This window comes from Lepeophtheirus salmonis, chromosome 2 (assembly GCF_016086655.4).
Source record: "Lepeophtheirus salmonis chromosome 2, UVic_Lsal_1.4, whole genome shotgun sequence".
NCBI lineage: Eukaryota > Metazoa > Arthropoda > Copepoda > Siphonostomatoida > Caligidae > Lepeophtheirus > Lepeophtheirus salmonis.
Window position 1 is genome coordinate 39,303,964 of NC_052132.2, and position 72,089 is coordinate 39,376,052.

The 72,089-nt window shown below is 31.5% G+C and overlaps 7 protein-coding genes across 9 annotated transcripts in view; 3 read left to right on the forward strand and 4 right to left on the reverse strand.

Annotated features, from left to right (window-relative positions):
• LOC121113726 (uncharacterized) overlaps positions 1 to 4,804 on the reverse strand; it is a 13,413-nt gene extending 8,609 nt beyond the window's left edge. Inside the window, exons 1-3 of one of the 2 annotated variants that reach the window (XM_040707577.2) lie at positions 4,665 to 4,802; positions 1,601 to 1,695; positions 325 to 726 (exon numbers count right to left, since the gene is read on the reverse strand). In XM_040707577.2, the coding sequence (XP_040563511.1) occupies positions 441 to 726; positions 1,601 to 1,695; positions 4,665 to 4,694 (411 nt within the window). In that variant the 5' untranslated portion in view covers positions 4,695 to 4,802 and the 3' untranslated portion in view covers positions 325 to 440. Of the gene's footprint in view, positions 1 to 324; positions 727 to 1,600; positions 1,696 to 4,664 lie in introns of those variants that run through there. The other variant, XM_071886822.1, reaches the window with a different exon arrangement.
• A 23,827-nt stretch (positions 4,805 to 28,631) lies between these two features.
• LOC121113727 (uncharacterized) lies at positions 28,632 to 31,412 on the reverse strand. The gene is made up of 4 exons (XM_040707579.2): positions 31,257 to 31,412; positions 31,069 to 31,203; positions 30,931 to 31,018; positions 28,632 to 28,902 (listed from the first exon to the last, which is right to left on the reverse strand). The coding sequence occupies exons 1-4, from the start codon at positions 31,380 to 31,382 to the stop codon at positions 28,874 to 28,876; spliced, it is 378 nt and encodes a 125-aa protein (XP_040563513.2). The 5' UTR covers positions 31,383 to 31,412; the 3' UTR covers positions 28,632 to 28,873.
• Positions 31,413 to 38,964: 7,552 nt separating this feature from the next.
• Positions 38,965 to 39,892, forward strand: LOC121113728 (uncharacterized). The gene is made up of 2 exons (XM_040707581.2): positions 38,965 to 39,515; positions 39,585 to 39,892. Exons 1-2 carry the CDS (start codon positions 39,169 to 39,171, stop codon positions 39,724 to 39,726), a joined length of 489 nt encoding a protein of 162 aa, XP_040563515.1. The 5' UTR covers positions 38,965 to 39,168; the 3' UTR covers positions 39,727 to 39,892.
• A 2,986-nt stretch (positions 39,893 to 42,878) lies between these two features.
• On the reverse strand, positions 42,879 to 46,820 carry Ge-1 (Enhancer of mRNA-decapping protein 4 homolog Ge-1). Its single transcript, XM_040707582.2, has 3 exons — positions 46,035 to 46,820; positions 45,716 to 45,968; positions 42,879 to 45,645 (listed from the first exon to the last, which is right to left on the reverse strand). The coding sequence occupies exons 1-3, from the start codon at positions 46,381 to 46,383 to the stop codon at positions 43,116 to 43,118; spliced, it is 3,132 nt and encodes a 1,043-aa protein (XP_040563516.1). The 5' UTR covers positions 46,384 to 46,820; the 3' UTR covers positions 42,879 to 43,115.
• Positions 46,821 to 47,577: 757 nt separating this feature from the next.
• Positions 47,578 to 48,638, forward strand: LOC121113730 (BPTF-associated chromatin complex component 1). 2 transcript variants are annotated; one of them, XM_071886823.1, is made up of 2 exons: positions 47,578 to 47,918; positions 47,996 to 48,638. In XM_071886823.1, the coding sequence occupies exons 1-2, from the start codon at positions 47,781 to 47,783 to the stop codon at positions 48,239 to 48,241; spliced, it is 384 nt and encodes a 127-aa protein (XP_071742924.1). In that variant the 5' UTR covers positions 47,578 to 47,780; the 3' UTR covers positions 48,242 to 48,638. The 2 variants fall into 2 exon arrangements, with proteins under 2 accessions (XP_071742924.1, XP_040563517.1); XM_040707583.2 differs by having other exon boundaries at positions 47,587 to 47,936.
• Positions 48,639 to 59,107: 10,469 nt separating this feature from the next.
• On the forward strand, positions 59,108 to 61,822 carry put (activin A receptor type 2 punt). The gene is made up of 4 exons (XM_040707585.2): positions 59,108 to 60,348; positions 60,400 to 60,668; positions 60,733 to 60,939; positions 61,015 to 61,822. Exons 1-4 carry the CDS (start codon positions 59,430 to 59,432, stop codon positions 61,270 to 61,272), a joined length of 1,653 nt encoding a protein of 550 aa, XP_040563519.1. The 5' UTR covers positions 59,108 to 59,429; the 3' UTR covers positions 61,273 to 61,822.
• Dna2 (DNA replication helicase/nuclease 2) lies at positions 61,734 to 65,386 on the reverse strand. Its single transcript, XM_040707584.2, has 3 exons — positions 64,545 to 65,386; positions 64,262 to 64,481; positions 61,734 to 64,204 (listed from the first exon to the last, which is right to left on the reverse strand). Exons 1-3 carry the CDS (start codon positions 65,284 to 65,286, stop codon positions 61,876 to 61,878), a joined length of 3,291 nt encoding a protein of 1,096 aa, XP_040563518.1. The 5' UTR covers positions 65,287 to 65,386; the 3' UTR covers positions 61,734 to 61,875.
• Between the last annotated feature and the right edge of the window lie 6,703 nt (positions 65,387 to 72,089).

A 72,089-nucleotide genomic window follows, 5' to 3' on the forward strand; every position in this document is an offset into this window, starting at 1 on the left:
TTCAATATATCAAAATGCCTTGGGAAAAAATTACTCATCCGATTCCGTTTTGAATTGAAATTGAGTTACTAAGAATATTCTTTTTACCCTTGGATATTTTAAAGCTCAAATAAGTTTTTAAAAAATATTCATTTTATGTAATAAAAAAAAACTATGGAAGTTTAATGAATACATATATTGATAAACTTTGTAGGTTTTTGATGTGAAATAATGCCAAAAACAATTATTAATTTTCATTTGTTTCAAAGCCAACAAACTTTATGGATATTAAAGATCAATCTTATAAAAAATTTGTCATCTTTTTTCTTGAAGCAAAATATACAATTTATGTTAATTAAACGTTTATTGAATTTGATTGAATCTTTGTATACTCTAAGTAAAACATTGATGTTAATTAATTAATGACATAATTAATCAAATAAAGATCCAGAAAAGCTGGACTATCTTTCAAAAGGTGAAAGGGATTGAATTTTATTCTTCACCCTGTCTTTGGCGCTATTGAATAACCGTGATGACAATGATGAGTCATTTTTTGCATCCTCCTGTTGACGTTCTTCCTCTTTTTCTCTCTTCTCTAGTTCTGCTTTCTCTTCATCGGTGAGTAAAAATGGAACTTTCGACTTTAAACGTAGCTTAAGAGAATCCTTGATTTTATCAGTATCTCCTCCATTTTCAGCGATTAAAATGGCCAATTTTCCTCGATTACTATCCTCATCCACATTCGACCTAATTGGATATAACTTTATTTGTTGTTCTTTTTTTTTGTATATTGTGTTAGTATGTAAAATCCATAAATCAAGAATTTGTTAGGAGTCTGCCAAATCATGTAATATTTCTTCCCACTGCGTCATTTCCAAATATTGTACCAAGACAAAGGAATTTGGTTTTTTGCATTTAATGGATCTTTAGGTGAGCAAAGCTCAAATTTATTTTATGGTGGGATGTAAAATCAATTAATTATATATACTATGCTTGCAAATAAGCAAAATAAATTCTCCTAAATTCATATTTTTTAATGTGGAGGTACCTTTAGTATACAAAAGAATATAGGACAGACCAAATATATGAAACAAAGTGGCAAGCACATGTGTTAGATAGTTCTAACTTTTGACATTTAAAAAAGAAATTTCTGAAAATTTTCTTTGTTACATTTGTCAATTTTTCTCAGAATTAACCTTGTTAATTCATGAAGGTTCCGTAATTACTTTTTGAGTAATATTCCAGTATGCTCAATATGCCTAGTGGGCATAAAGCTGTCACGTAGCTAACTACATATATTTTGAAACTTTTTTATTACATGGACTTTGTTTCGCCATTTGATTTATAGCATTGCAACAGACAAGATCTGAAATTATAAGTCAGAGTTTCTCAACTTTATATTACCACGGTGTTGTGACGCATAAATACATTAAAATTTTATAAAACTTTACGCCGTATCAGATGCGTAAAATCTTTTATATTTACAAAAGACTCAACCAAGGCATGGCATCATGGGTTAAGAAAAAATGTTCAAAATATAATTATAGTTGTGAAAAAATATAAATTTATTAACAGATGTGAATAACAATCAATTAAGAGCAAATAAGATAATTAAACTTACCTCACAATATCCGACAAAAAGCCACTGGAACCTCTAACTAGGGATCCCAATTGTGGTAGAGAGTCAATAAAGGATACATGAAATACTAGAAGAACCTATGAAATAAGTAAATCAAAATCATTCCTCGAACAAATCATATATATAATAAATTATGCTAAAATCAAAATGTTTCTGTCCAGTCCATCGATTAAACCTTTTGGTACCAGGCAGAGAAATAAATATGAAAACAATATTTTCTTGAATGGATTTTCTAAAAAAAAAAATATCCGAATTCTAGGTGGACAAGAGACCCGTTAGGTTGATAAAGTAAACTTTCTTTTTTATACTATATCTAATTAATCATTCACAGTGATATACAAAAAAAATCTCGAATATTAATTTCGAGTTTATTACTTCAAAAATTAAAAAGAGAAACAAATAAAAAAGTGAAATTAAAGATGAATTATTTACCTCTTGCACGTCTTTCATAATTAAAAAATAAATAGAACGTTATGGTCACATGATAGAATCCAAAACCTCCGCTTAAATCAAATTGAGTTATGTACATTAATTTCTTCAAAGTTATGGTCGACTATGTATTTTTACGTTTTGTGTTAACTTGACCTCTGAATTTGATCTCTCAAAATTTAATGGTCTCTTACTGTGACCATACAACACCTTTGTACCAAGTTTTATCAAAATCAATCGGTAACTTTTGCCGTAATAAAGATGACAAACAAACAAACAGAGTCAAAAGCATAACTCCGTTCAACTTTGTAGCAGAGGTAAAAAAAGACCCAATTGGTAGTTAATTAATCATGGACGTTTTTTTCCAAACTATGGAATGATTATTCAAAAACCGTTGAGCACATCTCATCAAAAACAAGGTGCACAATATTTTTTACTCAAAAATATGAATAGCACAATTTTTGACACCATAGCATGTGTTATTATTAAGAAGTGTTTAAATTTGAACATGAGCCATTTCTAACTAAACCAATGTATGTTCAAAACACTGATTAGGGGAAAAGAAGAAAAAACATCCACACATGGCAAAAAAATAAACTGTTTATTTTTGTGTTGGTGAGGATGAGGACACGGTGTGTCTGACTATATTTGAAAAGCAATGAATAATTATTGTAATTGCTTAATGCATGTTAATTAGTGTTGTATCAGTCTAAGAGGACTAAAAATACTGCAGTCTGGTCCTAATAAAATTTGTGAGTTCTTCTTGGTATTTTATGGTAACTGCAACAGCTGAAATGACGTAGTTACTAAGCATTTTTATCTGTTCAATATAAACTCTTTCAAAGAAACAATATACCTGAGGTTTAAAGTAGGAACTGTGTAGCTAGAACTTATCATTATAGGATCTAGCTACCATTTATTATTTTCTTTGTTTTTATATCCAAGCTAGGAGTGAAGAAAATGGTTGAATGGTATAAAAGATCTACACTAATGGTTTCTTCTTTTTTTTTTTTTTTTTTTTTTTGGTTGTACATGAAAGATTCATATATAAATCTTAACTGGATTTAATAAGTAATAGTGGCCAAGTTAATAGATAATATGATATTAAACTTGGTGGGATTCTCAGGTCCGAAGGACCTATAACTTTTGACTGTAGTTAATATGACATTTTCATAATAAATATATTTATGAAAAAACTAATATTGAATACCATGAACCCATCCTTACTCAAAGCACTTCAATAATATGCAATTTACAAATAGAAAATTACTATATTTATACTTATGACAGTTAAATAATAAGTGAGTCTAAAGAAACTTTACTTATTTTAAAATACCAAAATAAAACTTGTCAAAAAAGAAATACATACAAAAGTTAATGTCAATTCAAATTTCTAATGAAACATTATAAACTATTATATATATACTTATTACAGTGTTCCGTTTTTGGGAAAATATATATTTATTTTTTTGTTACAAAAAAATTGTTTAATAAAATTTGGAGACCTTTTAGGTAGTTTCTTGATGGTTGCATGTCATTTTTAGATCTTTTGTACCGTCCCAAATATGATGATGGTATGAGTTTTTTTTTTTTTTTTTTTTTTAAGTATAAATACTGCGCAACTTCTTTATCTTTGTGATAAGATGTGCTCAATGATTTGCAGTTTCCCTCTTTGTTTATAGATAATGTACCTACTTTTTATTCTACAACTATGCACTTCAACTAGGCGTAAATTTTTGCTATGTTATGTTTGATGAAACAGGGACAGTCTAATAAGTTGAGCATATGCTGTTCTGGTGCATAAAAAAAATGTGATTTTGTAGGATAGAGTAATTATTTATCTTTTTTTGATTGAAGTTTTTTTTTTTTTTTTAATAAGAAATTGTTTGATAATAATTGATTATATTATTCGTCTCCAAAAGCAACTTTAAACATGGTTTTACGGGGATTAATATTGTTAACTTATTTATATAATGTCAAAACTTTTTTTGCAAAAAATACGTTTTTAAATATAATATAAATATTTTGTACAGCTTAAAATTTCATTACGTCTTATTTTATTTAATCATTAGTCAATTTAATTAATAACTAAGAATTTATACTTCCATTTTGATCTATTAAAAATAGAATAAATACATGGTTTCTATGTTTTTACGAGTCATATATAAAAATTTCAACTTTTATACTGTGTGAAAAAATACATATCAATGAGAAATTTTTATATATTTATGGACCATCCAAGGAATATTCATTTATTGCGTTATCCTTATAATAAGTACTTAATATTTTTCATTTAAAAATATTCATATCATTTTTGGTTGCAAGTTATAAATAGTACAAAACTGCTACTTGTCATAATGAATAAATGATTATAGATGATCAAAGTTTGATATGAATGATTAAAGGTTTAAAAATATGGCTTCAAAATTAGGTATATCACGTATTACAAATATAATAAGAATTTTAAAAAAACAATCTCTTTGTTTGATTGCACTGTTTACAAAATATATTCGATAGAAAGAATCTATTTTGTACAAAATATATAATTAAATCATTTCTCCTTTAAAAAAAATCTTTAACAAAGATACAAAAAAGCATAATTGTAGAACAAACTTACCAAAGAGGCTCTTAAAAGGAGTTTGATCATCCTGCTTTGAAGAACGGATAACTGAATAGATCTACTTTACAAGAAGAACTAGCACGTATAGTAACAGAAAATGTGAGATGACTCACAAAAGGTAGAAACACTACACACCCTCTTACCTATTTTGGTCCATCCTGATTCCTGCAAGTGAGAATCATATTCACAGTCCATAAAAAGAATAAATATTTTCATATGTATCTAAATATGCTATAAAATGCACTTTTAAGGAAGGAACAAAATGAAGGATATATTCTGAATCAAAAATCGGAGAATTCAAATGGGATTCAGTCTCAATTTTGAGCAAAAATCATTTTAGCCTCCTTTTTTCTTGATGAGCCTCATATATGTGTTGGGGTCAGAGCCAAATTCACGCAAAAGCAAACTTGGTATGCGACTAAACCCTAATTTGGTGGGAGGCCAAGACGAATTTATTGTAAAAAATATGCAAATATTATTACTACAATAAATAACGATTTTAATTGTATATAAATCTTTATCTGTATAATCTATCAAACTTTTTCTCACCTTGGTCTTATTGTAGATCCAGAGTCTTGAGGCTTACTTGATATATTAGCACTCAGTCTCGATAGGGCCTTGATGAAGAGGTTCCTAGGCAAGGTCATCAGACTTTCTTTAGTTTTTGTGGGAATGTCTATTATTATATGCTGAAGGTAGCCCCAGACAAAATGATCCATTGGATTCGGATCGGGGCTGAGAGTGGGTCAAGATCTCACCGATTTGCAACTTGTGAGACTGGCATTTGAGATCCTCGTTAACACATAACCTAACTGTCTTGTCAGTTACTTCAAGTTCCTTTCCAATTGAGACGATGGATCTCTTGGGGGACTGTTTAATGATGGTGCAAACTTTCACGATGTATTCCACGTCCTTGATCTTCCTGGATTTCTCCTCTGACCTCTGCGACCTCGAAATAGTCCTCGGAGGGTTTCTCGAATCCTCCAGTTTCTTCCTGGTTTCCTGGTTGTAATTGAGAGTGAGACCAGTGGTGTTACAGATGTCATGGTTGTTGATTGGTCCTTATTTATTAATTATATACATAATTACGGCGCTTCTTTGTTCCTCATCTGTGAACTGAATATCCGGCAGCTCCGAGTATAGTTCTTACACTGTGACCAAATTAGAATGAATGAATGTTTTGTCATTTTATTATGCATGATTTAAAAAAAAGTGACTTAATTCCTGGGCGACCCAAAGCGGGCGCAGATTTCATCTTCGAGCCATGCATGTTAGGGCGTCCTGTTAATGTATTTTTTGAGCCATGCACACAAAAGAGGTATCAAAATTTGCGTCATTTTACAAAGATTATGAAAATAGTAAAAAAAAATTGTACATCATTTTGAGGGCTCTACCACTCTTCAAAGTTTTGTAAAAATGTATTTCTTCAGATTTAAACTGCGTCCCTAAAATAATACAAAAATGTGTTTTTGAGAGTTATTTTATAATTAAAACCAGAATGGGCCCTCGTTAGATTGCAAAACCTCCACGTATGGTCAATTTTCGGTTTGACCTTTGACTTCTCAAAATGTAATGGACTCTTACTGTGATCATATATAATCGAAGATCCGTTGGTATGTCGTTCCACTGGATATATACTGATATTAAACTAAGGAAATAAAATAAACTGTGTTTCATTTAATATCAAGAGCAGTAATTCCCAATCTTTTCATCACTATGTACCCTAAGTTTTTTTTTTTTTTTTTTTTTTATGTGACAAAGCATCCAATTTTTTTTTTTTTTTTGCTGAATATTGGGTCTAGGATTTATTTTATTTAAAAAAAAGTGCTTATCGTGATAAACTCGCCGAGTCCTAGGGAATACACAGATGAGCCCTTGAGCTCCTCGAAGACCCCAGTTAGGAATCACTAATCTAAAGATACAAACAAAGGTACAAAATTATGGTGGGCTGGGATCTTTAGGGAAAGTTGAACAAACTTTAAATTTTTTTAAATGGACCAATGGATCCATTAGGGATTTTAAGATTTAACCATGGATAAAAATAAAATTTCTAATAAGGCTATTTTAACATACGTGTATGACTAAAAAAATTTCTGAAAAGGATGAACGTGAATATATTCTACACTTTCCTGATTATTACACATTTTTTTAACACCTACTCAATGATGTCATTTCCAGATAAAATAATATATTATTATTTATGTCAAATGACCTCCAAGACCTACATTTACAAAATGTAAAAAAATTACATATACATTAAACAGTTTCAAATGTCATTAATAGCTTGAAAACAACGCGTAAACCATTCAAATAATTTTACGCACTTTTCTTAACGTCCACTGCGAAAAAAAAAAGTATATATTTATTGCAAGCCCAAGGTATATTACACATTCCGTGACCCACCCAGTTTGTCAAGAATTATAAATGAATGAATAATGACTAAATAGTTATTACGTGTTCATATTAAAGGAGGCTTTTTGTTCAGTGCCCTTCAACTTTTGATCAGACACTAATCAGTCATCAATTGATTATAATAATGGATACATAATACTGTCTACTCGAATATGAGTGTTAAAAGGTGGTTTCTTGTCATAGCGTTGTAGTTAAGGCAATCTTCTTCGAGACAAAGACATTGAAATAAATAATAAGTCTGTAAATAAATTTACAGATCTAGTTCAAGAAGATACTTAAAGAAAATAATTAATGGTTCATGATTTTTAGAATAGGAAAATTTAATTACTTTGAAGAGTCAAGACCAAGACTTTGAGGGATTGATAACGTGGCATAGTTTGAAGGTTTAGTAAAAAATTAGTTCTATTTAACCTTTTGTTCATTTTTAAATGCATGAACAAACCAAAAATGTATTAATAATTTGGTAAAATTGCATATTTTACTTTAAAAAATTATAAAATGTCGGCATGTGTGCTTCCTTAAAAGGAACATATCGTAAGAAAAAAGTTTTTCGTAGTCAACTACATTTTAACAAAAATTGATCACGTAATTGTCGTTTCGTATAAAAAATTGAATGGAAAGGAATAAACTAATGTTCCCTGAATAGAAATTTTTCAGAAAATAAGATATGAACTGAAAAAGTGCAAACAGGTTCAAGCCTGATTAGGACCTTCAAAAATTTGTCACGATACAAAGATTCATTTAGAAAAGCATTTCTCAAGCTTTTTACAGGAAGGGCAACCTTTGAAAGTGCCTAAAATCTCAAGGCACCCCAGGCTAATAAATGTAATGTTTATAATAATCTTAATTGTTGTTGTATGTCCTCTTTAAAATAAAATAAATAAATTATGCTAAATAAATGGATTATTTTAATCGAAGTTTGTTATGTGCATGAGCTATAGGAATACCAACAACATTTTTGATAAGTTGTTTCTCTTATAAAAATAGTTATCTGAAGGATAAGGCTCCACAACACCTTCTAAAAAAAACAATATAACTTAAAATAAGATATAAAAAAATTATATTCCACACCAAATCATTATAAAAACTATTTCCCTTCAAAATCCTTCTGCCACAAAATTTCAATGAAACTTGGTATAAAATACACTAACCCGCGAGATTATATTTTGGGGATATTGGTTAATTGAAAAGGAGAAATTTCATACACATTTTTTTGTTAAATCATACAAATTTATGCTATAAGGTTTATTTTTAGAAAATAATTCCCCCTGTATAGAATTAAATGTAATTTAATTATATCAATCGATTACCAGGATCCAATTGTTTTTTAACTGGATTTTCATCTAGTAAATACTAGATACTGCATCTGTTCTCGTGACGGATAATACTTGTTCCTGAAAGATCAAAATAAAAAATGCCTGCATATTACCTACTAAAACGCATATACTGCATATAATTACTCGTTGATAGATAAAATTTGTATTTTTATTTGTTAGAGAGTATTCGTTTTTGCCTTAGTTATTTGCCATAAACTTATGCATTTTATAATTTTGTCCGCACATGATACTTTCTTTTTATACAGAGAATACTGAAATGAATATGGAAGGCACGCCTTCCGATGCGTGCAATTATTTATATCAGAGTTGAAAAAAAAATAATTTACTCAATTAAAAGTAACTAGTTACATCTTAGGCATCATATTCACAAATAAAATTGCCCAAAATAATTTCCCTAATAAAATTATTTTTTTCTTTCTTTATGAATTACTATTTTATAGAAATATTTTATAAATATCTCCTTATACATACATACATATCCATATAAAAGGCATAGGAATGAGCCAATCCACAATTCAATAGCAATTCAACTTAGAAATTATTTACGAACATAAAAGTATTTTTTAAGCCTGTTTAAGTGTAAAGTGAGCTTCCTCTTTTTCGAAAATTTTGTTTAGAAGTACATAAAGGTTTCCTCCCAGAGAGTAAACGACATTACTAGGCTTCTTAAGCCCTCGTCTATTTATTTAATTTATTAAAGAGTCTCTTTCTTGATATTGCCCCCATTTCATCAATTTAAAAATGAAGGTCTCCATCATAAATTAAAAGATTTGTGTCGATTTATTTTTGAATAAGCGAGTGAACGACATAACCACATATAAAATAAACAAGTCACTCCGTTCCATCCAGACACTCAAGTTCTATTTGATAATGCAAAGGCATCAGGGATGAAAATGATCAAACTTCCGATTCACTTACTCCATTTGATTCCTTAACAAATTTCATTCAAAAATTTAAATAGTTAATTTTACATTTTATAAGTTGACTGACACAAACTTTTCTTCTACTTCAAAGAATTGTCTACACCCAACCGAAATTTTCCTCTACCAAAGGTGTCTTCCTATTGTGTATGAATCGATTTTACAAAGAAAAATGAATTTGATTCTCTTTTTATCCAACAAGTATTTAGATATATGAGCAAGTCAGGTTGAAGTTTTATAAGATGTAAGAAACGTCTCTCAAGATAGACCACTTCCCTATTCATTAAAGTTGCTTCAGAAGCTCAGGATCTTTAGAAAATTTATGAAGATAATGACTTTTTCTCTTTATATCCTCAAATTTATTTTCTTTTACTTGAGAAACCCAGTCCTGCAGCCGGGACAACAGCAAATCATTCTATCTTAAATAAGAAAATATGAGTTATAAATATATATTATTTTGGATAATACTAATTATATTTCTCACTTCGAGTTCGAAATAATTGGTTACACCTTCAATGCGCACACACTTCTAACCAACATACAAAAAAATTTTGTTTATAATTTTTCTTTTGCAGAGTGGTATAAATTTAAAAAAGGCGAGCCTTCCATATTCATTTGAGTGTTTGCTGCTTTATTAAAACTTTATATCTTGAAATTGGAAACAACAAGGGGAGATAGTTGAAATCCTAAATACAGGGTGCGTGGACAAAATCGCATTTTAAAGACAACATTACTCCATGAGATGATGTGTGATCCGTCTGTTTTTGGTGTTAAAATTTTTCCCGGATCATAGGCTTCAGTTATTGTTGACCACCTGTAGCGATAGCATCATTTTAAATGCCCAAGAAAAGTCATTATGCTCAATGAGAGAGATCGTAGGTGCGCTGCTATTCCGATTATGCTTAGTGATTACATGAAATTAAGCAATGCTGACATCTCTAGCCTTCTGTCAATGCCGTCAGAAGTCTCAGGACGCAGATGGAGGAGTCATTGGACCTGATGGGCGTTGTTGACAGGAAAAAGAAGGAGGAGAAGAGCACCAGGATTGTCCTTCACCTTCATCAACAAGGCCAGGGACATCATCGACGAGGACCCCTAGCATTCCATGAGAGGCATGGCGAGGGACCAGGGCGTGGCCGAATGGACCGTGAGGGCTTGTGTGAAGGGGGACTTAAGGTACAAGTCCTACGGGAGTCATACAGCCCAACTTCTGACTGAAAAGACTCAAGGGTTGGGCTGCTCAGAAGGTTCAGTCTGCTGAACATCTTGAAGAACCCAAAGTCGCCGAACATACTCTGGTTCTTCTCCGATGAGAAGAATTTTTGACTCGACTTATTTTCGAGATATTTGGATAATTAGCACTTTGGAGGATAATGAAAGTAAATGGAAGGTATCTTTATGGGGAGGAAGTTATGAATTTGTCTTTTATAAAGTATTCCGGCGAGTCACAGAGTCAACCTTTGGACTGAATGGTGAGGCTGGAGAGGCTCACATCTCATTAAGTAAAGCATTACGACTTTTGCTTGAGTCTACCATGAGCCATTACAGTATAACTACAGGATGAACGTAATAGGTAATATGGAGAGGAAATTCTATGTTCTCAAATCTATTAACTCCTGAAACAGAAAATTACTATACGCATACATAAATAGAGATATACCGTACAAACTTCAATGATTGTCATATACTACTTGGAAACTTATTCGAGTAATTGAGTCGAAATCCCTGTCCTCCTACTCAAATAATATATTCTTCTTCGCTTTGCGAAATTATTTCATTAAATATTAAAATGTTGCAATAATTCAATTAAAACAACGCAGTCTTTAAATTTGAGATACAAAGAATGACGTATGTGCAAAATTATAGAATGTGCTTCAGTCATTAAAGAAAAAAATTATATTTCATTATACTCGACAACACTGTCGTTATTACAAGGCTAACCTAACAATAATGCCTTGAATTATATATATATAAGATACACAAATAATACAAATATTAAGCGGAAAATACAAATACATTGGAGAGAAAATAAGATGGAATAATAATGAATTCTCCCCCCTATGAATAGATTAATTATAATATATATGTTAATTACTAATTCATACTTTTAGTTAGTTTAATCATATATTACTAAGCACTGCCCTGATTAGAAAGCTTCCATTCAGCGCCTCTTTCAATATTCCCTTTTATGAATGTATTTTTTTTACCTTCATAAAAAAATCCGGAGTATCTGAGAGCATCCGTAACAATTATCACTTCAAATGACGTTTGGAATGCGTCTTGATATATAAGTTTACGAAAAGCAATTATTAAGTCTTCTCTGCTCAATGATCTTGACAACTAAAGATGAATAGCCCTAGTAGCAAATTCTTTCCAACAGAGAAATGTATGATTCGTTAGTGATAGAATGCCTATTAATGTTGTATGTTAGAATTGGACCCAAAAAGCATCTAATACATAAGAAAAAGTAGATTCCTGTTGGAATCTGAGCCTTTATATACCTAGCCATATATTCACCTTTTAGCAACCCTGATTATATTCACCTATTTTTCCCCTTCAAAAGTTTGGAGGTTTTTTCATTTTCCTCTTTATTATATTATTCATTCGAAATATAAAACTCAAACCATTTACACGTGTGTTATCATTATTTTGTGTTTTATTATAGAGTAAGTTATACAGCTTACTTATTTAAGCAATCCTTGTTTCTTAAGAGAGGCTTAAATCCTCACAGCTCCAAAGAGGCTCTACAATCCGGTAAATTGCCCATCTTTTGGGAAATTGGACGTAAAAAAAAATTCAATATTTTACGCAGTGACGCAATTGAGAAGAAACAGCTCGGCTAATGCTGATGATCCAAAAATGATTTCTTATATACAGAAGCCAAAAATGTTAAGGATCCGGTGTGTAGAAATTTAATGTGTTTATAGTTGACCAATAGAAGACACAAGGGAGATTTACTTTCTATAATTATTGGATGCTAAGCAATAAAAGAAGTATAATGAACAGCTTATAATCTCCCAGGGACACGCATGGCATCTTCTTTATGATTTCAAATTGGATATAATGAGATAACATTATTTCTGAAGGGCAGATATTTTCAAAGCTTCGCCAACTCGTATTGAGCCGGAAAAAAATTGTACTTGATGATGTTTAACTAGGAAAGTATTTGCCTTGTGTAATTACAATACCGTCAATAGACGGTATTAATTAATTAATAAAAAAATCAACGTATGATCCACGTAACAGATTAATGACAATCTAATATTCAACTTTTAATGTTCCTTATAACATTTTATGACACCTATATTTTCTTCATCAATAATTTAGATTATTTGTAGGGTTAAGCATATGGGTTGATAATATTGATTAAAGTTTATTTGAAAAATCAGCTGTCAATATGTTATGACTTTGAAGGATATAATATATAGTGTTTCAGCTCTAGAAATGAGAATCTTCTAAATTTCAAATAAAATAAGATATACTTTAGAACTTCACTAATTATATTGCTCAAAGGTAGGCGGCAAACTAATCACAAAACAGTTATTTATCTATACTTTTTGCTCACCTTAATGCATTATTCTATATTTTTGTATATTTTTTTGTAATTAAGGCTATATGCATAGCTTTATTTAATTTTTGCCTACTTGGATTGAAAAAAACATGCCCAAACCCCTTTCTTAAAATGCCTAGACTAAATTTCAAGTAGTAATATTTTTACTACAAATTATCTAAACTGAACAATTAGACAATCTAGAAAGAAAATAGTTAATATTTGTTAATTTATATTTTTATATATTTTTTCATAAAGTTTCGCTGTTAGGTCATGAAATTATGATTCAATATTTTGATCTGAACTTTGACCATGCGGATTTAAATTAATCATGTTAAAAATGGATAAGTTACACTGGGCAACTAAGTGAAGGTCTGGATGAATCCTCATGCTGAAACCCACATTTATAATTTTTATTTAAGCCGTAAAACACAAAATGACCATTAAAACTTTCAACGGATATTGGTTTGGCCTTAAACGCCTTTTTTTTAATCAAGTTTTAAGGTTCAGTGACATATTTTGACATGAAAGAAAGTAAATATAAATTGACACAAAACATTTTAGCATTTAAAAAATGAATTATTTATTCATTTATCTTGATTACGATTAATAAAAATGTATATAACCACCAAAAAGTTGAGTAAAATGAAGGACCTTACATAAAAGCTAATATATTTTTTATTTTCTCTTCAAGTGCTTTATATCTTACCTGAAGTTATAGAATAGACTTCTTTTTTCAGTTTATAAAAATTACCCTAAAAAAAGGTGATTTTCATTGATTTTTAGATCAATTTAGTTTTTAATATTTATAAAGATATTTAAATATAATTAACTGGTCATGTTGCATGAATATAGATAATAATATTCCGGGTGGAAAAATTGAATCGTTTATTATAATTTATACTAAAATTAGGATTAATAATTTAGATGTAAGGTGTTTATAGATGCTTCATATTCAAAATAATTGATTAATTGAACTTGTAAGCGGCTCATTTTTGTTACCCAAAAAAAAAAATGTAATCCATATACATGCAATATGATACAGTTTTGAACTTTATAAGGTATATGCAAGTTATTCATTTATTTTTTTTGTAGAAAAAATTACTATTTCTTATTAATATATGTGAGTTCATGAATAAACGATAAAATTATAAAAGTTAAGTTATGATAATTGGCTATAAATTTTAAAAGCTGTTGTTACAAAAACATTTGGTTAAACTGTAGAACCCTTTTAGATGAACATGGTTGTTGCAATTTTGTTTTCAGTATATTTTCAAGCAGATTTAACTACAAAATGAAACGGGTTTATCTGTTTTTATCCTGAAGGTGGATTGCCACAACTATCATGCGTGTACTGTAAACGTCAAATACTGAGGGTGTGGAAATACTGCGGATGTTTGGGGTTTTTTTAGGAAAGTCATTTGTGGATGAAGTCTTCCTTCAGCAACTCCATCATGGTCATCTCAGGAACTGCACACTCTCTTCAGACCCTCTTGGATGACGTCGAAGGATTGGCTTCAATCAAAGCTAGGACTGCCTTGATTTTATTTGGTATTCTTGTTGTTCATAGCCTTTCTGATCTCTTTTTATCGCTGAAACTCGATTCTTCCTTCCTAAATATTCCCTTAACCTCGTACACAGTCTTGAAGTTTACAATGAACCTCTCGCCGATGTCATTGTAGGAAAAAAAACCTATTATTTCTTAATAATATATGTGAGTTCATAGCTAAATGACCAAATAATAAAAGTTTATTTATGATAATTGGCTATAAATTTCACAAATATATGATTAAATTGTAGAATTGTTTTAGATAAACAAGGCTTTTGATTCGTTAATTACAGAAGTTATTTCATTTGCAGTATATTTTAAAGCAGATTTAACTAAAAATAAAACTGATTCATCTCTTTTTATCACAACTATCATGCGTGCGCTGTACACGTGTACAATTTTGGAACAGACCTTAGAGAATTTTATACTACAAATTTGCATATCTCAGTCAGCTCTAAGTCGTGTTACCCAACACACACATCTTTTTGAGAGATTAAGCTTTTGATTGAGCACTTTACTAATGGTCCTAATTGAAGTGTTAAGCTCAATGGCCAATGTTTCACTAACACCCTGTTTACCAGTCTTCTATCGTTGTTGATACAGGTCTCCACAACCTTAAATAAGTCTGTTGTCCTAACCATTTATTGAATCTACCACGTGGGCCTTTGGTGTTTGTGCCTGCCTTCTCTTTGGACATGATCTGCATCATCTGGACGATGAAGAGATATTTATCTCAGTTTAGTTTATGCAAGCTATTCCGAGAGCATTACAAAATTTGGAGAGGGTAAGCTGACTTTAGTAAGCATTATAGCTTTCCGTGTTTAGGTTTGCAATTAAATCAATATATGCTTACCACTAAAGTTTTAACATTTGAAATTTCTTGATATGTCAACACTGGAACAAGGTAAAAACACGCGTATATGGACGGGAACACCTGCATCAATAAATTTTGAAAATACAAAAGTAATTGAAAATAAATTTTTTGATGATATTTTAAAACAAAATAAATATGTGGAATATAGAAAATGCAAAAACCAAGAGATCTGAAAGTGGTCTTTTTAAATTAATTATATTTTCGCAGAAAATACTTAACAGAATAAACAATATTGAATATAATTTTAGGAGTATTTGTATTCTGAAATGTCCCGACATAATACAAAAAGTATATACCTAAGCAAATAAGGGAATTTTTTCAAAGATAAATATTAAATATATTCGTAGATTATTTGCTGGCAATTTCATGAAGCCCTCATATCTCTTTGTTTTTATTTTATTTTCTTTGTTCAATAAGTTTATTTTGTTTCAAAAAATCTTCATTTAAAATGTCGATCTACGTTTTTATCTTTCAACGTTTTCTCCAAGTTCCAATAAATATGTATATTATGTTGGGCAGAGGAGAGTTACATCATTGACTTTTATAAGTGAATACTTTTTATTTGATTCTTAGGGCTTCTTTTTTAAAGTTAATTGTACACACTACAGACAAGATTCTTGATTACTTGGAAAAAAATCTATAACAGATTGAAGAATGCCTCCAGCTTACCGTTTTCTCATTTTAAAATACAGAACACATACTAAATATGTGCTAAACATACTACATTTACAAAGTATGTCAATATTTTTCAAAGTGGGCAAATTGTGTACACAAAAAAAAGGATTTTCTATTTCTGCTGGTCCCAAAAAAAGTGGTCCTGTCAAAGCCAAAGAAAGACCGGCTCTATTGGTCCTGAGGACTAATACTCGCTTTAATTGATCAAAGACGTCATCAAGAACTCATTTTCGCTCTATTTCTAAAATGTAAACTAACTATGTAAAAAGTAATCACACCGGCTATTAGGAACTCTCTCTTGAAAGGCTCCCTCATATTTGCGGACATTGAAACCGGCCAGTCGGAGGGGCTAAGTTTTTTATATATTGACTTTGGATCTCCACTTCAAACACAAGAGCGATACGCGAGCAAAAGTAATAGAGATGGAAGAAAGGCTCCATGTTAATCCCACAATAATAATATATTTACTCCTCTGGGATATCTTGGCTCTTGTTGGTGTAGATCGACGAAGTTGGTAATCAATGCATAAACAATTTTTGTTTTGTCATCTTATAAGGGAACTTTCTTATTTAAATATCCAAGAATAAAAGTAGTAAAGAATTCATGAAACTACTAAATTTGTGTATGGTCTCAAGACGAATAAATGCCGTAATAAATGAAGGCATGTACCAACATTTTTTCAAGAACAAAATACACTATATTTGTTTGTTAAAGGAAAAAACATTCTTTCGTTAAAAAAATTGTTTAAAAAAATGACATATTTATAGAATACAAAACTAACGAAAAAAAAATAGCTAGAAATGTGTCATCATCCTAAAGTTAAGGGAACAAATGAATAAATTTGGGGTTTGAGTGCTTTTTCGATATAAATTTTTAATTAAGCAATGAGGATCACTATCCAAATCACGCGACCTGTTGTCGATTATAAAAAAATATCTTTTTGAAGATGGCTTATTTTTGTAAAATATTATTAAAGTCGATACAAAACTGCTACTCTATTTTTTCCTTTTTTTCGTCACATTAAAGTTATATTACGTTAATATTTTAATCAACTTATATACTTTGTGGTAAAAGTTGGAATATTAAAAAGAAATATGATAGTTACAAAATTGGATGGAAAATTTAAAAAAAAAGGGATATTTACGGGTTTCGACGGAGTTTTCTCCACCAATTCATCTCTGAACAATTTTTTAAGATTTTCACTTTTTATGTTCTACAAAAAAAACTTTTTCGAAATTTTTTTTTTTTTTACAAAAACTTTGATTTTTTTTTTTTTTTCAAAAAAATTAATTTGTTGTGAATAGCTGTGGATTTTTTTTTTATTAAATATTCGATATTTTTTTTTCAAACATTTTATTATATATTCAATTTACTTTTTGAAATTTTTTTCCAAAAAATTTATACCAAAAGCCAAGTGCTCCACAAAATATAATCATGTGGACGCCCCTGATCTTGCAGCATGTAAAATATACAAGGGCGGCCAAAGTTTTTATTTTCTCAGGGGATGCCCTATTTTTATATCCTGTGCGAGTACTTTTTTGTAAATTCATAATATGTCCAGTAGACCCGTTCATATTTTAACTTTTTTTTCAAACCTTTTAATTTTTAACTTTTCCCCGTTCTTGAAGGTCTACAGAAACTAAATATATATCAGTCATTTGGATTTTAGAATGCTACTACCTGCTTCATGAAACTTATAATGGAATGTGATACAATGAAATGAGTACTCAAATGTCGGTCTAACTCGAGGATTTCTATCATTTTATCGACATGTTCGATGTCCACATTATCAGAACAATGTTGCACTCGATACTGTATAAGGTCTATAAACAGCTCAAAAAAATTAACCACTTCCTCCGCCTTTTTACCTTGGTTATAGTGATACTGAAGCATGTATCGAATTTTCTCTTTTTTTTTACTTCAATTTTGGAACGCTGTAACACACAACTGGCTTCACCCAACACAAAATTGTAAATTAACTGTTTTTAAGAGTATGCTTAACCTTTAAGCATACTTTAAGCTTTTTTCTTATGCAATATATTAATTGTAAGATATAGTTCACTAAAGACATCTAGCAAAAAACGCTCAGAACTGTTTTATATTACCTAATACTTCCACCACAATGATTTAACAAAAAATGAACATAAATTCAAAAAAGAACTATAGCAACATCTGTTTTTCATTTTCTAATCATAAAAAAATCTTATTTATCGTTACAAAATTCGCACCCCTCCCTTTAAAGAGGTAGTAATAAGACTATCGCAGAAAGAAAAATGATTGACGATCCCAAACAAGAATCATTTTAAATATATCAAAACTTATTTATTGAAAAAAGGATAATTATTAATGTTCGATGATTATAATATGCAAAGATCTTAGAAATGAATTCCGTGTTATATAGTTCTTAATGTTGTTCGATTTACCTGGTACTATAGTGGTACCGGAGTACTGATCCATTTAAAATGGTACTATAGTAACCTGATATTGGTACTGATACTTGGAACAATCGATTTATCTTTATTAAACATTTATTAGTTTTGTTCTTGAAACTAGTTAGTTAATGAAAAAACCTTCTCCGAGATAGACAAAGTGTAACTCTGTAGATTTCTTTTTGGAGTTATAATTGTAAGTACTTGTTGGGCTTGAAATATAACTAAAGATTGACTCTAGTGTAATTCCTGTCCATTTCACGTAATATATTGTCATTCCTGTTTCAACACGAAACACCGCCCAACAATAGGAGACAAAGTAAAACACCCCTATATTTAATTATACTTGACAACAACACGTGTCTTTATTGACATAGCTATCACAACAATGATTTATTTTATAATATATTAGGCATACAAAATATATAGACATGTTGTATATAAGAAAATACTTTGAGAGAGGAAGAATAAAGGTAATATAATATGTAACAGTAATATTTTATAATTTATTTTGCATTATAAATCACATAGATCAACGCTTACATTATTCTGAAAATCTATTTACATTTTTCTTACATAATATATGATAATCCAATCGTAAATATTAGAGCCTTTATATGGTTAATAGAAATACGAAGTTAGAACATCATGGAATTTGGCTGGCTAGAATTTTTTAATTTGATGTATGTTATCGACGGCTAGACAAGATAGACAGATTTTGAAAAAATACTTAAGGGCACGTCATTGCTAGACGACGTCATTCTCGTTAGTTATAGCTCTTAACTCAACTAATAAAATCATGCAATCATAAAAATTTTACACAGGCTAAAACATACATTTATTATTACTATTTAAGCCGTAGAACACGAAAATAGTCATTATAACTTTCAACCTCTAGAGGTGGGGCCTCTAAAGGGGAAAAAATTGAATTGTTTATGAGTTAATAACTAACTATATAATTAATCATTTAGATGTAATGGGATTAAAACAAGTTTATAGATGATTCATATTCAAAATAATTGAATATTATTTACCCACTGTTAGTTATAATTCAAGCAATAATATAAGCAATTCAATTTTTTTTCACGAAATATTATTGTAATCTATATTTAACGCAACCTAACCAGCTTATCTTATTAAATTTCTTAATATATATTAAAAACTGAATTGACTAAAAATCAATCAAAATTGACCTTTTTTAAATGCAATTTTTTTTAAATGAAATATAAGTTATATTCCATGACTTCAGCTATGATATAAAGTACTTGAAGAAAAAATAAAAAACATATTAGCTTCTAAGTAAGTTCTTTCATTTTTTGGTGTTTACATACATTTTTTTATTGATTGCAATCTAGATAAACTAATAAATAATTCATTGTTCAAATGCTAAAATGTTTGTATCATTTTGTTATGGTCTTAGATTTTCATTTATATAGTTCTATACTGTTGAAATAGGGCACTGAATCGTAGTTATACCCTAAAAACTTCATTTTTTAAGGCCTTAAAGGTCAAACCTGTAAAGGTTGAAAGTCTTAATGGTAATTTTTGTGTTCTACGGTTTAAATAACTATAATAGATGTGGATTTCAACCTGTGGGCGTTCCAAGACCTTCATTTTGTTGTATAGTGTAATTAAAGAGAAATTTAGATGAATAAGTACCTAGCATTTGTTTTAAAAATGGTTTCTTAACTCAAATAAAAGAAAAATATGACGAAAAAAATAGGCTGTCTGTACTGTGTATAGCCCGTTACAAAGCCAAAATAGTTGCACCATCTTGCAACTAAGAGATAGAAACAAAATACATTTGATACAAAAAATATTTTTTGTTTATTACTATTACTGTAACCATTGGCATAAGAATTTGTGCTTTTTTTTTCGTTCATAGCCCATTCATTTATAAATCAACTACAATAGACATATTTTTGTTAACAATATAATGTATTTTTTGAATACAAATTCGCTTAATTCACAAACTATTAATTTACACAAAAGCTATAGGCCAAATGGTGCAGTACCCCCGTTAAAAAGATTCCTTGACTACGTGAAATACCACACCTACGCAGCTTTTTATGATACAACAGATGACGTTATGTAATTATGTACATATTTTATGCAATTTTTATTCTATTCAAAGAATTTAAATTATTAATTTTATTAAATGATCTAATAAATGGAGGCTGCGTAGATAGTTACAGAGTTCTGTTGAGAGCTGTAACTAATATGATCTACTGATATATTAAAAAACTGAAAATTAACTTGGTAATTCTCACAATTTGAATATTATTTGGAAGGAGAGCAGCTTATGTACCATGGCGTTATATTAGATTAGCTATAATCAGTCATGGTATGAAGGAAGCAAACACAAATCCCACTCCGTATCTAGGAAGGGTATAGGTCGAAATTAGTCCAATGCTGATCCTCAATTACGAGGGTCATCTGAAAAGTTTCCAACCTCAATGTGAAAATGGAAGGACTCGTTAATAGAAGATAGTCACATGTATCTATCATATCTTGAGAGTTACTCATCAAAGTTTCAATCATTTTAGATGCGCAGTTGTTGTATAATAGTGGTAAAAATTTAGTGAGTTACTGTGAGTATTTTTAGGAAAATGGACAAGATCGAGTAGTGCTCTATTGGTGCAGTTTAGATACAATAAACCAAGTTTTGACTCTATATTTATACACCATTATACACTCAAAACCAAAATATAGTCCAAACAGTGGACTGCAAAAACTTTCGTAAAAAGAAGAAGTAATCACCTTTGCAAACAATTATTTAGTAGAGAAAAACGGGGAGTTCTATTTGAACGGGTTATAAAGATTGGAGCATAGCTTGGAGATGTGTGCAGAGTTGCAAGAGGATTATGTCGAAAAATAAGAATAAAACTTCAGAAAAATGTCTTATATCTTTGCTAGGTCGGAAACATTTCAGAACACCCTCGAATACTCCAAGTCCAAAAAAGGCTTAGACTTACAACTCCATAACAAATCCTCAGTGTTACTCCTCTCCGTCATTCATGAGTACAAGCACTTTCTATATATATATGTGCTCACTCCTCAAAAAATTAAATAATAAGGGTAACTTCCTTGGAAAATATAAGAACACTGTTCAGATTCCAACTAATACAAAAAGTATCGAACTCGTTTTAGATCATATTTTTTATAGCTCTCGTTATATTCATGACACCTCCAAAATCCTAACAGATAAAATTTTTCTTATAACCAAGTATATTTAGGCAGTCATTGATCAGATCGTCTTCGTTTCACCAGCCACTTATATAGCTTTGTCCCATTCTAAGAAACTGCCTCCAACACGACATCACATTCAGTTTATTATTCCATCTGCAATGTCAGAAAAAAAACACTCTATTAAAAATACACACTTATTTCAGATATATGATCTTGATAGGAAATTGTTATTCATACATTTTGAAGATAAAGTCGAATTGGACTGCGAATAAACACTTCCATACACACATACAACAAAAGGGTCACAAAAATATTATTTTCAGTTCATTCGACATTCCTTATTCAAGAACATAATATGTACATATATTATATGTATTTGAAAAGTGACCATTATTATCAGACCCATTGAAAAAGTTTTTGCTCATAAAGAAAAGGGAGAGAGATTTCTTTATCTGTTTGTATAATACAAAAGCATACAATACGAAATAGCATTAAAAATTCGTTATATGTGAGATTTGGTGTTAATACCAAGTAAATAAATATGTACATATAGTTTATTTTTGTAAGGGTTTGAATTGAAAATAAAATACATTCCACTCAAGGGGTCACTTGTACAAATTTATATATTTTTAAAAGCCTCTCAAGAATTGTTCCATAGAAGAAAAAAAAACAGTTTTGTCTTTTTTTACAAATAGTATTTCAATCAAAAAATATAAAATGGCTAAAAATACTGATATAATTAGTAGAATTTAGTAGTTTGTAATAAATAAAAAAGAATGTGAGAAGAAGGCGAGACATATGGTACACCTGAATTAAGATATTCGTCACTACCACCTTCATATTATATGATTTTAAGGGGAGAAAATGAATGTCTACTATAAGGAGGAGAACTTCTTACATTTAAAATACCAATGGTACAGAGAAAATATTGTAATTGAATTCATATATATTTTATTACTATACATTTTTAAACAATTTACACCAAGGATAGGCAATAATGCTTACTTCATGGGCACAAATTAACGCCACGAAGACCTATTAAATAATAAACAAAAAGGAAAACAAGCACACGCAACAATAATTTCTCTTTTTCTAATTTTTAAACAAATTATTACTCTAATTATAAGAGATAATTTCTCAAAAAAAAAACCTAGACAAACCTTTTTTTTTTTGGTATCAAATAGACTAAAAGTATATTCGAAAATGCTTTTATAATCTACATAAGAATAAAGTTACATATTTCAATAAGTTAACAAATGATATCACTATGTAAAAAAAAATTCAGTATTCTTTTTATTCCTTAAAATTGACATATAAAATTATAAATTTAACTTTTGTGATATACGTACAGATTGATTTTTTCAGCGGGCCTTATTATTAAATACAAATTAGAAGCCTTGTTGATGGATAGAAATGAATGATTGACTAAGAAACAGGGATGGAGACTTAAACTCAAGACTTGCGACTTGACTTGGAATTGAGTCCATGATTTGAATATTTAATTTATGTATAAAAATAATAATGAACGAATATAGGGAAAAAATCATTGAGCCGTTCATACTTTAGTCAATATTGGGCCAAATATAGTTGGCTATGCAACACATTTTCGGTCTGTTAGAGGCGTTAAGGTGACCTGAATATATGTATATTATAACTAACTACAAAACTTTTATGAACTTACCCATTTTATTCAATGTAAAAGGTTATTTTGCAATTTGCAAATGATAGGAAAAATTGAATACGTCATGAGGGAAAGGAAATTGAAAAAGTAATTTCATCTGTGATGTCATAAAAAGCGATATTTTGAGGCGGAGGGGCTAAAATAGAGACATGCAACATTGACTTCTACTTGAGTTCATATCTAGAAGACTTGCAACTCAACTTGATCTCACAATCAAAGACTTATGCCTTGATTAGGACACGGTTGTTAAGACTCGAGACTTGAGACTTTATTGGATTTCAGACAATTTTCTAAAAATCTGTTTCATTTTTCCAAGGAAATATATATACAAAGTACTTTCAAAAAAAATTAATAAATAATATCTATAGTATCTTTTATAGGGAGAAAAACTCAATTCGTGTGTGGTTTATGGACGAATAAAATTTGAAGACTCGAACTGAATATTCAAGGACTTGGACTTGTGAGCAAACGCTTGAGACTCAAATTGGACTTGAAGTATAAGAGCTTTTCCCCACTTTGCCGAATAATTCATAAACTGCATAAATAAATAGAATATAAATTAAATTTTATCCCTTTATTTTTGATATGAAAAGAAACAATAATGATCACTCATACTTTGAAATTGTCGCCAATTACTAAGCATTTAATCTTTCAAAATGGCAGTAAAATGTATTTTATATTTTTCTGTACATTTTTTTGGTGCAAACGTTGGCAAAATCAATGATTACACGTGCATGTAGTGTACATGAAAATCAAATTCCGACGTTAGCTCAACGTTTACAACGTGCATAGGACCCATGCATGAGGAAAATAATTGAAAATATATCCTCATAGAAATGTTGTTTTGACAATGGCACCAGTTGTATTTAATTTAAAAAAAGAATGCATTTATATGAGGGTTAGAAATACAACTTTAACTAACTTTTAATTATATATTTAAAGCAAAAAATATATAAAAAACATGACATATTATATGTCATTGAATGTCGAGGACTGAGGACATTTTGTTTCTTTAAAACATTCCTACCTCGAAACTTTGTATAACTTACATGCATTTTGCATATAGTAAGATGTACAGATTGAGCTGAAAATAAGTGATCCGTGAGTGTTACTCTTTAAGGGCCTGAATAGAAAAAATGGAGGTATAAATCATTGATTCGTTCATAACTTTTATTAGTTTTGAGCAAAGCTATAAACCTAGTGGCAACATATAGATCACATGATCAGTATTTGTCCAAAGACCACAATTTTTCCTACGACGATAGAAAATGTTATGTCAGTCCTTATTTATTGGGTTCAGTCCATTCTTAGGACCAGTCCTTTCATTCCTTGTACCGGTCATTGAGTGATTTCATGAAGGACCGAACTTTTTAAGTTTTAGGACTGATACGCAGGATTGAACTAATGGGATTGAAGTCTTTAGTCTAAATAAGGAGAAACACAACACTAACGAAAAAAGGCGTTGAGGTGTCATTAATATAACTCTATAGCTAACTATGATACTTCCATAATACACCCTTTTAATTAAATAACTATGATAAAATCAATGCGGCTAGTGTGTTGAAGCTACAGATTTTCCGACCGTCTAGCCGATAATATATTTTTTAGTTTGTTTTACCCTATTGGAAGGATAAATTGCATTTATTATGACAGAAATTGATTAAATAACGTCATATTTGATATCATACAAAGCAACATTTTGCAAAGGGAAAATATCCTATACAACTAAGAAATTTACACAAGCTAACAGAAGTGTTTCTCACCCTTGTTTATAGCTTTTCGTTTTGCGTCCACATATTTTTACTGTTCTCCTCGGCCTATTTTAAATGATAAATATATATAAAGACCTAAGCTATTTCGACTTAATTTTTTTTTCAACAACGGAAGTCTGGAAATGCACATTTTATCCCAGCTACGTCATTGTTGTACAGGGGAACCAAAAAGGTATTCTCTACGATGAACACTATCCTGGAAACAAGTTCATCAGGTAAAAGAGTAACATGCAAGTCCAAGCAGGTAGCATTTTTTAAACGAATATTTTGTGAACCAGCTCTCCTGCTGAATATCAATGGTTGATTACAAAAAGTGGGACATTATGATTTATGGGAGTGAGGGATGAGGATAATTATTGTAAATTTATTGATAATTCAATTTGTTGGTTGTCCTTAAAGTATGAGTTGCAAAAATTTGCATAAAAATAAACGAATGAGCGTGAGAAGAAGTTCAAGTCTGCATACGGTATATTTATAGCAGCGTTCTTACATTCAATTCAAAAGCTATCAAAAACCCAAATTTGACATATTTATAACAAATTATAGATTCTTAACCCTTTACTACCTGAATTTTATCTATTGAATTAAAAAGAAAAAATTTTATGTGTATAAACTTTTATAGGCATCAGGATATAATATAAATGAAAAAATATATTGTAATAAGAAAAATACATTAACAAAGACTTTGAGAGATCCACTTGATTACATTATTTAAAAAAAGAAATATTTATGTATCTATGTACCCTGACTTTGAAAGTACATTCGGGCGAATGACAAAAAATAATAACAATAGAAATTCATACAAAATAATAAAAATATCCCAAATATAGAAAAATATATATAATTTCCTTCAAAAACACATTCTTTATATGAACATATAAACATATTTTTAAAATAGCTTTTGTCACAATTAAGTAGAAGATATAGACTTGTAAATTAATGCTACATCTGTGTATTTAAAAAGAAACTTTAAAGTACATCCAGGTAGATAAAGGGGGCAAGTCCTACTTCTAGAATTGAATAAAGAACTTAACAGTGTTTTTGAAATTAATTATTAAATATGAATTTAAATTGATTTGATAATAATGAACAAATCACCATATTTGATAATATATTACTCTACTGAGTATATTGCGTATAGTATGAGGAATGAGATGTTACATTGTACATACAAGAGTGAAAATAAATTATAATAAAAGGAACAATGAGGAATTATGGGCCTCATTTACTACACTGATTTCTTCCGATAAATCAGTTTATTTAGAGCACTAATACAGAAAATGAGAATCTTGGAATATTTGGAAGGCAATAGAATGTACCATATTCTAAATACATACATAACTAACGAAACAACATAACAAAGGATACAAATCATGATAGTCTTATTCTTAGATATAGGGATTTTGTAGAGATAAATTAAAATGAGTTCTATGATTAGAAAAGTAAAAAACGATTGGTAGCACTTTTATTCTTCTTCTTTTTGAATTAATGTGCATACCCTATATAGAGCATATAGAAACTAAAAAAAAGAAAAATTAATTTAAATTAGTATTAGCGCAGGATGTTTGAATATATATATATTATTATTTTATTGAGCCTTGCTTAAAAAAAAAAAAGACACTGAAGGAAGCTGTAATTCATCTTTCTGAGAGAAAGATGTTAAAACAAGGACGATCTATTAAATAATGAACAATAAAGAAAAAGAGTAACCGTACCAACCGTTTTTCCTTTTTTAATCTGTAAACTGTATTTTTCCCTTCAAAAATACCATCCCCCGTTATTACCTCCCTTGTGCATATATGTTCTTCTTTCCTTCTTGAAATAACCCCTTAAAAACAGATACAAGTTTACTCTTTTCTGTTTATGAAAAGGGGCACCAACTTTTGTAAGGCTATAGCATAGGGCTACTAAAAATGATAGATGGCCTCCCAAGTGAAAGTGTGGTACTCTGCTATAGGAGTTAACGGCAAATTAAAATATATGTACAAGGATAAAATGAAACATAGTCGGCCAAATTTGTACAAATATAAATGAAAAATAATTATTATAGAAACTAGCAGTAGTAGCCGGCAATGCACAGATTAATTAGGCATCAGCTAACAGACAAACACCGCTTTAATAACATAGAAGACAACTCTCCAACAAATTCTCAGTGTTACTCTCCGTGTATTTCATGGGAACACTCACAAGTAGCTATTCCAAAAAAAAAAAACATATATGATGTGATGAGCTAGAGACTTCTTTAGTCTTTAGAGCGCTCACTGGCTGTACTTTATCTACACATGCTCTTTGCTAACCTCATCTAAAGTCACATATGTTCTTCCCTCTTCTTCTTTTTTTGTTTTTTTAATTAGCTCGGTTTAAAAATGGAGTTCTCATCCTACACATAGAGAAGAAGATATAATTTGATAATTAATATAGATATAACAAATTTTACAACTAGGCAAAAAAGGTGGAAGGGGTCAATAGCCAGTAGGCGCTTATGATTCAGCTGTCACAAAGTCATAAGTAAATTGATATGGAATGGAATTCAACAACTCTTATTCCCTTTGGATCATTTTGAGATTGTTTTTTCAAACAAAAGTTGAATAGAGTATACTGCATGTAGCCTATAGTCAACAGAGCATGAGTGTTGTTTACATTATAGCAGTTTGTTGACTATAACTGAGAATCTATGTGGCCATAAAATTGAAACAAATACTTATCACCTAGCGTGTTTACTTATTTATTTGCTAACTATGACTCAAGATCTCATAACCATCTTGTGGATATGAATGTTTTGTTAACTTGCCTTATGGCCTTCAGGATATAGTTTATTAAGAATTTAAAAAAATCATTATTATTACATTTATAACATATGCATTTATTTTATTTTGCTTAATTAGATCATTTCATCAATAATTATGTCAAATAAAATCTTCATTAATCTAAACACAAGAGTTGGTAATTAAAATGACTGGTTTATTTGATGAGATGAAAAAATGGAAACTCGTCCATCTGTTTGTACAAGTTATAACCTGCTCAAACTACTAATTCTTACACGAATGATTCCCTATGTAAATGTACGATGCATTTTTACGGACAACGCAGTTTTTACCGTATGTGGGGCACTTTTATATATATATATATATTTTCAAAACTAAAAAGGTTGTTTTATTTTTAGTCTTTTTTAAATGATAGATATTTTATTTATTTTCCTACTTTTAAAACGACTTTATTAAAAAAAGTTCAATCAATTTCCATTTTTATGGTCCTTTATAAAAATGTCTTATTTTTAATATATTCACAAATTATATCCAACAAGGGTCCCTAATCAACACTGGGAAAAAATGTCCTTCAAAAACGGGCTGAGTCAAGGGCTCCGTGAGAGATTACATAAATAAAAAATATATAATTTGATCGAGCAAGTTTTATATATTTGAAGATATTAAAAATGCTGTAGGGCTCTGCAGCGATGAAAAGGTTGTGAATTACTGCTCTACTCAATATGATATCTGAAATCCCACTTTCATCAAGAGAAAGTAGATTTGAATGCTCAACTATAAATGATTTATTATGGTAAATGTCATTTTTTTGTTCAAAGGGATATTTATTTATTATGTATTTTACAACAAACTATTCTTATGGAAATAAAGTATATACAAATTTTTGCATAATTTCTGCATAAATAATAATAATCATAAATTTTAAAATCATATGTAAAATAAATAGATACACACATTTTATTTTACCATCACAACGATAAATCACAATATTTAAAAATAAAAATTTGAGTAATAATTTTAAAACTTTGGTGTTAGGTTAAATCTTCATAATATTTAACTCAGACGAAGAAGTCTTTCAGGATCTGAAGAAAAATCAAAAATAACCAGAGCTGATTTAATCCACTTCGATGGATACATTAGCAATAATATTGGAAAGAAGGTGGATCGTCTAAAAAGAATAATATATAAAATAATTGCATATTATAGAGCATTTTCATGTGACGTCAGTATTGTTGATATCAACCATATTGGGAGTGTCTAAGCAACCAAGTTTTATAGAAATAAAATGATGAACCACTAGTATTTGGATGTCAAAATGGGACTGATAAATAAAAAGGACTTACTTAAACCTTTGCGGTCCATCAAAAATGTATATCCCTAATGTCTAACTTTATTATATATCAAAAACTAGTATGTATTGAAAATATGTAATTACTTCATTTAATATTAATATTCACATAATATAGTGAGTAAAATGACTATCTTATCTTCAATTACTCTACTTTTATCGTCCCGAATCGATACAAAATCAGAAATATATGTTCCAATCTAGCCTCTTAAAAGGGATTTCCAGTCCCTATTTATAAGATTTACTTCAAATTCCACTGTTTTCTTTGACATTATGATATGCTAAATACAGATATTTATCCTATTTTTAACTTAAAAAACCATTTGATGAAGATTCATCAATTTTTGTTTGCAAAACAATAATTTTGATCGGCTTCCAAGAGGGCAGAGTTTCTAATTCTGATACAACTTTTGACGTGAGTAAAAATGCTCTAATTATGGGTAAGGGTACATAACTACGGACAGGCAGAATAAACTCTCCCCTTACTTAAATTTTGTTGTCAAATGAGAAATATTTTGTGTAAAAGGCAGCCTTTGTTGTCACATTTTTTTGGAATTATTAGAAATAATTATTTTTTGTCAAAAAAAAAAAATATCGTATAAACTAGTGATGTCTTGTTATGTTTGTTATATACATATGCATATATATATAAGGTCCTTTAAAAAAGTTGTATTTTTAACAAAGAGTGATTTAAATGTTTGTTTTTTGTACTTTTACAAAAAGTTATAAAAAATATGTTAAAAAAATTGTCAAAAAATAATACAACCCTCCCCTTAAAAAAGATCCTTTATACGACACTGAAGACTGCAGTCCCATTCAGTCTCAGTTCAGTCTAGTTTAAGTCCTATTTATCAGTTCTAAAATACATAAAGTTCCGTCCGTGATGACGTCACTCAACTATATTTCTTCCTTTTTTTAAAATCATTTCCAGTATTAATAGTCCGAAGGGCCCGTCCTAAGACTTGAGTGGACCGAATAAATAAGGAATTACACAATACCAGTCGTCAACTCTTGCAAAAATAACCGAAATGTATATTTGCGCATGGTTGAACCCCCCTCATTTAGGACATTTTCCTTCGATAATATATTCCATCTTTGTGTATTTCCTACTAACTAAAATATGTTTTCTAAATCTAATGAAATATGCCGCTTAATAGTATATACATGGACTACAATAAAAGAGCCACAATCCCTGATGAGAAAAGTATGTTTTCTTTTGTTTCACTTTTTCCATGTATGTACTATTTTTTTGGATCTATAAGCTCTCTAAATTGTACATTGTTTAAATATTACTCCATTGTCTTTAGTCTTTGTTCTACTTTAATGAACCTTGAGTGGAGAATTGGGCCTTCATCCCATAAAAATAATAGGAGAATTAAGTAGAAAAGAGAAAGAAAAGAAAAAAATACTTTTAAGTACATATATGCAGTAGTATGTCAGCTGAAGAATGAATATTTAATGTTTTCGAGGACTTCACTGCTTTTAATTGAATTTTCTTTTAACAAAATTAAAGTTTTATATATATATATATATATTACGCCTTTGTTCCGGCCTTTCCTTTCTCAAAAATAGGGGGGGTACTCGTAGTAGAAGAAATGATGTCAAAACTCCTCTTTCTCTTCATTTACTCTCAAAAAGTTGAGCTTTTAGATAGTCCTAGTATCTCCGGAACATGTCCTAAACAAAGTAATTATTTGCTTTGCCCCTTTCATCAAAGGACATTTCAAATTGAAATGTATCCATCGAAAAAATGACTAATTTCCTAGTGTTCTATCCAGCCCAGAGTTGATATTGTCATAGCGAATATCCCCGAGTAACTCCCTCAGATCCGTGATGATCCCACTCGATAGCTGAAAAGGAAAAGATGGCGAATGGGTCTTATCTGTGGATTAGACCTTACTTGAGCTGTCATGGGGTTTTTATAGCCCTCAGAGCGTTTGATTAAGGCGTAATGTGAATGTAGTGGATGAAGGAGAACTCCATCATTGAGATCTTGATACTTGGGATGAGAGGATCGAAGTACGGATCCATGGATCTAAGTATGAAAGGACTTGTGATTATTATTATTTTGGAACATGTTAGTTTTACCTCAAAAATAAGGATAGCAAGGAGAGAAATGTAACTAAAGAGTTTGACCATGTTTCGACTGATCCTTTGACAAAGTTGGAACTGATGAGTTATTGAAGGGTTAGGTCTCCTTATATACTCACTCATTTTATGTTTGGAAAGGTGGTTCGTCAGCAAAATTTCACTTTGTACTTTTTCTTGAAATAAAAGAGTAACAAAAGTTAGTTTTGTTTTTTTTTGTTTTAAGATTTTCAGATACGATTGAGAATATGTAGGGAAGTATTTCATACAAAAAGATTGTTGAGTTGATTTTTTAAATATAGTTATCAAGATATGTGATATAAAGTTCTTCAAGTACTTCCATCAATTGTTGTCATTCACATATTATTCTGTATGAAAAATAAATAAATGAAGCAGGATACAAAAGAATGATTTCAAAGAACTTAAGTTACCTCTCTCAGATCAGATATCCTTTTTGATGGGTATTCAGGAAATGCAAACATTTCTGTATTATCTCATCCACATTGGTCATTGTTTCAATAATTTCTTGATGAAGAATCAAGTTGAAGTCTTAATTATATGTATATGGCAACCTTTCTTACAAAAGGAAACAGAAAAGTAGGACCTACATCAATTGGTAGTTATTCATTTTTTCCCAACTATGAAATCATTAATTAATAATCATTGGCAATTATAAACAGCTTAAAAATAGCTAATTCAAATTCAACCAATAAAGATTCAGAACGCTGAGAAGGGGAAAGAAATAGATAAATCGATAGCTAACAACATAATATTACATAGTGAATTTCTACGTTAGTTATGTTAGGTAATACCCATAAAAAAGAAGAACGATTTGTTTTTAGGGATATTCTGTTAATTATATCAGCAATTATGATGCACCAGGCTCAGTGTTGACACTTTTTAGTACATATAAGATTGTATTCACGTTTCAATCACTTGGACTGGCGAGCAGATCTTCACCATGGAGCTGGTTTAAAACAGCCGTAACGATTGGGTGTTGGGTCGGAGCATCGAGGACATCCCCTCAAAGAGTACCTCCCTGGATCTAGGAAAAACATTAGGAAGGGTTTTACTGCTTCCAGCGGGATGGAGTACTTTTGGAGTAAGCACGTTTGGCCCCTTCTTCCTGAGATCTTAACATAATGGACTTTTCTATATAGTCCTTCTGGAGATGGAGATTAGTGTGACTTCCTACTGTAGGATCGACGACTTGAAAGCAGTCATAGTGTTCGCATGAGACAACTTGTCGGAAGAGACCATACAGCGAGTAAAGGAGTTGCAAAGCGTCTGAGAGCTGTAGTTACCGCAAATAGTGGTCAAGTGGAATGAACCTGACCTCATTTGAAGGAAATTTCACACTAATTGCAATACTATAAAAAGGTGTTTTGATAAATATTTATGGACTTTCTTGGGTGTTGAAGTTGTTCTAAGACTTTTGGATCACCCTCTACATCAAATAAAAAATGATAAGTTTGACTTTAGACGAGGTTTATTAACGAGCATTTGTAGCTAAATCTCAGTTAAGGAGCGCTCTAGAGACTAAAGTACTAACTCGCTCACTATGGATGTGAAATGGTCAAAAGCCTTGTGAGCAAACACTTTTGCATAGTGCAACATAATTAGAGTTGTAAAAAAATATGACTTAAAAGGAGTGCAAGACTTTTTGAAGTTCCGACTTGATCAGTGTTTTTTTTTTTTTTTTTTTTGCTTTTTTTTTTCAAAGCTGTTATCATTATTCTTTCATTCTTGAGAAAGGAACAATTAAAGTGTCTTTACTCAAGAATAATGAAGTGTGTGGCTGAGAATATTTTGGAGGAGTTATGAGTAGAGATGTAAATATTAACTATATTACGGTAAGAAAAGAAAGTATATACTGGTAAGAGCAAAAGATGAATGTTTTTTTCTTAATTATTAGCAGTAGAAACAGACTTTGCCCGGAGTAGTTAGGCGATGACAAGCAGACAAACTTTGCTTTAATAATATAGAAGCTAACTTCCGATAGAATCCTCAGTGTTACTCTTCATTTTCTATAAGCACGCCCAAATGTAGTTCCTCAATACCTATATGTTCTCTCCTCAAGTATGAAAGTAATAATAATAGCTTGAAAAAATAAAAACCTTGCTCAGGTTACTAACGACAACAAAACTAGCACGCGTAAGAATAACATTCTCCAAATTGTCAGGATGACCATGTTCATTTTATGTTTCTTTTTTTTAATCATACAAGCGGATAATATTATTTTCCGCCAATCCTTTGCACTGTATAAATATGGGGACTTGCAACTATACTTGATCACAGAATCAGAGACTAGCAACTTCACGTGGACTCGAAAGCTTAGACTCGCGACTCATTTCAATTTTTACAATGGATATGAGGTACACTTTTAAGTATTTTTTTTTTTTTTCTGGGGACTTGAAGCTGGAGTCGATAAAAATGAAGTTGGACATGTCAGCAAAGAATTGCGACTCGGATTAGACTTGCAGTACGAGGACTTTTCTCCAGCATTGCTACTTTGTAACTCATTTATTTAGAAATTGAGAATCTAAAATTGTCATTTTTAATTTTATATACAAAGTATTTTTAATCATTAATGGATGTTGGGCAATTTCCCCTAAGATAATATTAATTGTACCTACCATTTGAAAAGTTTCAAGAAAAAAACTGTTTCTACTAAATAAAAAAATACTCATGGATTGCTCTTAGATAAAAAAAATTATTCATTCGACAATAAGCATATTTTTTAGGACTTAAATCTAATGGCTTGAAATTTGATAGTACCTACTTAGTTATTGATAAGTTAGAAATGATTGTATTTCTTCTTTTTTTGGTTCAATAAGTATGAAAGTAAGCCTTGAAACTCATCATAATTCGTAACTGGAGTTAACATTTTTCCTTTCATAATCTCTACAATTATATTTTCTTTACAAATATATCTTCCTTAGTTATGAGTAGAGTTGATATGATTGTAAAGAAAAAACTACGTCTAAAAACTAGAAAAGGAAAATAAGGTTGTTCCGTGTGATCTTTCCTTTTTTTTTTTTTTTCAATTATTTAATAGGTCGTCGTGGTATAAATTTATTACTCTGGAGTAAGCATTCTCGTCTATCTATGGTGTAAATTGTTATAGCAGTAATTCATTTTCTCCTCAAAAATCATATAAAAGGCAGTTGATATTTACAAGGGTCTTAATTCAGTAATACCATATGTCTTGATTCCGCCTTCTCCTTGAGTTCCTAGAAAAATCCCGTCTCTACTCATAATTAAGATATGTACGGAGGGCTTTATTAGTCATTGAACACTAATCATAAGCAAGAAATACTCCAGCTCCTCAAAATTTATCAAAACTTGAGTTTATTGATGACTTAATCAAAACTTTAGTTCTAAGTAAATCCACTACATTTGAACAAATGATACGAATAAAGGCTTCAGGACTTTGTTTCAAAAAATGAATGAATACGAATTAAATATTTCAAAGTGATGTTATAAAACTTTAATTTATATTGATAATATATAGTCCACCAAAAGTTTGATACTCACAAGGAACATATATTGGTAGATATTGTTATTTTTATAGACAGTTTTAGGACCTTGTTATGGTCTTATAAATTTTTGTTGTAAAAGATGTGATTTTAGTATATGAAAATATATCCTAGTCTTAAGGATATATGTTTTTAATAATAAAATATTCGTAGGTAGACTAGAGATGAATAAGTCAATTTTTTTAAAGGCTATTTGAGTATTAATGAACTATGAAAAAACTTTGGATGAAGAGATCATTGGCTTTATGACGTCATTTTCCATTTCAATTCACTAAATCATAAATCTTAAAAAGTTTACCAAGATAAAGTAAAATAAAAAACAGACATTTATGTCATTATATAATTCTACTACAATGCATGATGTATGTAAATACATGAAACATCTATTAAAGCATTCCTTAGAAGAGGCCTATGTATATATCCAGAGACAATTCATTGATTCAATAATGTAAATTGATTATAATTTGTTTGGTACCTACGATGATGACGGATATATGGGTATATTTAATGATACAGCCCGTGTGTATATTTTATCTGGCCCACTTTTTTGGAATTGTTAATATGAAGAATGAATTTTCTATTCCTCAGCTGTTGTCATTATTATTTAATTCCTGAGTGATGAACTCATTTTCCCAAATAGACTCAATTATATATTTTTTTTTTTTAAACTAATTGAACATTCGTGTGTGCTCATAAAAGACTTTGAGGAACCCTGCGGATGTGTTGCAGAGCTATAATTGTAAGTCATTGATGGCCTCAGGGTAGAATTGAGGATCGACCTCGAAGTAATTCTTGCCAATCTCCTTGTTTATTTCCATCTTCCTCTCCTCCTTTGTCACAACTGATTGTAGTTGATCTCCTTCAAAACACTCCTCAACTTCTCTAGGTAACCATGATGATTTTCAGTTTATTTATTCTTTTAACATGTCCATTATATGTACAAACGATTTTCAAAACTAGGTATAGCTGTTTTACTCCATTTTTAATCTATATTAATAAAGAAAATGTTTTATGTCTTTATGAATGTATCACAATAAGTCACCGGATGCGCTTTATATAGTGCTCCAAGATGTATATTATAAACATATTTTGATCTAAGGAATAACAGTGTAGTTGTATTTATGAAATATTGCAGGTGTGTGCATGTATGACAAGAGTATTGCTTTTGTTTGTATTAGCTTTGGTCTCAAATGTATGTCCCAATTCATGAGCATTTTCAGTATATGTTAAGATTTGAATTAAATATAAATGCTGGTATCTTGAAATGAATTTTGTTTGTTTTTATTAGTGAGCGTTCTAAAGACTAAAATACTCATCAATCACCCCCCCCAACTTATTATTATATATATTTATATTTTATTAAGGTTTTCATTTTATATGGACAAATAACATAAGAAGGATAACGTAATAAAAAAAAAGTTAAATAAACATTTTAGTTTATCCCTCTCCTAAAAAACCTACCTAATCATTTATCTACGTATTGCTAATGGTGTGCTAAAATCAAATTTAATTTTAGCCCAACTTTTCGGATGCAAAATAATTTTCTACGCACTCTGAAAAAAAATATATTTCCGCCCAAACATCCCCCCTCACCCTCAAAGTTACTTTGTTATCCCTGAATGTGTATTTTAAAGCCTTTTTAGGCTTAAAACAATAGTTATATAACATTTTAAGTTAAAAATGGTCTACTTCTTTTAAATCTTTATTTAAGCGTGTGTACTAGGGTGTCAAATTTTTAAAGTAACCTGTTAATTCTTTTGTTGTATTATAACAAAATATTATGCATCTAAAGTTTCAGTCTTCAAAGGACGTTTTTTTTTTACTTCTATAGCCATTTTGAAAATGACTTTTTTTAACGGCATTCTCTATTTGTTAAGTGATTCAGAAGTTTTTCAATTTCAAAATCATGTTGCTGAATTTCGGAAGTTTGAATTTTAAAGTTATGTTGTTGAATTTCAAGAACTTCATTAAAGTTCCTTTCCTCTGAAGAGAAACAAATTGTAGCCCAACAAAATAATTTGGATACTCAAACTTGGATACTTAAAGTTCAAATTTTTTACTAACATCAATAGATAGTACCTAATAACATCAGTACCATATTTTTGTCCAGTTCCAGAAGGCAGCATATCTCGCAAAAGGTGAGATGATAACAGTTTTTATCTCCTCAGCAGCTTAGGGTCCATAATTCGTAATTTTGCTGGCAATAAGAGCTTTGGAATTCAAAAATGTTGATTCCAATATCTTCGTCTTTCCTGGGGGATCCCTTTTGTTTTAAAAGTCCAAAAAAAAACCCAGTGCTTTTGTGAATCTTGATTCTGGGTCATTCAGTCAATTTATGTCTAATACAATATATTGTTTTAGAATTCGAACAATGAGACAATCTTCGAAAGTGTATATAAAAAAGTTTTTCCACAGTCCTTACATGAAGCATTATGAAAAATATGGCCATCCGAGATTTGAAACTGCACAGTAAAATTTTTTTCGTCATAAATATATAGCAAGGATCTCTCGATTTTTTTATCCTAAGATTTCGGTAGATATAAAAAAATTCTGAGATTTTCACATATCTAAGTAACATTAATCTTATAATACATTCAATATAACATTTTCAAATGCCATGGTGTAGAAGGAATGTGGTTCTTAGTAGTCCTTCAAAGTGGAAAATAAAATTTACCCCTTCCAAATACGAAACTAGAGTATTACACTCAAAATAGAATTATGTATAGTCAGACTTTCTAGGGAGCTCGGACTCTGTTTATTGCTGAAGCAATGTTTCTTTGCTATGTTTTGATGAATTACTTCTATGGTAGTGTTCGAATCATAAGTTGGTGTTCCATACAATAAAACACAATGAGCAGCATCACATGAGTACGAGATTTTCTTGACTGACCCGTTTGATAAATTAATACCCATGTACATCAGAACCATGTATAGGGAGTACGACACAGTAACTCTCCATCCCAAGAGGGGATTTTCTTGTTATTCAATAAAAATCTTCTGCCATATCTTGGGGATAATAGAAGATTGTAGTTAGCCTGCCTCCTTCATATTTTTTTTGGCCTTTTGAGAGAAGGGATGCTCTTCGAATAAAAATCCACAAATTTTCTTCAGTAATTAACTTTTCAGCTACAAGAGTCAGAGAATGTCCCTTATATAAAACCAGGATAACTATTTCAGCAACATGAAGTTCCCCTCTAGTCAGGTATTCACCGTATTTTTGTCATTCATGCCTAAAATTTCAACCCTATTTTTGACATTACAATCTAAAAGTTTAGTCGAAGAATCTGGCTTCCAAATCCCTGCTGGGAGAAAAGCAGTTTTAATTTTACTAATAATCAAGCCATTCCTGTCGGAATCTTTTTCAAAAGACTTTAGAATGACCAAGGTAACTTGAAATAAAAAAAAATTCTAGTTACCTTGAGAATGACTTCAATTATTCTAACCAACTGACGTTTAGTGTTGGCTTTGACAAATAATGTGCCATCATCCGCATAATTTTCAATTAAATGTATAGAATGACCTAAGAAAATGCCAAAGCCCCTATGTTTCCTTTGCAGAGATATACAAAATTATTCAATTGCGGGAATAAATAACAAAGGTGCTGTAGGACATCCTTGTATGGAGCTTCTCTTGAGAAGAATAGGCCCACTTACACAACCATCGATCTCGATTATAGAGGATCCATTATAGAGCAAAGCTCTTATATGATTTAAAAAAACGATTTGGCAATAGCTCTTTAAGAGCCCGAAGTATATGCCTGGGCTTAATATAATCCAATGCCTCGACAATCGACAGAGGGCTTAATATTTCACGATATATCAGTTATTTTCTTATTTCTTAGAAGTCATTTTTGCTGTTCACCCTATCTTTTGGTTGAGGATAGGCTCAATTTGTTTTGAAATTACTCCTGCTAGGATTCTGAATGTTTCGTTCATAAGTCATAACTCTTATTGGCATTCAATGACTAAATTGAGTACCGCCTCCTTTCTTAGGGATGAGTGCAATTCTACTACGTGTTATAAAAAGAGGTAATTTTCCATACTTATCCATCGAAACTCCAAACTTTAAGAGAAACAGAACAAAAAAAACGGAAAGGATGGTAAAAAAAATTCCTCCTTAACCATCAGGTCCCGGTGCTTTATTACTTTTAAAACTATTTTTGACATATTACAAAATATTTTGTTATATGAAGTTTGTGACAACACGCCCCGGTCATCCATATCATCAATTCCATTTGTTATAACTTATAATAATCCGTACTCTAACACTACCAGTTTCGAACCTTTATGACGTCACATCTTTAAATAATAACTGTTAAAAGCCTCGCGGGTAATTAGTTGTCATTGTGATAGTGCCTCTCCAAACAAAAGGTCATGAGCTCCATTCAAGACCATAATTACTTTAATGACATTTTCTTAGAAGCCGAGACGAGGAATCATCTCCCATTTAATGAAATTGATCGGAATCGTCTTGACCACAGCCGGACACACAATCTCAAATGGTGCTCATGTAAACACTGCGTCATTATGCCGGATGTTGTGGATTGCAAATGTTGTCACGAATTTAAGGATTTATTAGGGGATAAGCTGAATGCTCAATGCATTACTCAAAATAATGACTTTGAGCTTTTATGTCTCAATGAGGCAGTACTAAGAACGTCCTATATAAGATATCGTCAATATAATTTCGTTAACTATGGCGTTGGGGAAATGAGTTTGAAGTATGTTTGGTGTGTTAGTTTATTCTTTTTTATTTAACAAACATGAATTATTCTTTTTTTCCTAAATAGAAACTATCGTTTTATGGCATATAGTCAGTTTACTGCATGGATTCAATGCTATGAAAAGTTAGGATATGATCGGTTTGAATATGAAGAACGAATCGTTTTACCTACATGTGTTGTGAACGAAATTAAAGGAGTGTACTCTTGATCATTTAAATGGTTGTTTTTTTCTATAGCTCTCTGTGTCTGAAATAGGAAAAAATATATCGAAACTTGAGTAACTCTTAATTATTTATTTATTAATAGAAACTAACGTTTTGTTTCGTATGTTTATTTATGTTGCTTAAATATCGTAATAAAAACCATTTCGCTAATTATTAATACATTAATGGCCCAATTAGATGTGTTTATGTCTGACATTGTACGTCATTAGAGATTAATACTTAAAGAAGGATGCAATATGTGTCTACTTAACTCTTACTAAACTCTTGTATATACACGATAAATCCATAGTATATGAAGCTAGAATGTTAACGTAACATGAGTAATGCCACTGAGGGTGATAATTAAATTTGGATTTATAAAAAAGAGGACACATGGCCCGATCAGTGATAGTTATAGGCTATAGTTATATGAAGTTTTCTATCTTATTTCCTAAATAAAACTCCATTTAAGTAATAGTATTTCCATATTTTTAATTTAACTTTAATTTTAAGTTGACTTTTTTATTTGATCCACAAAAAATAGGACAAATCATGAATATATACAAAAGTTTGGCAACAATTTTTAACATATAACTGGCTATGTTGTTATAAACCTAATTACTTTTTAGGTTGAGAAATTCTATCATCTTTAAAATAAAGTCAAATCCAGTGATGATCAATCCTGATAAATAAAAAAATAGCTTATAAATATTTTGCTACATCACATAAAAGCAACGTGAAGTATAATAATTTAGATAAAATCAACTTATTATATATTTTTTTTATTTATTTTTTTGAGAATTTAGGAATAAAATATAATCCTTTGTAATTATTCCAAATATATTCCCAAAAATCCAACAAGAGCAAACTCTAAGAGAAAAACTGAATATGATGGACTCCTTAAGACTATTTAACCATTTAACATTAAGTCCAATCGTAGATTAAATCAAAAATATTATAATATATCAATAATTATATTTATTATAGGGAAAAATAAAATTACTGAATATAATATGAAATAAATATTACATTACAAATTGTTTTATTCTGCTATTTAGATAAGTTTCCAAAAAAATTCACTTTACTTATGAAAAACGCAGTTTCTCTCATCCGGATTTGACTGTATATATTACTGAATTTTAATGGTTTTTCCTTTAATTTAGGAATTTAATTAAATAACTTTATTTTGACTAATTGAACGGACAACATTGTTTATTTTTTTAAGAAGTATTTTCTATTAGATTTTTCTCCCCATTGTTAGAATTTAATATTTAAATAGATAAATAAAAGGCTTGGTTGATTAATGAACAACGAGTATAAACAACTTTTCAGACTAATTTTTTTACAAAAATAGTGAAAGCACAAATAAATATGTAGAATGCTCTTAAAATTTAAGATACCTAAAAACATTATCATTAAATTTATGACGTCAGGATCCATAGAAATTCTTAATGATAAATCTTCATGTCATACTTTACTTTTTATGAATCCCAAATAGCTTTTAGTGCTCAAATATATATCTACAATGTATCTACCTACAACACTGTGCTTGTATTCTCAATTTGGCACGCATGTCAATAATGAAACGTAGGCTCATTTCCTTTTGACATGCAATTGGCACATTATTAATCAACATTTAATTTATTTCTCATACATTAAATATCCATGAGTATATTATATTATAAAAAGTTAAAATATATCATCATTAATATTATAAAAATGTCAAATCCTAGATTAGGTGGGGGAAGCTTTTGATGTAGCAAAACTATTACTTAAAAAATCTTAGTTAATTTTATTGTAATATAACGGTGACGAGCGTAGTTAATTATACTTTTTGAAGAAAACAAATTAAAATAACTCCGCTATAACATATTAATACATTTTTATAATTAAGATCAGAGATACTTCTAACATCCTTATTCAGGGCTGACGATAGACCACTGGGGTTGCAGCGGGTCCCATACTTCTGTTAGACCCCCCGCTTGATTGAATAGTTCAATTTGAAATAAAATTCAATTATTGAAAATATGATCCCGCACTAGGGCCTGCTTACGCTTAAACCGCCCTTGGCATCAGTTATTAACTATTATCCTTATCCCTACCCAAATTATTATTTGGACCCAACGCAATCCATTCGCATAGGGTATAGAAATAGCTAAGACCGACCCTGTCCTTATCGACATAATTTGTATAATATACCATTATTAATGTATTTCAATTAAATGTAGCAAAAAACTGTGGTATAGTTTAGATTTTGATAGGTAATGTACGTAATTAATTAACTCATTACTATTTAGTTACTTGTAAGAAAAGCAATCTCATATAGAAATAGCCTTTTTTAAATGATAAATGCTTATGTCATCGAAAATCCAAAGATAACTTAACTTGTATTTGAGGAGTAAAAATTATTACCATGAAGATATTTTAATTTTTGTTAGCTTTAAACTACTTAAATTTAAGTTTTAGGAGCGTGGGGAGAAGTGTACATAAGTCTACAAATTTCACACAACACGCGAAACAGAAATAAATAGTTCCATATTACTTGTGTTCTAGACCCCTATTAATGCCGCAGTGACCATATAATTATTCATTCATTTACTTAATTCGTAAGTATCATTTTGACATATTTGATTTGATATATATTACTAAATAGAACCTCACAAAATTGGAAAAATTTCTAATTATTATTAAAGTTTGAATTATATTCTCATATCACCTTTCTAGAGGATTATTTTTTTTATGGTGCTATAAATATTCTTACAATTAGTGAATCATCAAAATATAACATTACATAATATTTGATTTATACAAATATATAATTAACTACCTGGTGAAGTATACTACTTCTAATTCTCATTTATAAATTAAATGCGATGATAAAGAAAAATTATATTATAACATATAGTATTCATTGATATATATTAAAGAAGAAGTGCACTAAATTAATTGACTTACAATTAATGTTCAAGTCATTATTGACTAATATATATGTAGTATATGCATTATACAGTTCAATCGGAATTGTATATTTGGTAGACTAAAGTTTGTTATTAAATACATTTCCTGATTAAAAGAAAAGTAACAAATATTATTTTTTTAGTTAATTACCGCAAAATAAAAAGAATATTCCATAAAAGAGAATGAATAAGACAAAGGATAATATTTCTTTCAAGCTTTTCAATCTTAAATTGATTACTCATAAGTATATTTGAAAGAGTTATTTGATAATAATTGAGTATTATCTTTAAAGATATACAAAAAAAAAGATAAAATAAAAATTATTTTCTTATAATAGTTCTAAGAATAATCCTGTGTAGCATGGAAAGTGCCATCAACGCATAAAAACAAGTGAGAAAAATAGGTATTTTCTTGAATTCCTTTAGTTAAAATTGTATTAATCTTTGATAAAGGACTTAACAGCCATTAGACGCAATTTGAGAGATTTAGAGAACTTGGTGTTTGGGTGAGCGTTAATATAACCTTGCATACTTTCAACAACCTTCGACGCAAAAAATTTACCATTAGCTTCTAATGGTGGGTAATTAGGATCAACATTCATAATAGCTTCCTCAAGGTATTTCATCTTAAGTGCAGTATGCTCCTCTAAATCTGTAGCACAGTGCTGAATTAAAGCTAGAATCACACTTTGTTCAAGAGGACACTTCTCCTCCCCAAATATCTCTGCAGGATCTACCATTTGACATGTTGTAACAGCAATAGGCAAGCTATTAGAGGATAAAGCCATTTTAAATGCATCGTTGAATTTTGATGAATTAAGCAAAAGTTTAATTTGATAAAGAATTATATCAGGACTGGATGAGGAGGTACGCTCACCAGTAGTTGGTGTAGTTGTGCGAGTAACAGCATCTGTAATCACTTTTTTCAATTCGTCTAAGAGTTTTTTGTTATCCTCCGTCTTCTTCAAATTGTTGTTTTCAACACTTGAGTTGAACAGCATAATACCTTCTTTCATTTCTCTGATTAAATTTGCTTGATTCGTTCCAACCGATTCCTTCAGATGATTTCGTACAGTAGATTCATAATCTCTTAAACCTTTATTAAATGTTGACGAAATTTGAGATAAAAGATTTTGACAAGATCGTTCAAATGATGGAACAACCAAGTTTACAAAAGTCTCTTTGAAATTGTTCTGAATCGTTGGTTGTAGGGATTCGGATAGCGAAGAAGATAATGTCTCTAAAAATGGTTTGGAGTTTACCATCTTTGAAAGTGCCTCTTTACTTTCTTTCTTGTAAGTATTGGCAGAATTGGATGAGAAAGTTTGCATTTCTCCTTTAATACATGTCTGGATTTTCGTGGAAATAAACTTTTCGTGATCACGAAAACGTTGAATAATGGCTTTAGACTCCGGTTTCCCTTTTTTGAGATCCTTGATATCCTCTTTTAGTTTCTTTATTTCATCATTTTGTTTTTTAACTGTTACAGTCAATTCGTCCATCTTTTTAAGAAGGAGCTCTGTTGCATTATTAGAGAGGGAATCACCATTTCTTAAATTAGGATTAGTAGCTGTAGATTCTTTTGGAGGCTGAGGAGGAGGGCAATCCACTTTAGTTGGCATCATAGGATCAAAACTTTTATTTAAAACTACAAGGCTAGGATTTTTTTGCGTCATGTCTGAGGGCCAATCAACACTTTTACTTAATTTCTGAAACTGCTTAAGCATATCACCGATCTGGACGCCCTCATCATCCTCTTCTTCATCATCGTCATCATAGGGGCAATTATCTCCAGTGACGACAATATCCTCACACAAGTCATGATTTGAGTCACCTAAAATATCCTGGACTTCTCTCGAGGGAGATGACCCTCCTGAAATAGGTGGTTGTTTCTCTGCTGTTCCATTCATCATCTCAGGAGAAATCAAAGATATCTGTTTCGCAGCTGTATCCAGCTTAGACGTCGACGAATCCTTATCTTTATCACTATGCACTTGCTGCAATGAAGAAACTGGAATAGCAGGAGAACTCGTAACCACAGAAGAAGTATGATGTTTGGAAACCTGTTCCTCTTCCAAATTAGAAGAGACAATAGTATCTTCTTCTTTTAATTGAATAGTTGCCACATCATTGTAAACGATTCGGCATTCCTGAAGACCTCGAGGATAGGCTAAATAAAATTGAATGACAGTTGATTCTCTGGAATTTTCATTCAGGACTTCAGGAGTGTCATCCTCATCGAATTCGTCGTCATCTGATAAAGTAGTATCTTTAATATGCAGGTCTCCTAGTTTTTTAATTCCAGCATCCACAATGGATATAGAAAAGAAAGGATTCAGCGTAGCAAACTCTGAAACCGAAACAATTCTTATTTTTTTATCAAACTCTATCCTAAAGACATAGAGGTTCATTTTGACCACGTCAGAAAGTAAAAGATAACGAGATGACATATCAATGGATGCTCTAAGTTCAGACCCAGGGGATTTGATTCGTACGACTTGAATGCACGTCCAGTCATTACAACACCACAGCATTAGCTCTTTATTGTCGTTGAAACCCGTTATGGCGTAAGACCAAAAGTCCACACTACGGTTTTCCCCCGTCAAATCATCCAAAAAGAGCAGGGATGAAACTTCTTTTTTCCCTCTACTCGGCATCCAAGAATGAAGACATCGAGGCTTTTCTTGAGAAGCGAAATAAATTTGAAAAAACTGAACGACACCGTCAAATGCAGCCGTGGCAACAGCCGTTCCATCAGGACTAATCTGAATAGCGGTAATAGGAGCGTCTCGATCCTCCAATTTAAGGCGACCTGTCGTAATAGATCCTACTTGTAATGGACCAGGCCCATGCTCTCGTACTAGGGATTTAACGCTGATGATTTCCGAGGATTTGTAGTGAGAAATAGCCAAAAAGCTGGACTCCATTCCTTCTTGGGATTTTTCATCATCATGGATGTAAGGACACCTGAAATATTCAAGTCCAAATTTAATATTAATATCCCATTTACCCTTTTTATAGATTATAATCCTCTTACCATGACAAAAGATTAAACTTAGAGGAAGCATTTCGATGATATTTGATTTCTAGGATTTTGTCAGCTTTGAGTTTTTTGTCAGACTTCTCTGAGATGGAGTAGATGTATAAATCGCCAAATTCGTCAATACATCCGATAATGACTGCGGATAAATATGCAAATGCGATATCTGCGACCTTTCCAGCAATGCCTTTGATCAAAATCCTTTCCCCCGTGTCCCGATTCACCACCCGCACCGCACCCACTCCCGTCTCTGCAAAATAAAAGAGAAAGGTATTAGTCAGGCCCATCCAGACGAAGGCGAGGAAGCAAGTCCCACCGTTTTGATCAAAGATGGCCGTCACATGCGCATAGTACTTCCCCTTCTTATGCACAGAGACGGACCTCCCGGGGTCGCTCCTCTTGGGCCAGGAGGAATTCACCAGACTCTTGAGTTTCAGATATGGACTACTGTGTGTTGCGATCCCCGGACTGGGCACAAGCTCAAACTCTCTGGCATTGGGGATCAGTGCCCAGGAGGTAAGGCCTTCCAAATTGTTGAACTGAATGTAATTGGAGGGGCAGGGCAAAGGAGGATCCACACAACCTCCGACACTCCCATTCGTCCCCCCTTTCGTCGGCTGCTGCTGACTCTGTTGGATGGACTCTAAAAACGTCGATAATTCCATGATGAAATAGAAAATGTGAACCACCTCCTATATTCACTGTAGAATGTAGGCTCGATGCAAAGAATACTCAATAGAATTAATATGTCGTTACCGCCCTCAATGAAGAACCGACAAACATTGAAAAAATTAACAAACTCCCGACCAATTAGAGAAGAAAACGCATCTTGGAAGTCAACTGTCTATTTTTTGTCGGTATTTTTACTCGTAATTCTACTTCTGTCAGCAGATACTACGGACTATCACACAATGACTAAATATTCTTTACTGTACGATGAAAAAATTTATCCTTATAATTCACATAACTAACAAATATATCATTCAAAATTTCTGATATTGGCTCTGCATAATAACTAGGGAATTGAAAATTTTCGAAATCCTAGTGAGTATACATTGATGGCAACTTGCGAAATATTAGTCTGCTATTCATTATGTCTCCCTATTTTGAACATTCAAACGTATTAGCAAGCAAGGAGAACTCAAGGTAACTTGACATATTTCAAGTTACCTTGCGAGAACTATAGTTTTTGTTATTATCTCTGTCAGCAGATATAAGTCAGAAATCCCTTTTGTCATATATCTGATTAAATTTTTTGGTTAATCTAATAAAGAACTTTTAGGAATTGGATTTATTGTATTTATTCGTATAAATGATTCATCAAATTAAAATAATAAAACAAAATCAATTGTAGGTTATTTTATTTTTATGTAATCTAGTGAAGATGCTAGTCCGTAGTGATTTGTAATATTCTCACTGGTAAAAAAGGGAGAAAAAAATAAGGGGGAAGGCAGTAAGTTTTAAAACAAAGTAGCGAAACGAAGACCACGTGATAAATATTTGTGTATAGTAGGGGTCGTAGAGACGCATTTTTTTCTGCTAGGGCGTTTACTATATATACAACCTTGGTATAGTCTACACTTGAATATTACTGCATAACTAACCTTAAAAACAACATGAATTCACCATTTTAAATGAACTAACAAGGTAAATTCTACAAATGGTAGAAAAAATTATATGCGACATAAGGGGGAAAATGACAAAAAATGATATAGTGACGTAGTATATACAATAATGAAGAGGGACATCTTGCGTGGGAAAAAGATAACTCCCGACTTTGTACGTATCTCCTCAAGTTAACAGGCGCGTTTTGTTACTTTGTTTTATGGGAGAATATAATATTTGTAGTGATGGAAAGAGTGCTGCTGTTTATTTCAAACACGGCATTAGCTGATGCGCAAGCTCACGGTCGACTGAGTGCCAATAATTAAACAATTGAATATTATGGAGGCAATTTAACAGAACTTAATATTTATTCTCGAAAGTCCTAATACGAAGGACTTCGATTCAGTTCTTATTTGTTTTTATTTTTTCTATTAGTATATCAATAAAGCCAATTACTATGAACAACTCGAATAAAGTTGGAGAAATATTCACCTCTGCTGGGAGCGCGTTTTTGGCTCTCGGGGATTTAACGAAGCAGCTTTCCTCATCTCAATCCAACTCCTCATCCGGTGTAGCAAAATGGACGGAAGAAGAGGTAGATATGCTTCAAAAGGTACGCTCCTCTATCCATATCTCTGATCTTTGTTTCATTTTTGGTGCTTTTATTTACAGGCGGTTAATGCTTTTGCGGAGGATCTTGAGAAAATATCCAAGACAATCAAACTTAGAACCGTGCAACAAATCAAAGGTGCACTCAAAAAAAAGGCCTACGATGAGGCAGGTCTTTCTCCAACAACATCATTATCCTCCTCCGATGCGAACGTTACTCTGAATATGCTTAATGCCGGTGATAATGAAGTGGATGTCGAAGAGTTGGAGTCGCGTCTTGATTTTGATCAGGACGTAAAGAATATTTGATACTAAATCCTTCTTTTCCATTGTAATCGACCATTTAACGTGTGTTTTTTGTCTCTTTATACAAAAAGTGAACATAGAAAAAGATTTGTTCAGTTATATGATGGTTAAAGTACGGAAAAAACTATTATTTGCTGTTATGGACTGATGTACACGATCCAATGTTTTGGTTGGAAATTTTCTTCGCAAATATAATATCACTATGATTGCTCATGAGTCATGTTATAATAACTATAACTCGTTCAGCTCTTATGATTTGAAGATTGAGCTCTTTTTGTATTTATGTTACGAACTCTAAGCCTTTTATTATGTATATCTGAACTTGCAGTTCTAGCAATTAAACCTTCAAGAAGCTATTTACATTTTAAAAATAATAACTATTATAATCCTCAATTCAATATACATATGAGTTTTCCAAGGACTTAATAATTTGTTACAACTAATGCTTGTTCTATATAATCTCTCTATAAAAGAATCCTTCTAAATGAAATCAAATACTGAAATAGTGAATACTCGTTAGTTACCCTAACACTTTTACTCCCTAAAAAACTCGTCAGACAAAAAAATATTTTTTTATAGGATTATTGAAGCTTATAATTTTTAAAAAAATTCGTAATTAATTTTCCAAAATTCACATGAAAATTAGTTAACTCTAAGATGTAACTACTATTGGATAAAGAAGATAATGCTTGTTACTAAGATAATACTCGAGTACTGAAATACTGCAATTGCTAGTTGAATGGGTATTATGTTAAAGCTTAAATCACAAAGAAAATGCCGAACGAATCAGTAGCTAGTAGATTGAAAATCAAATTTGACAATTTAAATTTATGTGTAATAGTGGCCCCTCCCTCATGCATTTAGAAATATTCATTAATCTATATTAATGCAGCCAAGTGTGTCTTATTGGTCTTGAGATAACTTTTTGAGTGTGTGCTTTATAAAATGGGTCATTCCAAGCATTGTTTATTACTCCCACTATTCTAAAAAAATCAAAGATTACTTTTCCAATGAACTGGTATTAAGAGTAGGACATTTCAAAAAGTTCAACATGTTTCTACTTGTGTTGTCTGTGGGAAAACATAAATGCTAAATTTCATCGAGAAAGCGAGTCAATCTAGGAAGAATTACATGTTATAATAGGATCGAAACAGAGAATCCCAAGTTTTGACGAACTCGGCTTTTTATACCTACGAGCCGAGTTTTTAATGTCTTTTTTATTTAATTGATAAAACTCGATTGGCAATTGACGAGTTTTGCTCGCGGCACATCACTATTAAATATACAATTATACATCAAATTGCAAGGTTTTAGGACTATGATGTTCCGTTTTGAACTTTTCTAACTTCACTCGTAATCCAAGATGGACTATTATATAAAATCTTGTTTGAATGAATAATTTTTCTTAAAGATCTGGAGATAGAAACCAATCTGACTTACGTCGATCTTAACTCAAATCATGTAAGTACAGTAAGTCGAACAGACTTAAATCGAACCTCTTACAGCTCCAAATTACTTAATCAAGGTCACTAATATTCTAGTAGATAAAATATTATAATTTATATTTCTTTTAATCTCTGTACGTATAAAAAAGCTGAGGTAAGTTGCTAAGACCCACTTCTATAAAACTAATTGGTTGTTTTAATACAAATGAAACATTAAAATATACTACAAAGGTTGACTTAATTGATCAGAATATATTTTTTTTTAAATTCAAATAATATCAATATAATTAAATAACAGATAAGTATACTATTTTGTAAATCCATTTACTTTCCTAGTCAGTAGTATTCGAAATTAAAAGAGAAGATGCACAAAATAAAAGTTTATAAACTGCTAAAATTCGTAGTCCAAAATTATAGATGTATAATTTTATACAATTACCAAATCTCATTTCTGTTAAATAGAATCATCGCTATCACAGTACGTATAATTAGTATCAATTTAAAATTAAATAGATATCAACCATACTTCAAAATGTACAATGTCTTCAATTTGAGCTTTGGCTATTATAATGACTTGTTGCATTAGAATGTACTAATTACAATTAGGTTTTTAATCCATAATTTAAGTTTACATTTTGGAAGTCCAAATTGGACTTAAAAAAACTCCAATTTTTTTAAGACTTTGACTAATTAGGAATCAAGGCTATTCTAAGAGTGTCCGCAGGATTAGTTTTTGTTTTTTTTAGTTTGTTGAAAAAATTTCAAAAACTTTTGTTCCGCTGCATAATTAAATCAAATGACCTGAAAATCCTTCCAAAAAAAAAATCACTCTTGTTTTTTGTTCTTATTCCAGAGTGATAATTTTGACTAGTCCAAGACTAAAATTTCTTCATTAGGGGAGGAGGAACTACAGCCCCTCCAGCCCAATCTTTTTGGAAATAACTAATGGTAATACGTATCAAGTGCTCCTCAAGACCGCTACGAGCCAAGACTATAGCATTATAAAACAATTGTATCACCAATATTTGAGTCCTAATTTCAGCAATAAATAACAGAATCAATTCATATGAATTTGAACAAAATTTAGTATGGGAATTTAAACCTGTGCCGTGATTATATACCTCTATCTTTATACTTGATAATTTCACTCAAAATATGGCCGAAGAAAAAAAAATCTTTTTTTCATTTGAAGGAGTAGATTTTTTCTAAATTTATTTAGCTGTGACTTGTATTCTTAGACGTCTATTTAATATAATCTTTCCTACGATTAGCAACATCCACAAATTAATAAATTAATACTAAAACTTATTTCACTTCAGATTAAACATTAAACAGTGTATGTGGTCTGTGGCTTCCATTTGAAACATTGTGCCTCTCTAAATAAGACTGTTTTGATAAATGATTGATGTAATATGTATTTTGTTAAGTAGTAGCGTGAGATGAAAATGAGTGAGTCCCAGGCCAATTGCGTGACACTTGAGAGCCTTGGATAAAATAAAACGTATTTAAGTTGTACAAAATCCTAACTTGCTCAAAATATAATTTAGAACTAGATAAACAATTTTCATTGACATACTATAATTTATCTGGCCCTAGCATTAAATCATGCTTTGCAATTGATAATATCACTATACAACAAAATGAAGGTCTTGGAGTGGCCGCAGGCTGAAAATAAAATATAAATTGATACTAACATTTCAGCATTTGAAAAATGAATTATTTATTAATTTATCTTGATTACAATATTAATAAAATATGTATGTAACAACCAAAAAATTGAATAAAATGAAGGATCTTACTTAGAAGCTGATATTTATTAATTTTACTTCATGTTATTTATATCCTACCTCAAGGGTGGATAATTTTGGTAAGAATAGAAAAGCGTGCGAGGAGAAAAGAAGAATTACTTATGGCATCATTGATTAAATAATATACATCTTCTTCTATCAATCATGAACGTTATCATTCCCGCCTTTATTATTCAATATTAATATAATATGAGATGGTGATAGTCGATAGAGAACTGAATAAAATCCCCAAAATGACGTCGCCTTCTGTCTGGATTTATGAAAATGGAGGCCCAGGAATTTGGAAAATACTTACCAGATGAGAAACAGATGGTTTGTCGGATTTGTCGATATAAATGTGCCTTTAGTCCCCTGTCTAGAATTACACGCCACTCATTATCCTCATCTCATAACAAGAGTATGGATATTCATCTATAAAATCAATTTGACGATGAATACATCAAGTCAGACTTTAACTTTGATCTCACAACGATGTTTATTGCATGTAATATAACCTTATCCATTGCTAATCATCTACGTTCAAAAAATTTATGGAGAAATACAAGGGTAAACATATCCCTTCCCGAGAAACCATCATTAAATTAATGGAGGATGTTGTTACTGATGTCATTCATAGAAATACATATAAAAATGTTTTGAGTCATCCACACCAAATGACGATCAAGTTATCAGTAAAAAGTATTTACGAATATCGAAATGGAACTCTGAATTTTATACTATCTCACAGTAAGTATTCAATTTTTTTTTAAATCTAACAATAAAATATGATTCTATTTTAGCTAAACATATCAAGAATTATGATATACAACTCAGTAAAGGGCAAAAACAACTACTTAAATGGTCACAACAACGGGGGTAGTAGCTTTGGATGGTTTGCAACTAGTTTGTCTGAGACTACTTACTTCGCTTTAAGACTTGGGTATGATAATTAGGTTTTCCAATATTACATAGTCAATAAATATTACTTTTTATCACTAAAGGCTTAGCTATGGTTGATGGGCTCCAAGAAATGGTGTTCAGAAAACTCATAAAAGGCAAAAACAACTGTTTAAATGGTCACAACAACGAGGGTAGTTACATTGGGTGTTGCATTATAATTAACAATTGTGTATATCCATCATGATGATAGTATGTTGTTATATAAGCATACCTAAATAACGGGGAAAATCTTTTTGATGCTCTTAATAGGGAGTAATATCGCCGGACATTACTACATAATTAGCTTTTGCTCTAAATCTTTACGATGAATTTATTTATAAAAATTTTTTATTAGTATATTTATTGTCTAATTTTATGATTTTGACATTTACTTTATTATTAATAATTAGTTAGATCTCATCGATAAGAGATATATCTATCCTGTGCACAATTGTATATAGCAACTTCCACATGAAGAAGAGGGGTGATTATCTTTTTGATTAAACTCCACGTCTCGCTTGTGTATTGCAACCTAAAGTTAGGACATATTTAACTGAATTCCGATGTTAAAACAAGAAAAAATTATCTGGATCAATCTATTATTTCAATATTCTGTATTTATAATTTATTATTATTAATAGTTATATGATTTTAATTGTTTAATTTTGTATATTTAACTTAAATGTTTAATGGTTTATTTTTTAGTATGTAGATTATATTTAATTAAAGCCATCTTTTTTAAACTTTGAGCTTCAAATATATTTCAAATACTCTACTTTGTCGTTTCATTAGCTATTATTCTGAGAATAAGGTTCATAATGAATTACAATTTCATGGAGTGTGACGTTTTCAAATCTACTATAACGGATAAAAAACGTCGAAGTCAATTATACGTAGTATATCTTCATTAAACATTTTGCTAATAAATACATTCGTTATACCCTCAAAAATCATAATAAAGCAGGCAGATGATAATCACATCAGTATTTTAAACAATGATACCATATGTCTTTTTTCCCCCTCCTCCTTGCACGCGTTTTTCTCTACAATATTATCAACTATAGTTATAGTATAGACTTTATATTTCAATTTTTTTTTAAACTGTCTTTAAAAAAAGGTCGATTTGGATTGATTTTTGGTCAATTTAGTTTTTAATATTATTAAGATGTTTAAATCTAATAAGCATATTAGGTTGCGTGAATATAAATTACAATAAAATTTCGGGGGGAAATTGAATCGTTTATTACAATTTATACTAAAATTATAATTAATCATTTATATGTAAGGGGTTTATAAATACTTCATATTCAAAATAATTGATTACTGAACTCATAAGCAATTTATTCTTTTCCAGGAAAATTTATTGTAATTTAAAAGTAACTAGCAAAGGATTACCTGGCGTTGTTTAGGTAAGGGAGGGAGAGGGAATCCAAATTGAAAATGGTCAAATTAATTGAGAAAATAAAAAAAATATTCAGAATGTTCTCGAAAAAGATCCTGATTATTCGAATTCTCTTGGATTCTTCACACAATATCAATCCGGTTAAGTAAGGTAATCTACAAAGTCTCATCATAGAAAGTCAAAAAAAAAAAATACTCTTGTTAGGTTGTAACCATAGTAGTAGTATTATGAATATAGAAAAAATAATGTGTTATAAACCTCAAATAACATACGAAAATGTATTTGGAATTGTAAAAGAAACACAAACCTCGTACTTACAAAAAGAAAAATGTTATGAAAAAATGTTGTCGAAAAAATAACACCCGATAACTGGTTCATTTTTGGAAATATTGCAAAAATTATGTAATAAAATTGTCTGGAAATTGAAAATACTTGCAAGCTTTATGTATAAAGCAAAGCATAGTCTTGTGGCATTTTTTCTTAAAAAACTGAAAATTGACGTTTCATGAAAAAATAGAGAAAAAAATTGAAAAATTATTCAGAAAATGACAGATATTTCAGTTAAACATCAATTTTTATTTGGCAAATCCATATACAAACCAATCTTCAGACAAATTTCTACAAACTTTATTCTCTTTACTAATCCCATATTCTATTGGAAGTTCATTTTTTTGCACTTGAAATAAACGAAATTGCAATTTTCCCAATTTCTTTTTTTGCCCATCACTTTTTTGATTTTGAATAAATTTAGAAAACGTGGTAATTCGTATAGTTTTTTTTCGAAACGCTCATCACTAATAGATAAATAACTATAACCCGTATATAGTCTCCTTAAGTTACAAAAAACGATTTTTGGGTTTTAGGTATAACATAAGCCCCCTTATATGACCTCCCCAAAAATTGGCACTCCCTTCTTAGGCTGTCCAAGCTCAAAAGAGGGACCCATACAAAATTTCAGCCTCCTAGGCTAAATGGTATGCGAACGTATAAAGGACATCTACACACACAATCTTTCTTATATATATATATATACAGAAGATAAATATTTCAAATGCTGGAATGTGTGTATCAATTTATATTTACTCTTATTTTCATCTATATAGTTATTTCATGTCGAAATATGACACTGAATCGTAGATATACCATAAAAACTTGATTCTTTTTAAAGGCTTTAAAGGCCAACCCGAGATCCGTTGAAAATTTTAATGGTCATATTCGTGTTCTATGGGTTAAATAACAATAATAAATGTTGGCTTTGTCCTGCGGGCAAAAATGCTGCTGCACGGTGTAATGACACATTCAGCTTGTATTTATATTATTTATGTCGATAATTTATAGGACATTGCTAAACTGTCATAAGGACTGATGCTTAGACCCATTTCCATAAGTGAAAATAATATAAGAGAGTGCGGATTTTTTTATGGCTGTTATTATTATTATTTTATTCTTAAAGAGAGAAAAAATAAGTATAGTCAAATCCTGATTAAGGATAATTCTATTTTTTAGATAAAAAGTTGACTATATTCGGATATTTCTTATAATCGAACGCGTAATTTTAAATATGGGATCTATGATCCGAAAAACCATAATTTTTGAATACTTATAATATTTAATTTGATAAGATAATATTTTTGACAGATCATTGAGGATTTTCAACTTATCTCCAAAGTGTTTTAGGGTGGGGGGCGGAGTCATTTTTATCTATCTGTATTTGAAAAGCAGGAATTAATTGAAAAAGAAACATATAGTTAAAAAAAGTTGGTGCCAGCTTACGGTATGTACCTATAAAAAAGTAAAATCCTCATCATTGAAATTCTTCATTTTCATGAATTCCTAAGAAGTTGATACCAAAAAAGGGAAGAAAAAGTTATTTAATGTTTCTTCTATGCGAAATTGGTGTCTTATCGAGGGAACGTTGACTATAAGTGTATTTTTCTATCCGGATTTGACTGTATAAAATAATCTCTACTGCGTTAAAGACAAAAAATTGTTGTAGAGTTATAAGTTTAAGTCATTGATGGACTCTTAGCAGAATTGAGGATTGACATCGGAGTAATTCCGGTAGATATGAAGTGAGGTTTGTGTTTATTGTCTTCATCCCATTGCTGCTCGCAGCTAATTTAATAAAACGTAATGACAGCTGTGCTACTCTTTACCCAAACATTCATCGAATTATGAGGTTGTCTACGTTAATTTTCTGTTTCTTTTTTTAAGCATAGTAGGATATCATATTATTTACAACTATAATATAAGTTATAACTAGTTATGAAAACCGTCTATATTTTGGGCAATTTAAAAAAAAAAAAAAATCCGAAAATGAACATGGAGGAGAGCAGCTTAGCTGTCAACGTTTAATTACGTTTCTACTCTGAGTCCAACAAGGACATACAATTATAACTACTTAACAAATCCTTAAGATTACTTTCCGTCTTTTTATGAGCACAAATAAATGTTCAATCAGGTTTTGAATATAATTGAATGTATTAGGAAAGAAAGTTCACTACCCCGAGGAGTTAAATAATAAGGACAACACCTAAGTAAAATCATTCTTCAGATTACCAATTAAAAAAAAAACGAGACAGCTAAAAAATATACTCGAATTACATCACAATATTAATATAACTCATAGATTTCTCAACTACTCAACTGAGTGTTCATAAATTCATTTATAACTTTGGAGCCAAATTTATTGTTTATTGACAGTTGAATCTATTTATATTCATATTTAGACAAAGAATATAATATTAAAATAGTCATTAAAAAAAGTAATTTTGAACCTATTTATTGGACTCCCAGGTTTTATATGTTTAATTGATACTGGAGCTATCTCATGAGCTATTGATGGCGCCAAGGTGCTTAATATTGTAGCTGGCTTAATAAACCAAAATATTATTAACTCTATGAAACTTTCGAATAAAAATAAATCTTGTTTAAACAATATAATAGGTAACACTAGTGTTGGATTCATGTGTTGCAGAAACTCGAAAAAAAACTCAACTTTACAAAAGTCGACATTTTTCTGAAAATTACTTCAACTCGTCCGAAATATCATTTAAAAAACTCAACTAACTCGAACTCGAGGGATTCAAATTCGAAACATTCGAGTATAAATTTATCTCATCTCCAGTTTTTTCTCAAGTCGTTAATTTTATTGTATCTCGTAACCTCTTTTCCGAAAAGAAACAGCATAAAGGGCCAAATTCAGTTGGTCAGTTCTTCCCAACTATGGAATTAGTACATTAACAATAGTCGTTGAGAAGTATTCCCAACTATGGAATTAGTACATTAACAATAGTCGTTGAGAAGTATTCCCAACTTAAGAAAGATATTATTCAAGTTTAACCAACCAACGTTAGGAAAATTGATTAAGGGAAAAGATGCAAACATATTGAGAGTTAATAACAAAATACATCATGTATTTATGGGTGTGAGTAAAAAATGGCGAAGGAAAAGTGATTAAGTGGAAAAAACGGCAAGATTCTTTTAAACTGATATAATACCTATCACCAATATAGGTATATTTTAAGATATTATACTAAGATGGCAGTGGTTCGAATGATATAAATACTAATCCCTTAATTCTTTTTGTGTCCAAGGCACACCAAAAATACATACAAATTAAAAATTTCTTAACACATCTATTTTAATTAAACCAATCATTTGTTTTATTAAAAGGTATTAAAAATAATCACAAATCGTATGGCACTCTTGAACTTGCAAAATATTAAATTTAATTGCAATCATAAAGTGTTTTCAATTTCAAATATAGAGCTATACGAACGAAGAAATGAGCAGGAGTGCGTTCAGGATTTCTTGAGCGGACTAATGCTCTGTATATTGGTGATAACAGATAGCCGTTAGCCAGGTATTATATCAGTTTAAAATAATCTTGCTATTTTCTCCACTTAATCACTTTTCCTTTTTTTTTCCCTTGCCATTTTTTCCTAAAATCATATTTTTGTGTTTTGGTAAAGTAATGCCATGAATTCGTTAAATACTCTTCATTGAACGATCACCAGGCCCATTGAAGTGATGGAACAGTGAATTAATAAAATAATCGAAGCTTTCATTTTTCTGTTTCACTTCGTACGTAATATATGATATCGATGACTTGTTTTTAGGAAGTCTTGACTCATAAAAGACCTATTCATTCCACTAACATCGATGCTGAGCGAGAGGGTACTTCCATTCCTGTGGAAATGATATCAAAAAGAAGAAATATGATTTGGTAGTAGTCCAGCTGAGATATTAATAATTATACAATATGCATGGCAACCTAAATTAATTTAATTGATGTTTTGATGTGATATTATGGATACTATTTTTTGAAATAATTTCCTACTAAACAAATAAATATATCCTAATATTACCTACATTATTTGATTAATAATTATTGACGGCCTTAATGAGGTAGTCAAATACACTTGATTGTTCCAACTTAGCTTTATATGAATATATATAGTTTTCTTTGCTTGATGTCTTTACTCGAACTAAAACTGAGCCTGTATTAACGCTCAAAAACTCAAACTCGACTCAAATTCAATTACTCGAGTCCAACACTATGTAATACCCTGACATTGATTCATGGAGTATATCGTACCTATGTGCTAGCATCGAAATCAATTAAGGGGGAATTTAACGATATGAATCGTAAATAATCATTTAATATATAATAGCAGTTTAAAAGGGGGAAGCTGGCGGAATCAAATTACTCTCCTTAATCCTGATGCAACTATCCAATCTGATTGATTTTGCATTTTCAGTCTGAATAATGAAACCTATGAAACTATTACGTATTGCATATTGTTCTATTTTAGCGATTATTAAGTACACATGTTACATTTTATTTTTGGGTCGTATTTATATTTATATAATTTCAATCAGGGGATGGTCATACATAATATTAACATGTACGAAGCGAAACAGAAAAATGAAAGCTTTGATTAGTTTACAAAAATACTACCGTACAAATGACGCAACATTTCTTAATAGTAATAATGCCGTTCCATAATAAATGGGTTAATAGAGAGGAACTACGTGGATCAGAAGTTATTTTGAATGCTGACTAATGGAATGTAGGTTACTTAGAAATAATTAAGAGTACTTTTTAAGGATTGAGTCCGATGTGTGGAAATATAATATTACACCCTAAAATAATCTAGGGTATATTGTACTTAAATTAATGATGACTTCATATATTATGTAGGAAGGGGTTAATGAATGGGTATTTTCATTTTGACTAGTGTAGTGAGTCAGAGCACAGCTATTGATGGTGGAATTAAAGTTCCACTACAATACAAGGGAGAGAGAAAGAGAAGCTGAGCTACTGCTCAGAGAGAAAAGTATGTAGAGGTGAACGAAGGAGGAGCTATCTGAGTGGGAGGAAGAAAGAACGAAAGAGAGAAAGACAACTGATGACTTCACTAAATTCAGTGATCTACTTAGATCTAGCAGCAGCAGCTTGCTAATGTGTGCGAGAGAGAGAGAGAGAGAGAGAGGAAGGAAGGAAAAAGAAAAGAAAGAGAGGAGCATTGGAAAAATACAGACTAAATACTAATTGATTGGAAGGATCGAGCGAATTGGTAGAATCCAAGAAAAGCTGTGAAAATAATGAGAGGATGAAGACGGATGTGATGTTGATACTGTTTTGGTGGGTGTGGTTGAGTGTATGGAATGTGGAATGTCACATTGTAGGTCGATCAAGTGGAAGTGGAAGTGGAAGTGGATTGGAGTGTGAGTACTACAATTCGACGTGTCTCTCCTCCCACAAGGGCAACGTCTCCGGGGACCCTGAGCATTGCAGGGGAAGGGAGAAGTGCCTGCCGCAGCATGTGTGCTACGTGGTGTGGAACAATGTGAGTAGTGGTGGTGGATGGGACGAGCACGAGTCCGGAGTGGATGTTCTGATGATGGGATGTTTCGAGACCTCCTCAGAGACTTGCAATTCCAATTCCTGCGTTGGGTCCAGAATGGAGCCTTCTACAATCTTTTGCTGCTGCAATGGGGCTTCGAATTGCAACTCTGAATTTGAGTGGGATCCAACTCCTGTTGTGAGGACTCCCTCCTTATCTCAGAGGCCTCCCACTTCCCCAACGCCGGACTCTGGAAATCTCCCCTATCTGGCCATTCTGTATATCACACTTCCCATTCTTGTGATCGTTTCTCTGCTCGCTGCTGCATTCTTTCTCTACAAGCAAAAGAAAGAAGCTGAGTTTAGCTCTCTTTCAACAGGCAGTGACTTGGAATCTCCAGAGCGGAATCCTCCTCCCACTCCACAGCTCTCTAATAGACCTATTGAGCTCTTAGAAGTCAAAGCAAGAGGACGATATGGCTCTGTCTGGAAAGGAATCTCCATGGGCAAAGTCGTTGCTGTGAAAATCTTCCCTCTTCAAGACAAACAGTCCTGGTATGCAGAACAGGCCATCTATAATCTTCCCCGTATGAGTCATGAAAATATACTTCAGTTTCTTGGAGTGGAAAAACGTGGAGAAGGCCTAATTCAAGAGTTTTGGCTCACTACTACTTTTCATGAACAAGGTTAGAGAGTTCACACAACTAATTAATGTACATATAATAATTTCAATTTAGGCTCGCTGTGTGATTATCTCAAATCAAATACGGTGAGTTGGGAGGTTCTTTGTCGTATTGCTGAATCTATGGCTAGGGGTCTAACGCATTTACATGAGGAAATACCTGGGTTGAAATCTGGAACTCTATCAAGCAAGCCAGCTATTGCACATCGTGATTTCAAGAGTAAAAATGTTCTAATAAAATCGGATATGACTGCTTGTATCGGAGATTTTGGCCTGGCTTTAGTATTTGAGCCAGGAAAGTCCTGTGGTGATACACACGGACAGGTAATTATTATCCAGTTAGATTAATGAATCATATTTGTAAGCTATTTCTCCATTATCATCTAAGGTGGGCACTCGTAGATATATGGCTCCTGAAGTCTTAGAAGGAGCAATCAACTTTTCGAGAGATGCGTTTTTACGTATAGATATGTATGCATGTGGTTTAGTTCTCTGGGAATTGGTTTCTCGACTTAAGTGTACAAACATAATCCCTGAAGAGTATAAACTTCCATTTGAAGCTGAGGCTAATCATCCATCGCTTGAAGAAATGCAGGTATGATTCCATCAATCTCGAATCTCTCATTTTGTATTAAACGTGTCATTAATGTTAATATATATTCAATTACAGGAACTTGTATGCATTAGGAAAATAAGACCTAAGATATTGAGTGCATGGCGTACACATCCTGGGCTTAATAGTTTATGCGACACTATTGAAGAATGCTGGGATCATGATGCTGAGGCACGCTTATCTTCTTCTTGTGTTACTGAGAGGATTAAGACTACTCAGAGTTATTCCATGCAAAACTCTTGCTTGGAAAATGATATGGACTCTTCGTCAACTCCTTTTTTACCCGTAGTTGCTAATTCAAAGGTTGATGACTAAGCTAGCTGCCGCGTGCTCCCAGAAATCATAAATAGACACTAACTACCTCGCAAACTTGGATACCTTCAGATATTTTATAAAACATTTTCAAAGTCTTCAAATAATTTACATTTATATACCTATAAGAGATTCAAATGTCTCCTCTCTCTCTGGTTACGTAATTGCTGAGAGGTTGATATCTTATTTTGAGATTAATATTTTTCACTTCCATTTATAATTATTTTGTTCTTAAGGGTGAAGTAAAAAATTGAGATATATACATATATATATATATTTATATGATGCGATTATGCTAATTTTGTTAAAAACTTACATGTATTTAATGAGTTATTTTACCGTCGCTGTATTTTACTAACTAAATTTACCTTTTTACTACAATACCGATTGAAGTGTTTTTATGTGCAATTGTATATATATAGATATATTATTTTTTTTTTTGTAATGAAACACGTCTACAACTGTTAATAGTGAATAACTTTGTGAATATTTGTCAGGAGTAAATATATAAAAACAAATAGTTGGATTCTACTACAACAATAACATTTAAAAAGAGATACATAAATATGTAAAAAAAAATTATAAAACTGTTGTGTAAAACTAAAATTATTCAACGCGAATGATGCATTCGTCTTTTAAAAACAAAGTCAAAAGTTTATTAAATGGTTTAAAATTAACCAAAGTATCCCTATTACCAACTAATATAATTTTCATTTTGGCGCGTGTAATAGCTACATTCAAACGACGTTCATCGTTTAGGATTGACTCTGAACTTTTCGCCTCATCCTTGATATTAGAACTGCAGCGGGTACACGAGTAAAATATAATATCTTTGTCTTTTCCTTGAAATTGATCAACTGTGTTAACATCAATACCATTAAACTTTTTTCTTAAAAGGGATACTTGGGCTTGGTAAGGAGCGATGACACCTATGTCGTAGTCATTTCCTCCTTTGATCCTATTTAAAAGCTGCTCGATAATTTCACATTCATGAGTATTGGTGATGCCATAAGAGCCGTGTCTACTCTCAACACCTCTTGATCCTGTATCTAAAAATACAATAGACTGATGAAGGGATGGATCAAGGGCACTTTTAACCCAGGAAGGATCACTATCGTGAGAGTGATCCTCCTTCAAAATATTGGAAGCCACTTGCGTATTTCCGCACTCAAGTTCACCTTTATAGGTTAAAAAGTTGGCACATTCAGTTATACGCGAATTCATACGATACTGAAGGGTAAGTGGGATTACATTATTCTCTCTCTCCATGAGTGAAAATATACTTTCACTCATTCCGAGAGATCTTGCTTGAACACTTCTTACAACAGGCCGCAATTGTTCAGGATCACCGACGAGGATGAATACTTTCGCATGAAACAAAGGCCCAACAGAGGAAAGAAGGGATGCTTGACCTGCCTCATCCAATATACAATAATCAAAACGTCGACTAGTAATAGCAGGATGATTAAGACCGAGACAAGTTGTTCCTACAACTAGCTTATCTTCAAGTTCGGTTTGAGATTCAAACATATGGTTATAAAGCCTGGGGTTGATCCTGGAGCGTCTTCCTAGTCGGATAAACCCAACATCATCAAATGACAGTAGCTTTAATAGCACATTATCAACAGCCGTATTAGTATAGCTCGTCAATAGAACCGATTTCTTCATAGTCATTGCCAAGAGTCTGATAAGAGCAACAATTAGCGTTGTTTTTCCTGTTCCTGGCATTCCTTTCAAACAAATATTGTCTTTAGCCATCAATGTTTTAAAAATTGCTTTTTGTTGAACTCTATTGAGTGTCTTCAGAATAGGTTTTGCGTTAATTGCTACTTCTTTGGGTAAACCTTGAAGGAATTCGACTTGTCTTTTGTCAATAATTAGTGACCTTAATTTCTTTGATTCTTCCGTGTCACTCATCAATTTTGCCAAGTTAACAAGAGCTGCCGAAGATGGAACATATTCATACTTGTCGATGCAAAAAATACAATTCTTCCATTCTTGATCTTTGTATAGATTGCGGTCAAGGATTACTTCGATAACTTCAGTTCCAATTCTATAAACAGTACCCTGAGCTAAAGCTATTGCATTTTTAGTACTCACTAAGATCGTTTCTCCAATAGCAAATGGAGGATTTGATAAATTAGCCATGTCACCCCTGAAACTATGCTTCATATCATTTTCTCTAATTAAAGTAAGGTTATCAAGTGCTTGATTATTTTTCTTCCTCTCCTCAGGTAATTTAAGCCACAGATCCTTTTGACGACTACTAGAACGATTTTCATATGTTTCAAAGGATATCATTTTGTTCCACCTATCAAAGAAGTTAAGCTCTTCTTTGGTTAAATGCTTCAAAGAGTCAGGAATAAGAACATGCATTGCATGTGATTCTCCAAAATTTTGATCTCCAATGCTGGCAGTACAAGCAATCAAATGTGGGCACTTTTCGCAAGCAGTTTTTAAATTGATCGGCTCTGGTAAATCCTTGTAGTTCAAGTTTAATAAATGAGAAACTAATTGATTCCTCAGTTGAACCAATCCACGCATTTCATGAATACCTGCATTTACTTCCATCAATGATGAGTTCCTTAAATAAAGTAAGAGACCAGATTCTGGATCATCGCGTCTCTCTGACATTATCATGGAATACATTATGACTTGTCCACGATGTTCAGCAGATCCAGAAGGACGACCTGTTTTAAGCTCTAATGGCATAATTTTATTGAGTCTTCCTCGTTTATCCCGTGTCTTAAGTTTGACTTTGAGGGTTAAATCTACTTTTCCTTTTAAGCCCAACCTTGGAGACCAAATATTTTCCTCTATATCTTTTATACTTTCGACAGATCCAGGCCATTTACTGGGAGGAAGAGAAGGAGCCTTCCTAGAAATAGGTGCAAAGGCTTGTTCCGGTGGTTTTACATTTTTCTCCTTCACATATCTTAAAAATACAAAAATATAATATCAACAATTTTTGTCATATTTCAAAAAGTTTTACCTTTCAATAAAGAATAAAATATGAGGCATGTAAGGACTGACTTCTTGAGTTAATTCATTAGATGTCATCTGTAATGTTGCCATATCTAAAATAAATTGTGGTGTTTTCAGTATAGAAGAAAAAACTTCATTAATTTGCACCATGGATACGGCTTCTTTCTTCAATGAATCTTGAAGTAAGGAATGTACGACCGTGCCAATAAACATCGTTTTTGAGGAGCCTATTTATATTAAATTAAAAATAATGATTTCATAAATACTTCATTATTTAACGTCATAAGTACCTTCCAATCCTTTATAACGCTCATTTAAAACAGCTTTTCTCATGCAAAAAAGTGAAGCCACAACTGATGTTCCTGAGACTAAATTATCAGGATGAATAACAAAAAGACCATTCAAATCATCTATGACATCCGTTTTCCCTTCAATTAAGGGATTGAGAACATTAATTATATCCCCTCGACATATAGTAGGGGTATTTGAAATCCATGAGCCTCTTAAGATAACTGTACGACCCAAAGATGTTTCCATAATAATTTCTCGATTGACATATTCCACTTGTGTCACTTCTTGACGGTTAAATGGGTTATAAGGCTCGTAATCTTTCGAAGATTTGGAAGGAGAATTCAAGGGAGAATCTTGTAGGCAAGCTAGAGCAAGGTCGTCGGGATCTTCCAAAATCGATCCTTGATTTTGAAGATTAGAGATGGACGCTGTTTTGTTCTGAATTTCTGTGAATCCCTCTGTTGACATGCGCTTTTTTGGAGGTTTATCGTCTTCAGAATCCGATTTTTTCCTCTTACGTGGACCTGTGAGAGTAGCAAACAGATTCTTGGTCGAGTCAGTGAGGCTGGTTTTAGATGCCTTCTTCAACATTCGAATTTTGAATGATGTTTTATGAGGATTGTCCTCCGCGTTCTCTTTCTCACCCGTCGTCCCATCTTCCTTCTCTGGGGACTTGAAGAAGGAGGAAATCCGAGTTTGACGATCCTTGTTTCCCTTTCCGAGGCGAGATAATTTGTGCATAGTATGTATATATTCCAAACCACTCGGAAAAAGAGACGTGAGAAAAAGTGGTATGAAGTGCGTTTCCCCGCTCTTTTTTAACTGTATCACGCAACCTGTCACTGTATTATTATTGTAGTAAAATAAACCAAGGATTACTCAACAGAAGGTCTAGAGACCTAATTGAGACAACTGTTGACTGTAGTCATTTTAATTCATTCCCAAAGAATATAATTTATTTAACTTTAAAGATATTCATATAGGTATATTCTTTGTTCATTCCTCATTATTATTTGTGACGTTACAAAAATATATCAAACAATTCAATGAACGAAAAATAATAAATTCGTTTAATTTGAGGACTGCAGTCCACAGCTCCCTCAATTCTGTCTTCCTTCATTCTCTCTCAATTAAGGAATGGACGTTACATGCACCAAGACAGACATGAGATTACTTGTCCATGTAGGTGTTCACATGTAAATTTGATTGGAATCTCTCTAATTAATTATTTTAAATTAGTGGATTTTAATAGTATTCAATTTTTTGCCAAATATTCTACAAAATAATGCTACATATCTTCTATATTAATAAAACAAAGTTTGTCTGGATGGATGTTTGCCGAAATGTCATTTTGATCTAGAAAATAACACTTTAGCAACAAAGGTTGTAGCTAGAGTGTTTCATATTTAAATAAAAAAATATTTAAAAAAACAAAACAAACTGTATATTAAAGTATCCCCTCCCCCTTCCATTTTTTTCCTAATCGATCCGGTATTTTTCGCCATTCATCAGTATATTAAAAGAACGATTAGTCGATCTTCCAGTCCTAACTATCTTTTTATTTTCCTTATCCTGGCTAGGATTGAAGAAAATAGTCATAAAAAATATGAAGTGATGATATGAAGAGGAAATTGAAACCGTCAAAAAAGGAAAAAAAAAATAGTGCGTTTGACCAAAAAATTCAAATATTAATGTTTATATATACAAATCATAGACGTCCTTGCGCTTGAGGCAGAAGTGACCTATGTTCAGTGCAGTGTACCATGGGTTCCACCTACCAAAAATCAACTCAATCCTCAATCCGTTATGGAGTCTTTAGATAATCAAATGAAATCTTTTTTTTTTTAAATGAATACAGAATATAATACCTCAGATTAGAAAGTATTTTGCTCAAAAGTTGAGTTTTCACATCTACATCTACAGGGTGTCCACGATAAATTGGAACTATCTTAAAATTCAACCTGCTTGATAAAAATGGAATTTGGAGTGTATTTGTTAATATGAAAAAGTTAGACATGATATTAAACAATAAATGTATTCAACATGTCCTCCCTCAGAAGCCACCATCTTCTCCATCCTGCCCCTAAAAGATTTGCATGCCCTGATGACTTCCGCGGAATCGACAGCATTCCACTCCCTCGTAATGGAGCCCTTCAGGGCCGCGATGCTCTTGTGGCTGACCTTGCACACCTCCCTCTCCAACTTCCCCTACCAGTAGTAATTACACGGATTTAGGTCGGGTGAGTTGGAGGGCCAGGTTTTGCGATCCCAGAAAGTGATGTCGTGGGTGTTGAAGAGGTTAGTGGTCCTCATGGCGATGTGTGCGGGCGCTGAGTCATGTTGGAATATGAAGTCCCTCCTAGCGGCCGTGTCCTTCATCCAGGGGATGACGAACTCCTCCATGACTTCGCAGTACCTTATCGCGTTAACCCTTTCCTTGGGATTGAAGGAGAAAGGAGGCATCACCTCACCGGTGCTGGAGATGACACCCAAGGTCATCACGGAGGCTGGGAACTTTGTGGTGAAGACCACAGGGACCTCTTCTCTCTCCTTGGCAAACCACCTGTCATTCTGGACGTTGTAGCTTCTGTCGACAGTCCAATTCTTCTCGTCGGAAAAGAAGATGATTCTACCTCCATGGCTCTTCAGGTCATTGAGGAGACACTTACCGTTGGTGAGCCTGTTGGCCTTCATGGATGCCGTGAGGATGTGTTGTTTGGCCATTCGGTATGACCTGTACCCGAGGTCCTCATTCACAGACTTGGAGACCAGCTGCTTGCTCACTCCACGGTTCTTGGCCAACCTGGACAAGCAAGTCCCCGGCGAAGCCTTGATGGACTTCCGGAGGCCTTCAAGGAAGCGGGGAGTGTGGATTCGGTCACTTCTCATGTTGTGGGCCTTGCGGCAGACCTTCCCCTCAACCTCCCAGGCATTGAAGGCCCGGTACACCGTGGTCTTGGGGTAGTCAAGAAGCGTGTAGATAGCAGAGGGCTTTTGTCCCGCGCGAGCCAAATTGAGGATGGCGTCTCTCCTTGCTTGTTCCATGATGACTATTGTTTGTTGTCAAAACAATTGTGGTGGAAGTTATAGAGTATTGTTCACGCTACCTTTTATATTAGTAGGATTTAACCCCAAATATCCACATTATGGATCTGGATGAAGTTTAAAGTAGTTCCAATTGATCGTGCGTTATAGTATGGACTATAATGTGTCAAGTACAAGTATATTCTTTCTAAGAACTTCTTATATAATAATCTTCAAACCTCAACAATTTTTCATACCAAAATGAGGAGGTTATTTGCTCTAAAATGTTTTCGGTCGCCGGAGATCAATAGGATAAAAAATTATTTATCTCTTGAACTCAACGTTTTGTTCTACCTTGACCTTTCAAAATTTAATGCTCTCTTAGTGTGACCGTATATAATATTGTACCAAGTTAGATCCATATTGATTGACAGCTTTGGCCATAATCCTGGTGACAAACATACAAACAGAGGCGAAAATAACCTCCGTTCAACTTCGTTGATGGAGGTAATGAAGAACTTAGAGAAAAATATATCTTTCAAAAACTATCTATAATAGAATAATGATTTATAAATAATGAACATATTTAGACAAATAACATTTATTAGCTAAAATGTGTGCATGGTAGAGCGCAAAATGTCCCCTTAAGATCAAATTGAGTTAGGTATCTCAATTTGATAAAAAAAAGAAAAAAAAACGTGTCTTAAATTGACCTTCACCCTCTCAAAATTTAATAATCTGTTACTGTGACCATTTATAATCTTCCTACCAAGTTGGATATAAATTGATTTGAAGATTATAATGGCCAAAGTTACAAAAAATGTTTTTTCCTATGGTCCGTTACAAAACTATACACGTTGTTTCCTTTATTATATCACCCAACTCTTCCTCAAAAAAGAAACAGAAAAAGGCCCAAAATAAGTTAGTAGATAGACAAATAAGTCAATCATACCAATTACTATTTATCTTTTCAATACTCCCTAACCATCATAGTCACATTATTTCCCACAATTTTTTTTAAATTACACATCTTGTTTATAAAGCAAAAGTTTATCTGTATGTATGTAGGGATATTTGAAGGAAAGGAATGCATTTTTGATCTAACAATGTAGTCAGTGTAGATCTTGCAGTCGTTTAGCATGTAGTATCTACCGTGTATACAGGATTCACTGTATATAGTAATCCCTGATGTACATCATAAAAGATGAAAATCCATTGTAGAATAGACATATTAAAAAAAAAGAAACCGAAAACTAATATGGTAACCCTGACAATTTGAAGAATGCATAGGTGAGAGAAATAATAATACCCATGACGTTTAATTAGATCAGCTACAATCAGCTATGCCTAGGAGGAAGGTGAAAAGGATATAAACAAGAACATTTGCTAGAATTATTCCAATGTCGATCCTCAATTCGACTCTGAGTCCAACAAGAACTTACAATTATATCTCCGCATCAAATCCTCCGCTCCGTCTTTTATGAGCACACGAACGTTCAATCAGGTTTTGAATATAATTAAATCTATTTAGGAAATGATTTTCACTACTCAAGGATTAAATAATAATAACAACTGCTAAGGAAAATAAAATTCCTTCATTTATAAGGCATGTAAAGAATGAGATTTATGATCCACCTGAGTTAAGACCCTTGTTAACAACAGCTGCCTTTAACATTATTTTTGGAGTGAAAATGAAATACTGCTATAAAGAGGAGAGCCTCTGCATTTAAAATAGTCATGCTTTTAAGCCTTTCGTTCATTTTTGTTCAGCGTTAATCGTTCAGCCATTATTTTTGTTCCGTTTACGTTCTAATAATAAGGTAGTATTAGGCTTGTACAGTATACTGTATACATACACTAGCACGCTTGTTAAATGAAGCTGTACAGTTTTTGAGGCATAAAAAAGTCGGATACTCCAAATGAGATCTCTAAATATTAGATTGAACGTAGAAAAACGAAAACGCTTTCATGTATATCTGGGGCGCCAAATCTTTTTGTCTGAAATATCCATGGGAATTATAAAAAAATTATTCCTGTGAGATAAATATGTAGATTGTCTTCTAAGAATATTCCAAATTTGATATTTTTTTGTTGAATAAATAAGACAGATCGGTGTTTTTAGCGTTCTTGGTTCTATTTCAACAGTTTTGGTTATAAGAAATTAGAAAACAAACAATTTGAACAGCTATCTGCCAATACCTAATGAACTTTTTCTTTTCTTCGTATCTTTATGAATATGAAGGAAAAATTGGTATGATGAATTCTTATTAAGATTTATTCATTTTTTTTTAGTACAAACTCCTAAATCAGTGCCTACATTTTGTATCGTTATTATTTTGTCGTCATTAATACATGGCAACAGGGAACGATGAAATAAATTATTTTTTCCCATGAGACTGATAAAAAATGTAGATTTACATGTCATTCATAGTTGAAATTAGAGAATGGGGGATGGAGAATTTAAACTGACAACAAATTTAAGCAGTGTCTTGGTTCTATTGCATATGATTCGATTTTAACAGTTTAAGAATTGGAATTGCTAATACCCCTATAGGTACAACCCTGGTTATAATAGAACGAGAAGTGAGGGAGCCACATCCCAACTCGAAAGAGCCACAACTCTCTTTCATAGAACAAGAAAATCATATTTCTCAATTACTACAGTTAATCAGCTCTCTTCGATGAAAATAACTTCCAGTGATATTATAAGCTATTACAAACACTAATTAGTAGGAAACTATACTGTGGCCCTCGCAACACACGAGAGCAGAATTTATTATTTTTAATAGCCCATTTGCTTATATTCACAACCAAATGATGAACCTCGGTTCTATGATTGAGAGTTATTGAACTGGTAAAGGTCATATGTTCGAGTTAAGGTAGAGTACTAGAAACTTTCATTACATTTTCCATTTTGCGTTCCGTTCACAAGCCTGAAAATAACATTAGGGCAGGGACAATATTGTAATTATATAAATTCATATGCATTTTTAAAACAGTGTACTCCAAAGATAGGCAATAATGTATACTTCATACGGAGTAAAGAAGTTAACAGCACAACGAGCGATTAAAGATGACAACTTTGGTAAATAAAAAAATTATTTTTAGGGAGTAATTACAAAAAGAGCTCGATCTTCAAATTTCATAGTTTTTTAACATCGAATAATCGGACCTGCTAAAATTTTCAATTTGATGTATCGTACAGACTGCTAGTTAAGATCCACAGGCTTTGACATCATAGGCAAGATACACAGGTTTTGACGTCATTGAGAATAACAGCGGTACTCTAACAGTAACAGTCTAGGAGGGCGATATATAGCTACTCTTAGTAACATTTATTCTTTATGACGTCACTATTTAAAAGCGTGGTGGAAGTCAAACATCAGTCGGAAAAGCGTTATGATATAACCTTGTATATCTATTAATCTTGAGTGTAACATAGTTCAATTAGAATGGGCACTCGTTTGGAGCACAAAATCTTTGCCTAAAGTAAAATTGAGTAATGGATCTCAATTTGTTCCATATCTCTATATAAGCTTCGTTAGCAAGTAAGATCAAAATAGATCTGTAGCTTTGGCCTTGATCCTGGTGACCAACTGACTAACAGAGGGTGAAACATAACTTCTGTTCAACTTCGTGTGTGGAGGCAAAAATGTTTATTTTCTTAAAATAATGAAAAAGCATACAGTTTGAGCTATATTTTTTAAAACGGTTTCTAAACCAAATCTCAAACCATGTCTTAGATACTTTGCCAGGGGCCTTGAAGTTGTAAAGTTCACAATTTTATAATTAAAAAAATAGAATTCTTACTTAAAAATCGTCCACACAGTGCAAAATAGAGCAATTTATGATAAATAACACTATTTTGTAAAATTTAGGTATTGAAACGCCGCATACTAAAACCCATGTTTATTATTGTGTTTTAAGCTGTGAAACATGAAAATGATCATTTAAACATTTTACTGCAATAGGTTTGACCTTTAAAGCCTTTAAAAAAATCCCGTTTTTAGAGTATAGTAACGATTCAAAGCCTTATTACGACGTGAAAATTAAAGCGAACTGGACACTCGGTATAGCCCAAAAACTCAAACTTAAATCAAAATTAAGTGGTATATGTCAATTTGTTCCTAAGGTTGATTGTGCATTTTTAACGTTTTGTGTTACCTTGACTTCTTACTGTGGCCAAGTATAATCTTCGTACCAAGTTTGATCAAAATCGATCTGTAACTTTTGCTGTAGTCCTGGTGACTAACCAGCAGAAACACCAACAAACAAGGGCGAAAACATAATCTCCGTTCCACTTCGTTGGCGGAATTTTATAACAACTAATAAAAAACTTAGTATCATCCAAAAGATAAAATTATTTATCTTAAATACAGTCTCTACTAAATGTGTCTAATAATAATCATACAAATATCAAGTAAAAATAAATGGACATATTTGGAAGCTAATATTTTATCAAATTGCTTTATATGGTTTATATCTAAAATGAATGAATAAATCTGATATTACAACTTCAA

Excerpts from the sequence above, each read along its gene's own strand:
- LOC121113730 (XM_040707583.2), top strand. The coding sequence starts at position 47,781 with ATGAACAACTCGAATAAAGTTGGAGAAATATTCACCTCTGCTGGGAGC. Across the intron at positions 47,937-47,995 it reads AGGTAGATATGCTTCAAAAG|GCGGTTAATGCTTTTGCGGA; the intron begins GTACGCTCCTCT and ends TTTTATTTACAG.
- LOC121113727 (XM_040707579.2), bottom strand. The coding sequence starts at position 31,382 with ATGAGTGAGTATATAAGGAGACCTAACCCTTCAATAACTCATCAGTTC. Across the intron at positions 31,204-31,256 it reads TTGCTATCCTTATTTTTGAG|ATCCATGGATCCGTACTTCG; the intron begins GTAAAACTAACA and ends TTTCATACTTAG. Across the intron at positions 31,019-31,068 it reads AAAACCCCATGACAGCTCAA|CTATCGAGTGGGATCATCAC; the intron begins GTAAGGTCTAAT and ends TTTCCTTTTCAG.
- LOC121113728 (XM_040707581.2), top strand. The coding sequence starts at position 39,169 with ATGAGCTCCATTCAAGACCATAATTACTTTAATGACATTTTCTTAGAA. Across the intron at positions 39,516-39,584 it reads GTTGGGGAAATGAGTTTGAA|AAACTATCGTTTTATGGCAT; the intron begins GTATGTTTGGTG and ends TTTCCTAAATAG.
- Ge-1 (XM_040707582.2), bottom strand. The coding sequence starts at position 46,383 with ATGGAATTATCGACGTTTTTAGAGTCCATCCAACAGAGTCAGCAGCAG. Across the intron at positions 45,969-46,034 it reads GGCCATCTTTGATCAAAACG|AGACGGGAGTGGGTGCGGTG; the intron begins GTGGGACTTGCT and ends TTTATTTTGCAG. Across the intron at positions 45,646-45,715 it reads AAGTTTAATCTTTTGTCATG|GTGTCCTTACATCCATGATG; the intron begins GTAAGAGGATTA and ends TGAATATTTCAG.
- put (XM_040707585.2), top strand. The coding sequence starts at position 59,430 with ATGAAGACGGATGTGATGTTGATACTGTTTTGGTGGGTGTGGTTGAGT. Across the intron at positions 60,349-60,399 it reads TACTACTTTTCATGAACAAG|GCTCGCTGTGTGATTATCTC; the intron begins GTTAGAGAGTTC and ends ATTTCAATTTAG. Across the intron at positions 60,669-60,732 it reads GTGGTGATACACACGGACAG|GTGGGCACTCGTAGATATAT; the intron begins GTAATTATTATC and ends TTATCATCTAAG.
- Dna2 (XM_040707584.2), bottom strand. The coding sequence starts at position 65,286 with ATGCACAAATTATCTCGCCTCGGAAAGGGAAACAAGGATCGTCAAACT. Across the intron at positions 64,482-64,544 it reads GCGTTATAAAGGATTGGAAG|GCTCCTCAAAAACGATGTTT; the intron begins GTACTTATGACG and ends TAATATAAATAG. Across the intron at positions 64,205-64,261 it reads ATTTTATTCTTTATTGAAAG|ATATGTGAAGGAGAAAAATG; the intron begins GTAAAACTTTTT and ends TGTATTTTTAAG.